Source organism: Mytilus galloprovincialis, chromosome 7 (assembly GCF_965363235.1).
Source record: "Mytilus galloprovincialis chromosome 7, xbMytGall1.hap1.1, whole genome shotgun sequence".
NCBI lineage: Eukaryota > Metazoa > Mollusca > Bivalvia > Mytilida > Mytilidae > Mytilus > Mytilus galloprovincialis.
The window spans coordinates 63,447,992-63,520,080 of NC_134844.1; the positions used below are offsets into that span (position 1 = coordinate 63,447,992).

Consider the following 72,089-nt stretch of genomic DNA (forward strand, 5'->3'; position numbering starts at 1 on the left):
GATAAAGGTAGAAACTACCAACAGAAAAATACTTGTTAGTACATCTCACAAGACTATGTACAATAGTCTTGAATGCTGAACAAAAGCGTTTGAAGGGTTTAGTAAAGTAGTTCTAAACAAGGCTAATGATAGCCTTATTGCCAAAATCTGAAAACAAAATTACAAACCTCATGCATATCAGTATTATTTTCTAAAATTTAGCCTCGAAGCTAACATCTTAGATTTAATATCAGTATTACCAAAAATGGCTTTCTTGCTTTTATCTGGAGTATAAAACTCCTTACCGCTAGGTAATTCAACATACGCAATAACTTTATCTGTACAATAGCCCTAATTTAGGCATAATATCGGCCCATAGCTTGCGGATCGGCAACAAGGAATAATTTATTTAAAATATAGTTTGGCATTATCTCATGTAATTAAAAACACGTGGTATAAGAAATACAAACGATACAAAAATACCATCACCACAAAACCAATGTACTGTAAGAGCATCAATATCAGAAGAATTTGCACTCCAAAATCTTGAATACAATATCAGTAACTTGAAACTGTGGCCAAAAACATATCAATCTTTTGCATGACGTCTCACTTAAGCTTCTTTAAAATGAAATATATATATAGTATGGTAATCTCCAATCATCCTTATCAGCAATGCAACTAAAAAAAGCAGCTTGTTCTGCTTTTTTTCCTAGATATCCAACTTATGTCAATGCTGACATTGTACTTCAAACATGCGATAAGTATGTCCAACGTATGTTAAACAGATTGTGTACTGCCCTTGCTTACAATTCTCACAACATTCCATGTTACCTTTTTTTAAATGTTTCTAACCAAACCAGACGTTTACTTGGTTCCCAAAGTGACTTCTCGGTCGTAGGTTCATTTTGTTCAAAACCGCTTTAAACTAAATATAGCTAAACGTGTTCTGAAACAGTCTTGCACATTTCTAGATATTGTTCAATACCTAACCCATCATCAAGATTCATAATAACTTGTTTACCTTATGATCGCCATTCTTAACAAGCTGCCTTTTTCAGTTAAGTAAAAAGAAAACAAGCTGTACTCAAATAAAATTGTAAAATAAGAAACACGAAAAATGAAGGACTCTTATTGATAACAAACATAAAAACTCTATGCCTGGTTAAACAGAATATATAAAAAAACAGGATAATTTTTATTTCAGAAGAATCTAATCCATATGACACTAAAGCTTACGGATTTCCTGGTAAAGTTTACAATGGCCTATTCCTACAGAAGATGGTTGCCAGGAGTGAAATTGAGTGTACAAACCAATGCATTAGACAAATCGGCTGTTGTGCTGGAATATATAATAAGGTCACAAAAGAATGCTCCTTGATGAGCAAATCTGACAATAATGATGAAACGACCCATTCGTTTCATGAAGATGACGACTGTTCAACATTTCTTATTTGACGTTGTATCAAGAGCAATGGTATGAATATTTGCCATATCTTTCTTTCATATCTGTGCTTATAAAAGATTATATCTGTTACTTGGTTTTAGATAACTTTTGTTCATTAAAGTCAGATACGTTTCTAACCATGATAGTCCATATGATGAATTCCAGTCAAATGCATGCGTAGTTGTTATCGTAAATAATTGTTTATCTTTAATTTTTTATTTTTTTTGATAAATTATGTTTCTAATATAGTATCCTGTTGAATATTTTAATGTATATATATTACTAGTCACATGTGTAGCAGTACCTATTAACCAGTCCGTAGCACCTTATATCTCGACGTTGTTGTTGTTGTTTTGTTGTTTGTGTTTGTAATAGGATAATATAAGTACAATGTAAAAATATTTGACCTGGTTTTAATCTTTTTTGTACTTACATTATCCGTTTAAAAACACGAACAACAAAACAAAAATTTAAAAAATCGAGATATCAGGTGCTCCAGACTGGTAAACAGGTTCTGCTTACACGTGTGGCATCTATTATATATACATAAATATTTAACAGGATATGGTATTAGACACATGATTTATCAAAAACAAACTTATTTTAACTATAAAAGTTTATTTATGATTAGAGTTGTAGACTTTCTTACTTGTTGGCTATAAAGTCTCATCGTCGTTTGTATTATGTTTTTGATATTTAGATATTGTGGCACCAGACATCACTAAAGAGACGTTTATTATCAATTTACTCATCTGGTGCACGTGAAATTGATACAGTACTGCCAATGTTATTCTTTAAACAAAACCACAAAAAAACAATGTTAATCTTATTTGATATGTTTAGTTTAAATTTAAAAATAAACAAAATAGTAATCTAGGTAGAGAATGAGGCAATAGAATGCATTGATTATATTTGTGAACTGAATGTTTGTGTTGAAATATTTTTTTCATGTTGATGAGATTTTGTATTTAGCATAATGGTGATCATTTTTTTTTCCTTTTGTCTTTAAAAATTATTTTTTTCCAATTTTTGTTTCTCAGTTGGGTTTTTTTTTTCGTGTGAGTTTCTTTGATACTTATCTTTTTGTGTTTTGTATTAGTATTTGTAAACTTAATATATAGTCTAATTTCTTAGTTTTTATATTTTAAAATATTATTTAGATTTACAATGAGCTTTGGTTGAAATCTTTTTCCATTGTGAAATTTCTGTTTATGTCGAGCTACATTCCATATACGCATTCATATGGAATTAATATCTCTCTTGAAAAAATATGGTAGCTTACAAAGAAGCTATTGAACTAAGTTATATAAATTCCCTCTTGATTGTGGTAGCCGTCAGTAATATATGTGTCACAGGTGACATCGGATATGTTTTGATTTTCCTGGACTGTGAAATCTTCGAAAAAGACTTTCACCGAATTTGTACATATCATATACGCAAGGTATCGGATTACACTGGTGGATCAGAATTTGCTTATAGGTTGCAGTTCTGTAAATATAGGCAATGATAATGCCCTTATTGATACATATTGTGCAACCATACCTTTTCCATGGCTCTCCCTAAGATTTCAATGTGGCCGCTATTCATGTGCATTTATAGTGGTCAAGTTCCTAAGTTGTTTGTCAATGAGATGAACTAAAGAGAACATATACTAGAAACTAGTTGGTTAACCAATCAAAATATCTATAAATCTTATATATCTCCCCAAAACAAGGAATGGTTTTTGATTTAGTTCTATTTACAAAGTGCAACCTAATAGAGCACATGACTTTTCATTTCTGTTAAATGGGTCTTATAGATTTTCTCGTAATGTTCAATGTTGTAGTCTATTTTATTCTATTATCAAATATCTCATCAGTTTCTTCTTTCAAAGTTTTTGATCCATTATTATTAAGCAATTTCAATTGAGATGTTACACTAGTCTACCATCTCAGGTAAGGGTGACGATTGGCACTTATAAACGTTTAAACCCATTGCATTTATATGCAGCTATCTTAAGTCACGAGTCTGTTGTTCAGTGGTTGCGTTTGTTGGTGTTGTTAATATTTGTTTCTCGTTTTTCATTCTTATTATACATAAATCAGATCGTTAGTTTTTCTGTTTGAATTGGTTAACAGTAGTTCTTCATGGGCCCTTTACAGCTTGCTGTTCGGTGTGTGCCAGTTACTTAGAATAGGTTATGTTGCAAATCCGAAATTGTTTATCATTTTGTTTGTGTAAACCTGTTAGAATTACCAATTTTTTATCATGTGTGTATAATGTGTTTAGTATTATTCAAAATGTCAAATGTCAAGTGTGTTTTGCAATTTTATATTTGAGACAAGTCTAAAATTTAGAGTCCATGAAATAAATAGATTTAGGTATAATAACAGCCATCATTCGAACCTTGTAATTGAAGAATACAGAAATATCATAAACATGATCATTTGGTTATATAACTGTCAAAATACACGTTACATGGTTAATTGTTTTCGCTTAAATTATACATGATCAACAACCAAGTATCATTGACTTATATTGAAATCTTTGTATCTAAAAACTTCTGAAAAAAGCTCATTTATTGATAGGCTGCTTATTTTGAATATCAAATGGAAGATCCTCAAATGCAATAACATTGGAATGCCTTCTCCTTTCTAAATATTATCTTTTTTTCTATAATTAGAATAGGTTTTTTTTAATTCTGTATTCATGAATTTTTTTTAAAAACAGTTGTCTGTGTTGTTTTTATATGGGTATTATTGTTGTTGATCTAACAAACGTTTATCTGGTTAGATTTAATATCTTTTTTAATGTAGTTGTTCTCACAAATAGTAATATGTGAAGTGTTTATATGTGTATCTATGTAGTTGTTATAAAACACTGTTATCTGTGAAGTTTTACTCAAGAACGTTCTGACATCATTTGTATATTACATGAAACTTTACTTGAGTTTATTATTTGAAACACATGCTGACATGACGGAAAAAAAATGTATCGAAATATGCTCAAACTTAAAAATTAAGTGTATATTTCCATACGAATTTCCAACATTTGGGAACTATGAATGCAATGAGGTACTACATAGAAATAAACGACGTTTATAAACCTATAAACTGACAAGAATATGATGTTGACCTAAATAAATGTCATTATTTACAGGAAAAATGCGTGCATCATCTGAGAACATTGCACGCAAAATGTTTGCTACATTTTATAGGCTATCTGTTCTACTAATTGTATTTGTGTGCTAAATATCAGACATCTATTTAGTTTGTAAAGGGCAATTGCGAATGATCAAGTTTTGATCATCTCTCTTGTTTCATAACACATTTCAAAATAACGCATTTAAAATAACACTTTACATTAAATTATTATGTGTATTTGACAAAACTCAGATATTTAAAAAATAATTTACGAGGTTATACGTTATATTACAAATCCAGAATTATGTTTATTATCTGTCATTTTATTTGTGCAAAAGTGTTTGAATTTCTCGTAGAATGTTTTACATGCATTTTCAAGTCACTGATGTCATTGTTATATGTACAGCTTCACTGATAAAGTAATGCCCGTTAATAAATATTTTTCTTTAAAACATGTTAAATTGATTTTGCCAAATTGAAAAAAATAAATCAACCAAATGTACAAAAATTCATTAATTAACTACACTGTTATTTGACTTTATATGATGAAAACTGCCTATGCAATATAAAGTGTCAACTCGGACAATACAGAATAACTCGGCCAATATAGATTTTTCTGTATTGGCCGAGTTCTGATCCGGCTAATACAGAATTTCGGAACGTCTCTAGTTTTTCGATTGAAAGCCACGATAAACACAAACTGAAGGAAAACAGTCGTTTGGAAGACGCAGTTTTTATTTCCTCACCATAAACATGCTAAAGATTCAGTATGGCATATATATTCAGACTAGAGACGGTCACATTCATTTAAAAAACATTTTGAAAGCAGACGATGAATTATTTGAGGTTTGGGACACGAGTAGATTATCACAAAGTCCCTTTCTTGACAACCTCATAATTTCACGATGGTACAAATCGATTTACTGTTTTCTTTCCATCTCATGTTTTCTAAACTGTCAATTATTTTTAAACCAGAACTAGTGGGAGATATTATGGACATAATTGTGCAAATCGTGATAGAAGCATGAAATTTGGTATCAAGGTTGACTAAATGATACAAAAAAATCCGCTGCTGGCCAGAAAAAAAATCATTTTTTCAAGATGGCCACCACACATTTCGTAAATGGCGTCATTACAAATTGACAATAATTCGTTAATCCTTTAAAAGGTGTGTTATATGTAAAATCCAATGCTAGATTTGATAAAAAGTAAATGACAGTTACTAAATTATGACTAGACAATACATTAATGAAATTAAAGGTGACTTCCGGTTTCAAAATGCCGGCAAAAAAAGTCCAAAATTTTAATCCTTTCATGCAACTTCACAAGGATGTATAATCCAATGTAAGTTATGATAAAACGTTAAAAAAAGTTCTTAAGTTCGACGAAACAACACATAAATGAAGAAAAATAGTGACTTCCGGTTCCAAAATGGCGGCAAATACGTAGAAAATATTTTTTATAATTTCCATCAACTTAAAGTTTAAATACCTAGTTTGGTTAGAAAGACAGGTTGCTTATTTTATAATAATCTGATAGTTGCCTATACAACAACCCGTACAAGGAAGGCAAGAACGGTAGTATATACAGTTACCAACACAGCTCTGTTTTCGGCTCCGTATTTCAAAATTTTCTGACACGAGGATGTAGGCGGAATTCCATCACAATGCATATGCCGCTGCTTCCTGGCAAACAATTCACATCTTGCCTCGCTTCATACTTAAGCCTAAAAAACATCCTTTGCATCTAGAAAACTTTCCATTGTTAGCCAAGCTGACCTTGTGTCTTTCTCATGACAATTCGACAAAGTGCCACATCCACTAAATGCATGGACGAAAGGAAAAGCAGCAACACAAGGACCAAACACATTTGATATGTCACGTGCAGGAAACCACCGAAAGTCGTTATTCCTTCCATAACCTATCCGCAATTTGGTCTACCTAATTTTGCGATTGCTGCAATTCTTGATACTATTACATCTGTGTCAGTACTACCTAAAATTATATTTTACAACACTTTTCATAATCATGCCGAACATGGACAAACATTCGTGTATCTGCTTCTTCGTGATTACAAGGGGATAGATAGCAAGTATCTTTGTTGAAATTGCAAAGAATATTTTCACCATTAGTAACATACACATTTGTATTACTCTCTTAAGAAGCAATTTTGTCAGCAAGAAACTTGAACAATTTCGTTTTGTTGTCATCTTCACAGAGAAAACTACTCCATACCCTTAGCTTGGTGTTCTTCCAGAACCAACACCTTTCCATCTGGCACAAGAACCTTGCCTTTGTCTTGTCAGAGCCTTTAAAATATTCATTTAGTAAACATCAAATACAATGTCTACTTTTGAATACTTATCGATGCAAGATTTGTCATAAGGCAGTATGACATCATTAGCATAATTATCAAATATGTGTGCCCAACTTTGTGACCTGGAATTAACCATTGCTGCCCCACCAACCATAAATGCGTCTGAATTCGGATCAGCAAATCGCAGAATGTTTCAAGTTAACCCATTTGCAGCGATTTAATACCACTATTTCAAGTGACATCCTGAGATAAAGACGGAGGAGTAGTTTGGTTTCTATGGATAAAGAAATATTCCAAGTAAAACTGTCTACTGTGACAAGAAATGAAAATTCTAGAAAAGATATCGCAATCACGTTTAAGGATCTCTAGCTTTGTTTTTGACAAAGAAGTTTCCAGTTTCATTTTGCGGCCAAAATAGGAAGATGTTCTTTTTTATTTGGTTATAAAAAGCAGGTTTTCCTTCGTTTTGCATTTGCTTCAAAAGATCTTCGTATCGTTTGGACCAATATCTTTGAGTTTATTTACATATCTTACCTGTTTCCGAATCAACAATTCCCTAAATGAAGTATTCTTTTTTACAAATCTGACGACTCTTCTAGAAATGAATTTCCAAACTCGTTCATACTTGCAAAGCCTTTAAAGCTGTTGAAAGAAATCTTTTTGTGTTTTCGTAGAGTCTTCATTATGTCGTTCGTCTGTTTTAGAATGACCCAAACCAATAGATCTTTCAAATTAATCTTCTAGTATACTGACTCCTGGTCCAGCTACCATCCATTTGTCTAAATGGGATCTTCGATTAATTCTATGACACCTATATCGCCCTTCACAATTGAATTATTCTGTTTTTGTGCCTGATCAATTGTGTTACAAGAAAGAAATTTACTGGTCTTACGTACAGTGAAATTATCATTTTCAAATTCCATTGCCACCTGTGGGTGATGTTCGGGAAGGTCATATCTCGGAGATGAGTCGGTAACGATCGAGCATAATTTACACAATCAAGACCTAAAACAATACCCTATCATGCTTCTTATGGACTGTCTAACTCATTAAATGAGCATAATACCAAAATCAGAAGAAGTTCTTAATTTATAATTGAACGCCAGAGATGACTCTATTTCCTGACAACAGTCTTGTAAATCATTATACGTCACAGAGTCATGACATATATAATTATACATTCTAAGTTTAGCTTTCATAATCTGAACTTAACAATTTTTAAGCAAAATACATGCAGTTGTCTGATGCGCCTGTCTAGTCCTAGGTACATTTGAACATACATAAAAAGAATCTGCCGTTCTTGGTGTTGCAATATTGGCTTCAGTAAGAAAACATGACTATCCCCTATCACGCAATATATCACCCATAGTTTTATAACAAGTCATTTCAATGTGCAATCCACCAAACATGACGATACACTTATATTTTCCTTACAAATCAGGCCATTCCCACTGAATTTGCTAAGGCATTTCCAAAAGTGGCTGATCTGCAGTTACATTTGATGTTTCTCCAAATTAACTACATTTTCGCCTTAACCATCCAATACCTGAGAATTGCCTGGTAGGGCATACAAATCGCTCTTTATGTCTATAAATAGTTTGCACATGCGCAAAAGTGTGAAACACATATGTATCATAACCTTGAAAAATGTTATTAAACCAATTCATAATATCATTAGAAATCCAAAAACACTAAATATATAGTAAATAGTTCAAATGATTTTTGAAAGAATTTTGTTACATTTTCGCGCATGCGCTAATACTGGATATGTCAACTGTTTTATTTTAATAAATATGTGATGTAAGGAAGGTAGCCACCAAACCTGGTAATTGGTTTTTACTAAAAGAAGTTCAAAGAAAAGTTTTCCAGAAAAATCAGCATTTTCAGACTAAAGAAAACAGCCATTTTAGAAAATGGCCGTGGCCATCTTGAAATTTTTTTTTTTTAATGGCCAGCAGTTATTTCTTACAAAGTATATAAAAATGATGCTTTGTGGTAATTTTCTTGCTTGTATCATCATTTGCACAATTCCCTCGATATTGCTTGCTAATATCTTCCACTAAATTGTTCTGTCTTGACTTGGAGAACGGTTTGTTTACGGAACCGTATGATCCAATTTTGCCCATAAATCTTCATGAAAACTAGACATATTTGTTTATATTCGACGTCTGACTTTTTTGTGTGGTTCTGCAAAATATTTCCAAAAATATACAAAAGAAGCGACAAAAAATCTACGATTCCATTTGAAATGTGCAAGTTTACTTAGTTTCAATAACTGACTTATTGAATGAGAAAGTATTATGGCTTTTAGAAGAAAAAAATCATCGTTGTTTATAAGTTGATTGTTTGACGTGATTTGTAATATATACAAAAAGGTAGGATACCTAAATCTGCTAACCCATGATGCATGCAGAAGAGTTTAGTTGGTCATTCACTTCCCTTAATAAAATATTTATAGCATGAAGTTTTATAAAGCTTACTATTTTATTTCCGTACAAATGACACAAATGAAAAATAAATATGCTTAGAGTAGTTGTCAAAATGAAAATCGTGTGAAGAATCATTTTTATGTAGATGTTGTGTACACGTTATAAGTGTTTTATTAACCGCTTAGCACAAATGGATGATACAAGCACGCAGGGTTTGCACATTTCTGTCATATTTCAGCAACTACAGAATACAGACTAATACAGAGCACTATAAAAATACAACCAGACTTTTCATTGATATGACTTTTGTATGAGGAGAAAAATAAAATTTGAATTAAAACCATTCAGTAATCCTCATTTCCAGTTTGAGGACAAAGAGAATAGCACTAAATGTTAGGTTGAAGTTTATAGATTTCAATTTGAGACATTAAACTGATACATATTAGAAGATAAACTTTTTTCAACTGGTGCAAGAAGGTATGTATCAAAAAAACATATAACTTGTACAAAAACCCTATACAAATTATAATTTTCTACAAACGTTCATCTTGTACACAACATAGATTTTCTAACAAAAACCTTAATGACTCCCTTATAACATGTTCTTTGTATAATTACATAATTGTCGTCACGCTTTAGAATCCTCAAATCATTTCCTTTATTTTCTTAAAAAGACCCAATATATACAGTAGTCACTTGCTTGTTGCAGACCATTATGTCTCCTTTAGATATAAATGTCAATATAATAACTGCTTATTTATTTATCGGAATGACTAAATATAATTGTCTGAATTAAACAGTCAAGAAACTGGATATAAGAATATATATATTGTGTCTGGTCATTATTGTTTCAAATCGACCTCCTTGTTTTCCATTATTTTTAAATTAAAAATATCAAATTCTGCTTTTCAGTACAATTTCAGCAACCAATTCAAGTAATATCATTTATTCTATTAGTGTCATATCTGTCACTTTTTGTGTTTAAGATTTGTATAAAAACAATAGAGGAGAAAGGTAACAAAGGAACCTGTTGTTCATGGTTGTTATTGTTGGTTTGGTTCATAATTGTTTCTCGTTTCTCAATTATTATATTGTCTAGACCATTGGTTTTCCTGTTTGAATTTATTTTACTTGTGTAATTTGGGACCCTCTCTAGCTTGCCGGTCGGTTTGAGCCAATGTTCCGTTGGAGGACTTACTTTGGTCAATAATTGTTTATTTGTTGTACATTGTGAATTAGATGGAGAATTGTCTCATTGACACCCATACCACATAATCTTATTTGTCTTCAAACTCACAGGTAGAAAATAAACTTCCAACGCCATGACAAAACAATAAACGACAAACAAACCCGACATAGAAAATCAAACACGGAACCCACCAAAAGTTCTAAACTGTTAGCAGATCTTACTCTACATGTGAAACAGAAAGTCCCAAATCAAATGGTAAAACAAAAGCTCAAATACATAAAACGAAAGGATAACAACAATCATGTTCCTAACTTGGTACAGACATTTTTGTATGAAGATAATGGTGGACTTAACCTTGTGTTATACATGAATCAATCAAATTAAGGTCATCACTCAAGATATTTTACGGTCGCCATCATGATCTGATTGGCCGTTATGACAAAAGAGTGTCAGAAATCATATCTGATATTCTTCTTCAGTCATAATAACCTTCCATCATTACCAGACTGAACAAAGAAATAACACGACGGGTGCCGTATACGGTGCAAGAAATGCTTACCATTCCGGAGAACCTGATTTCACTCCCGGTTTTTAGTGGAGTTTTTGTTGTTTCTTATTTATTATTTATAACTGTTGATGTACATGTCTTTTGGTTTAACTAGTCTTTGTTTACTCCTTGGTTTTGATTGTTATTGTCTTGTAAGCAGGTAAACTTTGAGATAACAATTTTTATAAGCACATAGATGAAATAAAGATATGGTAAAAGTTAATTGCTCTTGGAACCATGTCAAATAAGAAATGATGAGCAGTTATCATCTTCATGAAACGAATGGGTCGTTTCTTCATTATTGTCAGATTTGTGCATTAAGGAGCATTCTTTTGTCACCTTATTATATATTCCAGCACAGCAACCCATGTGTCCAATGCATTGGTTGGTACACTCAATGATACTCCTGGCAACCATCTTATGTAGGTACAGACCATTGTAAACTTTACCAGGAAATCCGTAAGCTTTAGTTTTATATGGATGATATTCTTCTGAAATCAAAATTGTCCCGTTTTACACATATATACATGTATAATACAATATAACAAACAAAAACAGAAACGTGGACTCGGATCTCTTTCATTGTCATATTTTGAATAATTTCAAAATCAGTTTGAACTTCAAATTTAGATATATTGAAAAGTCGAGAATTTCTTAATCTGGCATTTTTTTTATTTTCTTTGCTGATGCTGAGTAAGCAAATCACCAAATCAATCAACCAATCAATCAAGCAATCATAAATATCAAGCAATGAATCGTGTATTCGTTTACTTTACGAGTTCAGAAAAACACCAATCTGTTGACTGCTCACACATAGTTTAATCGGTTCATTAGATCATTTTTAATCTAAACCAACAGCTGCATCAACGACACGGTGTTTTGGAAAAGGAGAGTGTTTCTATAAATATTAGCAGTACTTTTCCAGCTATCTAAAATGCAGTTAAAGTAGTGTCCATTATTTTAGTTTTTATAATTTGCGGTGTTTCAATAATAACCCCATTAGAATTGTTTTATTGTAAGCCATTTATAACATGTGGATACGAAACCATAACTGCATTTATACGTACGAATTCATTCGGTTTTGTTATAGTATACCGTCACAGTGTTTAGTCGTATTGGAAACGCAAACCCAGTCTTTACTGTTGCATAATCTGAAAACAGCTTTTAATTACGTTATATAGAACGTTACGAGCATAGAACAGAGTTTGGCAGTCGTAGCCTTGACCAGATTGTTTTAAAAGAGGGACGAAAGATACCATAGGGACAGTCAATGATGTTAGAACTTACTGATTTAAACCGCAACCAGTAACAGTAAAGTTCATTTCGGAAGTAGAGGAATACAAAGAAGAATACAAGATACACATGATACATAGCCACGTTCTATATAACAACAGTGTATGATTGTTTCCGTCGAATTTCAATGAAACTCCTGCGGTTCAGTTGTCAATGTGAAATATTTATTCAGGTAATTCAATATTATACAAATATAGCCTTTGTATGAGGTCGATACAAGGATATATTGACCTGAATGAAGTATATTGACTGAGGACGAAGTCCGAGGTCGATATACTTCTTCGGGTCGATATATCCTGTATTGACCTCATACAAAGGCTATATTTGTTATATTATTAATTTCTGACCATATTTGTATCAAAATCGTCTTTTAGGTCTGTTGGAATTTTATAGATATTACATTGTCTCCTTGACAATAACAACATATTATTTGTTATTACGTTTACTCTTTTTTTTTGGACATCTTATGTATTTGAAGATTTTTTTCGTCAAATAATCGATCACAGATATCCATGTGTTTCAAAACGTTAAACAATATCCTGAAATTCATTACATGACGTCACAAAGTATATTAATTTTTAGATATTCTAAAAATAACCGTGCAATATGCTTTTTTCAGGTCAATATGCGTTTTGCTATCCGCCGTTTTCTCTCTACCTTAGAAAATATAGTTTAACATGTGACTATCCCTAAACGAATCAAATTTGTTAAAATATACGAATTAATAATATTTACAAATATATAATTCAACCTTAGAATATAGCAACTTTATATGTATACCACTAATGACTTAACCCGAGGATAACTCATGAAAGCAAATAAAGCTAATTTCAAATGGTGGTCCTTATAGTCTTGGTGATAACATTAAAGGGAAAATTCGCGATTTTTTACTTATGGTTTAAATATGTTCATTATAACATAATATATATATTCACAAAGTTTTATCGCTATATGTGCAGTAATAAAGGAGAAATTCAATAATTAATGAAAAAATATTGACTACTTCCTGTAGGTCGTGACGTTTTCTCCTGGTTTTTGCATGCCGGGATTTAAAATACAATCATTAAAAGTCTTGGTGTTTAATCATATTTTAACGTAATCGTAAGCGCGCAGATGACTTATGCTATATCTAATAACCATCCGATAATAAGAGAATAAAACGCACAGACGTGTAGTTGTACACATTCATGGGATAAATTTTCTATATTTACCGTATATATTTCGATTTATTTTTGTAGACAGCACAAGAAATTATTATTATTATTTTTGCTTTAATATATGCTTTTTCAGACCGATAAAGTGAATAAATTAAAGTATATAACTTAAACTGTTAAGACAATATATATAGGTTTACGCTTATTTGCGTTTTACTATCTACGGTGCTATGACTATGGATATACGATGTGTGTATTATTCTCCGACAATACCTGTGAAAGGCCTGTATAAAGGTGAAATGTCAGATCGGTAATAAGCTTGGCCTCTAGGGCACACCGTGCCAGGTGTGACTGTCTATTCGAACCAGTGAATTATACGACAGGAGGTCGTGTTTAATACACAAATTTAAAATACATTTTCAATGTGTTGACAAATACAAGTGAATCGCTGTGGAATTATTTAATTATATTTGGTGCTACTATTTAATTTGAATTTAAATAAATTTCAAAACTAAGAATGAACCGGTTAAAGTCTGCAAATTAAATTTAGTTGTCTGAATGGATGATATACACTTCTATCATTTATTTATGTTTTATAAAAAGGGAAAATAAAACTAGTTTGACAAAAGCAATTTATTTGCCTAAATAGGCAAAATATATACGGGAACACTTAAATTTAGACATTTGAAAGCCATGACCAAATGAAAAAAAATTACCTGTATATTAGTTTTACTTCTGGCGTTTGGCATTAGATTTTAGCTGATACTACTATAACACATTGTCTCAGACTTTAGGGGCTTTTTGAGGTCGGAAGGGTTAATCCTATGAAATAATATAGATTATCTGATATCATTTGGATAATGGAAGGAGCTATACTATAAAAACACATAAATTTATTACCAATACACTCAATATCAAATGTTGTTAATTTTGCTGATTCAGTTAACTTTTACTTACTTATTTTTTTTCTCTTTTGATTTGAGCGTACTTGTTTTTTATATGACAGTTTTTTTTTCAGTTCTTTTTATCTCGTTAGACGAAAGCAAACTTGCGCAGTATATTCTACATTTGTATAGTCCGAAGTTTACTAATTGGTATTCTTATTCCACATGTAAAATAAATGAACTATTATGAAAAAAAACCGGCATTCATTTTGAAATAGCAATGTTTTCTGAAGTCACATACATGTATCTATGTGAGGGTATAAACGGGACGAACTGATTAATAAATAACGGGACCGAAAATTGTATATAAAACGGAAGAATAGGTGCTGAAATGTAAATAAAAGTAAAATTGAAATTAGATAACATGGGGATTTGGTCTATACCAGGAACATATATACTGTTCCCAGGTCTATACCTATTCTTATAACCAATCTTAAATTTTGTTAAATTCTGTACACAGGCTGTATATCACGAACAGTTTTCTATTGGTATGGTATATTTTTATAAATTTTACCTGTGCGCATCTGGTTCGCTCGCGATCACGCACGTGATTCATTGACCTTGTTCATTGTGTATTGAATCAAACAAGCCTGCCAGGAAGTCGACCGTTAGAATACCCGAATATGCCACTTTTACAATACCCCGGTAATTACCATGATGATTACAAGAGGACAAGTTTTAAAACGTTGGTCAAGTTAGGTAAAAACCCAAAATAAACTAAAAATATACGTTAGAAACAAGCATTTAAAAAAAAAATTTCAAAAGAGATAAATCTCATTTTATAATTCATCCACAATAAGTATCTCCCAACTTTTTTTTCACTTTATTGAGACTACTATAACATTATTATAGCATAATTCCTATACAATATTTGATACTGTATCTCGGTGCCAAAAATGTAAATTTAATGACGAGCTAAAACCAATATACGATCTTATAAATATGTCATCTACAGCTTTTTAATCTGACTTCAGCATTGGAAGCTGAATATTATTTAACCCTCTAAAAAAATTAAGATGTCTTGTAAAGTATTTTTTGAAATATTCTTATCAATTTTAGTGAAGCATTACTTGATTTGATGATCTTGAAAACTATGTAGACTTCTTCCATTACTTGGTCGGGTAGAAAATCCATCAGCTTGACAAGTCATTTTAACACTGATTAACGGACATGTCATGCTGCGTACTAGGACTTTGTGGTAATTAGATATCCGTGGTCATTAGTTTTCAAGATGGCGTCTTCCCGAGAATTGAGAGTCGATTTTAAAAATCTAATAACTCACTCATCTAGACGAATAAACCTTTAATATTTTGGGAATATGCTTATTTATTTAGGATGAACATAATATCAAATTTTTATTTTTTTGCGAATTTTCCCTTTAATAATGTATTAATCAATTTAACCGTTTAAAATATTCATATAAAAGAAATTTAATAAAATATAAAATCTGAATCTGACATTGAAATTGGTTTTCTCATTAGGTGTTTGGTTTTTTTTACTGAAATTTCATTTTTGAATTCACATGACATTTTACATAACATAGCAATGCATTCCCGTTTTGAATACCACTAAAACAGACAGAAAAATATTCTACACCTTTGACATTTGCAACAGATCAATTGTAAGCAGTTGTTCTAGTATTTCTATTCAAGGAAGTTCTTGTAAAATCAGTTTTTAAGTAATTTGGACATTGTTTGATGTGAAAAACATTAAATACTTGATTCAGACGAAGTTGTTATACTCGGTTACAAACCTTCAATGATCCATTTTTTTCGAAACCATTTAAAGTGATTCGTTTTCTCTGCGGAGGATATAGTATAAACTATATAATTTTATTGGTGAAGAACCCGAAGCTTGTCTTTAAATTTCATGAATAAGCGTTCTTACCAACAAGCACATGCATAATCCATATGGCACTGCCATAATGCAATACAAAATTTATTTTTTTTTAAATTGTTGAGACAAATATTCTCTTTATCTTTATAAAAATTCGCTAATTAGCCTTCTTTATAATACTTTAAAAAACTGGTTCGTCACATAAAAAATTATACCGAAATATTTCATATGATTTACTCTTAATTTTAATATGATCTCATACAATGGAAAAATATTTTTCATTAACAATCTGAAGTTTGTCTTTGGTCCAAATTAAAGGCTTTCAGTCTTTCCTAAGTGTTAAGATAACTAATTACTAGTATCAACCAGTCAATATTTTCATGATTTCAACATATGTGATAGCTTTCTATTAACTAATTTGATCTGATCGTCACTGATTAGTCTTATGAAGACGAAACGTGCGTCTGGCGTATTACATTTCTAGAAATCAGTTTTGAATATGAATTTAAAAAATGAATAGCCGTACAATCAGCATATGAGAAAACCTTACAATCAGTATCAATGCTAACTTGTAAATCATTCCCTTAATTGAATGACGTAATTGAATGAAAATAAAAGTGGCCCTAATATACTACCCTGGGATACACCGTAAGTTACATCAAGCACTTCAGACTTTGTTTTGTTTTTTATTAGAATATGTCTGCATGATCATTTACAAAATATGATTGTACATGCAACAGTACTTTACGATACAATTAGTATGATGGTTACATATGTAACATATTTAATTAAAAGATGTAATTTCAAAATTATATAAAAATTGGTTTTTGTAATGTGATTAAAATTCAGCATCACTAAAGAGGTAATAATTTTAGTGTTGCTGTTTTTATTTTTCAAGTTTAGGCAAACAACGACAGATTTTAGAAATGTTGACGAGTGTGTATTATAAAACAAATTTAAAAGCATAGAAGGGACTTAGATTAAGAGATTTGACTACAGGAGATGCAATTTTGAATTCGCCGTTTCAGGATCTAATGCATTCTGGGTAATATTTTCACAAATGTACACCAAAACGTCGTGATTGGTGGAAAACGTCCAAAACAATGGAAATTAAGCCAATGAAGTCGCGTTATTATTTTTATTTTGAGGTACGAACAACGAAATTATCCATGATTCTTTAGATTTTGAAAAGACGATTTTCAATGACACTTACCTGACATATTTGTAATTAGATCACCATATACTTCTACCTCACAGAGCGAAAGTTGAAAATCGTTGCTTCGTTTTTTTATCCTGACGAATCTTCCTTTCACATCTGATGGGCATGTTACATTCAAATATGTTGTACTTGACTGTTGATAATGACAATGTGACGTCCTCCCTTTTTGAAAAGTTCCCCATTTGTCACAAAAGCATTGAGGGTCTTTTATTACATCAATGTCATAGTTTTGTAACCATTGTGCTAAAAAAAAAATTTTAAAAGAACAAAAACGAGAACATTGCAGCAATTTGTTGAAGTTGCTGTCTCTTGGCAATATGAGTCTTATTCCTTTTTTTGTCTTTTATTGTTAATTCGAAAGTGTTTAGACTGAAGTTTCAACCTTATCTTAAAATAATGAACGTGCTTCAACTCTTATCTCGAACTTTCTTATAACTACATTTAACCTTCGGAGTACCGATATCGCCCTTATTTTTTTCGCGGGGTAGGTGTTATTTAGTTTTATTTTTGTCTTGCTATTTATTGTTTTGTTTCTGCTATGGCATTTTCAGTTTGTCATCGACTAGACAATTTAAATATATCATTGGTTGTTTCTGCCTCTCTTTTAATGCCAATACAAAACACATATAATACCATCAGTTGAAGAGCTACTAAGGTACAGTATATGAATAACAGTACTATAATATTGTTGAAGAGTAGCCACCGTCAATTGGTAAATTGAAGGTCGCAAATGCAGTTTACTAGCAACACGTAATGGAAATTTGCAACCGTCAAATTAAAATTGACGGTGGCAACTCTTCAACTACAGTATTTTTATTCGGAATCTTATGCAAAACAAAAAGAAATAATACGTTAGAGCTAGAAGAAATGTATAAATTTGAAATAAAATTAAATTTATCAAAACTGAATGACTGATTTTGCCGCAAAGACGTCAAGGCTAAATATGACGTCATTCAAATGAAAACTAACAAACTGAAGGTTATTTCGTTACTTCTACCATTCAAATTTGGATCAGGTAGATAATGTTTCATTTTCGATTGAAGTAATCGAACATTTGTTGATACATGTATTCAAAATGGCGAGTCCGACTGATCAACTGTGGATTTGATGGTAACTTTGAGTCAATGAAAAATATTGTTTCATAAAAAATGCATTCACTCAATAAATGTGTTCGTAGATAGTAGATGTTTTTGTGTTCTGTTAAATTGTTCCTTTTAAAATTGTTAAACGATGATGACTGATGTACCCATATTTTGACTATTATATTTATTGTGTCTGTTTATTTAACGCATCAATGTAAAAATATCGGAAATTGATGAGACTGTCATTACAAAAGTGAGAGGGTTAGCGCTATAGAACCAGGTTTAATCCACCATTTTCTACATTTGAAAATGCCTGTACCAAGTCAGGAATATTACAGTTCTTGTCCATTCGTTTTTGATGCGTTTTGTTATTTGATTTTGCCATGTGATTATGGACTTTCCCAATTGATCTTCCTCTAAGTTCAGTATTTTTGTGATTTTACTTTTTTCAATGAAAGGTGAACGTAATTGAAACACACAAAAGGTTTTAACATGTCCTTTATTTGTGTTTTACTGACAAGTCTATATTGTGAATTTTAACGTTAAAATATAAACAATATTTACCATTTAATGTATATATGTATTGATGAAATCATAATCTTTCAGTCAGTTTAGTTGTAGTCTGGAGCTGGCATGTCAGTTAACTGCTAGTAGTCTGTTGTTATTTATGATTATTGTCATTTTGTTTATTTTCTTTGGTTACATCTTCTGACATCAGACTCGGATTTCTCTTGAACTGAATTTTAATGTGCGAATTGTCATGCGTTTACTTTACTACATTGGTTAGAGGTATAGGGGGAGGGTTGAGATCTCACAAACATGTTTAACCCGCCGCATTTTTGCGCCTGTCCCAAGTCAGGAGCCTCTGGCCTTTGTTAGTCTTGTATTATTTTAATTTTAGTTTCTTGTGTACAATTTGGAAATTAGTATGGCGTTCATTATCACTGGACTAGTATATATTTGTTTAGGGGCCAGCTGAAGGACGCCTCCGGGTGCGGGAATTTCTCGCTACATTGAAGACCTGTTGGTGACCCTCTGCTGTTGTTTTTTATTTGGGCGGGTTGTTGTCTCTTTGACACATTCCCCATTTCCATTCTCAATTTTATTACTAGTATCTTCAATGTTTTCTGTCCTTCTACATTGTTATTAATCCTAAGCTTTCAAGTATTTGGCTTTGAGCGTTCCTGAGTAGGATATCCAAGAAAACGCCTCGGACGGATGAAATTTATGAAAAGTGTTGTTTTCATTTCTCAGAGCAGTTTGAATGCACAGGAGAAATAAATAATAAACTTACTTTTTGGAGTAATTTTACTCGTCATGTTTCTTTTAAGGTCAACTATCTTATTAAGAAAGAAATTGATGAGACCTATATTTTCGCTTTGAGGTCCGTGCACCCTTTATGATGTAACGGATGACTATGCAACGTTGAAGGTTTAGGTAGCTATAATCTAGGTTCAATATACCATTTTCTACGTAAGGAAATGCCTGTACCAATTCATGAATATAACAGTTGTTTTACATTCATTAGGTGTATTTGAGCCTTTGAATATGCAATTTTGTTAAGGGTTCGTTTGAACTTTATTTTAGGTCAGTATTCTTGTTATTTGACAGTCTTAATAAAGGTTAATGTACTCACTACAACATGGATGCGTTCTTCCGGTTAAAACAACATGTGTGACTTTGTAATATCCTTTCAGGTCAACTGCCCACCAGCTTAACTCAGTGGTTAAATATGCTTTTGTATGTGTACATTCAAACTCATTTGATGTGAATTCTATATAGTTTCCATCGACAGCATGTTCAGATGTCCATGGATTGACAGTTGTTAATTGCTTTGTTGGTTTTCCAAATGCAATGTTATTTTCTAAAATATACAAGACATAAACAGATGTAATCATACACTTATAACATATTTGACATATTGTAATAAGGTTTAGATTTTTTTTAATTGAACATGATGACGGTTTAAACAAATAAAATCATAAACAGTCTGGGAAAGCGTGACCATGTGCAAGGCTGCAATGTCAGAATCAAGAGATTGAGTAAGTCTCAATAAGAAGCAATATGTTTGAAGTTTGTTGACCTGCAATCAATGTTTAAACATACCAACGAGAACAATATTCAAAGATAAATCAAATCAATTAATCAATAACCATTCCACTTCGAACTGATTGTATATACTTTGTAGTTATTTCATCAATAATGGCTACTTAGTACATTGTATTATCGATTTTTGAATCGAGTTTACATGATTTGATGTTAACATGTAAAAACTATCAAAGTAGTGCGGTAGAATGAAGTATATGTCGGACAATGGTAGTAGTAGCACATCCTGGTATAGAATTTTACCTTTTGATCATCAAATGACGCTAAGTGTCAACCTACGAAATTCAGTTGCAACTTATTTTCATATCAACATAACATATTATTGTAATTAATATGTTTGTAATGTTGGCAGCAGGAATTTAATCATAATTATTTTATATTTTGGCTCTTTCAAATCACAACACTGCATAATGAGAGATCCGGCTAACAACCGAAATCAATTATTTGAGTCATCTCTGTTTTAACCCAAGTAATCCAGTCGTTATATTCCGATCCGATATAACGAGGATAGTCCGTCGGAAGGGGACGATAAATGACTGACCCGCGTTAAGAGAGAACCATATCTCTTGCACGTTAAAAACACCCTTGTAGATTTCGAAAAAGAGCAGGCTCATGCCGCTACAAGGCAGCACTCGCACCCGCATAGTGTAAAGGGATTAATATAAGTTGCAAAACTTGTTTCCCAATCCACTATAAATGCATATGTTTAAACTAAAACAAAATATTCCGATCCACTATCGATCGCTTCGTTAACATCGAGAAGGACATTGACCGAAAGAGGGCACTGTATCCTTCGAGTTTTCGGACCCTATATGTGTCGACTTTTATAATTAATGATATGATATCTCATCCGTTCACTGTCTTTTATTTCAATAAAAATAGGGGTGAAAATTATGTAATGGGGTCGTTCAAAATTCATAAAGCAAATGACAACGTCATCACAAAAGAGAAAAACGATGTAAAGACAAACAAAAAGTTTAAACCAGACCATTCTGTATGTACCTATCTCAAATCAAAAGCCCTTCATTCAGTGGTTTTCGTTCGTTTCTCTATAAATCTTATTTGTGTTTCGTTCATTATATAGCAGATAAATTAGGCGATTATATGTTCGTTCTTATGTGGTATCGGTTTTACTCTTTGTTTAATGCCAAACGGTGACCCAACAAACAAGTCCAATAACAACCTTATTTTCATATTAGAAGAAACTACCATTTAAAATCCGACATAGTGTATTTGTATCTGCAATAAATATTGTCAAGTTATATATACTTTTTATTCATATGATACTGAAATGTACAGAATTTATTTGTTTTCTTTTGTCAATTTGTAAGTAAGATGGTCTACTGGGTCAAAATCTCATTTCGTGACAATTTCCGCTTTTGAGTTTTAATTGGTTTTGATTTTGTAATAATGAAAAACTGCAGGCTAAAAACACAGGAATCAGCGAGCTATTTAAATAAGAATTTACATATCATATTTGATTATGATACTAATTACATTAGACGACTTGCTTCATATTTTAATATTTCCCTCAAGTTTGATACAGAATGACAGCATTAAACTAAATTTGATGACAAATATGATACTAATAACTTCCAAATAACCAAAATAATCTCTAAAGCATGTCAAGTTTACATGGCTTAAGTGATTGCTCATACTGTACAGACTGCATAAGCGTCTTTTTTCTACTAAAAATTGTCAGAGGAAACATTAGTAAAATTGACACTTCAAAATTAGTTTGGTAATTATAACGAATTGATTGACCGATACAATAGGTCTCTTTTTCGACTCATTAGATATGTTTTCATATATTTCGATCATAAAATAGCAGAATATTTTTTAAATTAGAAAGAAGCTTATTACATGTATGACCATATTCGACGTTTTATTTGACATGTGCAAATTCGTTGTAAAATTTGAAAGAAGCTAATTACAAGTATGACCATATTCGACGTTTTATTTGATACTGACATTATCAGCGGGTACACATCAAGGAAAAATATACAAATTACCGATAAAGCATTTATACAAAGTATCAAAAGTATAAAAATAATGACCCTATAAGCGATGTCAACATACATAAATTTAATTGCAATTGTTGTTTTTTGTAGGGGCTGTTTAATTTCATATTATACATTAAAAATAAATGTTCATCGTCGATTTACCTTTATAAGAAGGATTTTGTGTATCGAATCAGTCAATCAAATGATTTACCTTTGTTTCACTTTCAATATTGGCATTATTTTCCTTTTGATACCTTTGCACACATAATGCATGCGTTATCGATCTATACGTAACTAACGGTTTAAATTGAAGTTCACATGATTACAGATTCAATGCGGTCGAATTGTTCACTTGCATGTAACTAATTTATCATCAATGTTTCTTAGCTTATTTTGACAAATTTAAACCATACTTGCTGCTGAAAGGGAATAATTATTTCACTATTTCACTTGTACTAATGATTGAACAAAAAACATCATATTTAAATTTGTTTAAATCGCGTAGCTAGTGCACCTTTAATCACGTAGATGAGAAACTTAATGTACTTGAAAAATTTAATTAACAAACAAAACACCTTTAATGCTGGAAACATAAATCCTATGATGAATGACGCGTTTGATTATGGCGAAGTGCTATGATCAAGAAGAACAAATCCATCAAAGGGCAACTTTGTCTAATGGAGCTAAAACCGAAATATCAGTATCATGGTTTGAGAATAAACGGGAAATTTTATAAATTTGTTCAGAAAACAATTTTAAGTAGATTTATCATTCGACGGCTATCATAATATTCGTTTTTCATAAAATGTCATTAATATGTCATGTTTTTTTTTATTATGGGAAGTGAAGGACCAATTCAACTATTATGCATGCTTCATGAGTTATCAGATTTATGGATCCTACCTTCTTGTACAAATTACAAATCACGTCAAATCATGTACAAGTATCACGATTTCGTGACCCCTCCGTGTCAGTTCTTTTACATTGATGTATACCTTTTACTCTATCAAATCATTGCAAATGATCAACTAATAAAAAGTAAAATCACAAAAATACTCAACTTAGATGAAAATCAAATCGGAAAGTTCCTAATCACGTGGCAAAATCAAATGAAAAAACACATCAAAAACGAATGGACAACAACTGTCATATTCCTGACTTGGTACAGGCATTTTCAAATGTAGAAAATGGTGGATAAAACCTGGTTTTATAGTGCTAAACTTCTTACTTTTTACGACAGTCTCATCAAATTCCGTTATACTTACAATAATGCGTCAACTAAACAGACATAATAAATGAAATAGTCAAAATATGGGAACAGCAGTCATCATCGTGTTACAATTTTAAAAGAAAAAAATTTGTCTGACGTTAGAAAATTTATACGTCACATATTTTTGTCGTTCCACAAATGGTTCATTCCCCTACGTAATTTAATAATTTTGACGTTTCTGATTCCTATATTCTTATATTCTGTTCAATAATATTCATGAATTCATGTATCTCACAATGAGGTCACAAGGGGAAGGGTATATAATAATATCCTGATTATCTGTTAAAAAAATGTATTGCTATTCAAAGGAAAATCATTCTAAATATTTCATTTGGTTCAATTAAAGTTGTTGAAAAAATAATCACTTTTCTGCGATAGAAATGTCATTACAAATAAACATAAAACCCCGCTTTTTCCATACACTAAGTTGGTACAATATATTACTTACAAAGTGTCTTGTATTTTATATAAGCCGTAATCGGATGGTAACATTTGATGAATCCTGACACCCCCTATCGTGTTCTACGTCAAGAAAAATCTTAAAATTTGCATTATCTATAACAGAAACTTAATGTTCTTGAAAAAATTAATTTACAAACAAAATACCTTTAATACTGGAAACACAAATCCCATGATAAATGACAAGCAGAATAATCACAGTAGCAATCTTCATTCCCTGCAAATAAAACAAAAACGCTTTTTTAACTTATATATCAAGAAACTCAAAATTTGAAAATATTGAATTCAGCAAATTATTATTTTACTCGAAATACAAAAATATATAATATCACCATATACTTACTATTCTTTTCCGTTAAGTTCACGAACGATAAAGAATTAACTGAATTCTAATAAATCTGTATTGCTCCATGAATCTTCTAGTTTAACTGTCTGGTTTGACGTAAATGCTTACTATATACCAATATTGGAATTTAATCCATAAAGTTGAAATTTATATGTCTGTTTTGTCGTCATTGAACTAAAAATGTATCGAATAGGAAAGAAAAGATCGCGAACACATCTAAGTGCACTGTTAAATACGGATTGAAATAGCAACTGCCAATCTCCTGGTTCTTGAACTCTCGATCTTAAAACCGATCATTGCTATGCTCTTATCTATACAAAAATATAATACATGTACATACAATATTGTTACACGGTTTTTTAAACACTTATTTTAGCATATGAAATGCGTAAATCATATAACTATGTAATCTAAAGCTAATTCCTACTAATGTCTACTAACAGAATTCAACATTGAAAATCCATCTGAGTTTTTATAACGAACATTATTTACGTTTTGATAAAACTATTTCTTTTGTATTATTTGGCTCAATATTCTTAACTTATTTGAGCAAAAAAAAGTTTTTGAATGATGGCTTGTTTCAAATGTTTTCAGTCACTTCCCCTAATAAAAAAAAATGTAAAGCATGACATTTTAAAGCTTAATTTTTTATTTCCGTTATAATGACATTTTATGAAGAAAAAAAATATTATATTAACTGTCGGATAAATCATAATGAAAATTCTACTTAAAAATTGTTTTTGAACAAATATGTGAAGTTTCCCGTTTATTATCAAATATTCCGGTTTCAGATTTATTAGACACAGTTTCCCTTTGATGGATTTGTTTTTTTCGGTTATAGCACTCCAATGATTTTTGTCCTAATAAATCCTTGGCTTTCAATTATTTGAGTTTGAGCGTTCCTAATAAATTCAGAAAAGCGCGTCGTACTCATAACATTCAAAACGTGTTGCTTACAGCTTTTTTTAAATTATGTGTTTTTTCCTCAGATGGTGGACTATTAGTCCACGATGGTATCATCAGCTCATTAGCCAGTACTATGGTAATGACTTGATCATAACAAAATATCTAAGAACGGAATGCAAAAAAAGAGGCGAAAGTTTTGTATGAACCTTTTCTAAGTAAGCAGTCTGTTATTCAGTCGTTGCCTTTTTATTTCGAAAACAGAACATGCATATGAGTACCTCTTTAACTTAAAGTACATATCAGCACGCTCTATCAATAAGTGTCCGAGGCAGCCATAATAAATTTCAATATATAGAAATACCTAATAAACAGAAAATGCGTTTGTCAAACTTATACTGGTCAATATAACTCTGATATATATTTACCAAATGAAATAACATCAGTAACACAATTGGAGTGTTTCTTTAGTTACTTCATATTGAAATGCAACATCACATCATGTGATGCAAAACAGTTTTGAAAAAAAACAATATGCTATATTTAACAATTTCAATAACGTATAAAATGAACATTTCAAAAAGCACAAACAGACCTTTATCTACGCAAATTCTGCTATGATTATAATGAAGCTAAACGAAGAACATTTAAAAGTTGTTTTATAAATTTGGAACTGCTGCTTAGTAAATTTTTTAAGAAGATTTCAAGCATCAATGTTTCATAGCAATATTTAGTTCAGGGTACAATGAATATTTATCATCTCAATATATAGACGTATTTATGTTTTTTTAATACAAAGTTTATGATGATAACTTCAACTACATGTGTACGAGTTTAACTCCCCTTATTTACTTTTGAATGATAAATATTTTTTAACTCGTTTACATATTGTACGCCTTTGGGTATGTTCTCGCTGCATTGGTGGCCTTCAGCTGTTATCTGCACTTTGGTTGGGATGTTGTTCTTGTGACACATTCACATGCAATTTCAGTTCTCAATTTTATTCTGGATATCGAAATAATAATGTCAAATATGAGAGAAAGTATGCGCATTGATATGTCTCTTTGATATGAATGTTATAAAATATCATACTTACTTTGTCTTCTATCACCACTTACGTTTTTTGTTAATAACATTTCTCATTGGTAAAAAAAAATCATGTAACGAAAACCCACTGATATTGACCTTTTAATTCAGCTTGATCATTGATGCCTATTCAAAATGATAGGAAAAGTCACAGTCAAAATATGTCAGTGTGTAATATAGTTATCAAGGTACCAGGATTATGATTTAGTAGGCCAGATGCGCGTTTCGTCTACATAAGACTCATCAGTGACGCTCATATCGAAATATTAAAAAGCCAAACGAATACAAAGTTGAAGAGCATTAAGGATCCAAAATTCCAAAAAGTTGTGCCAAATACGGCTAAGGTAATCTATGCCTGGAATAAGAAAATCCTTAGTTTTTCGAAAAATTCAATGTTTTGTAAACAGGAAATTTATAAAAATGACCACATTTATTTATTGATATTCATTTCAACACCGAAATGTTGACTACTTGGCTGGTGATACCCTCGGGTCCGAAACGTTCACCAGCAGTGTAACGCGAAGTCATGTTAAAGAGAAAGGCCGACTGTCGTACAATTGAGAGGTTTTGATAGCTATAAAACCAGGTTAAATCAACATTTTCTACACAGGAAAAGACATGTTCCGAGTCAGAAATGTTACAGTTGTTATACATTCTTTTCATATATTTGAGCTTTTGATTTTGACATTTAATTAAGGAATTTCCGATTTTTACTTGTTTTGTGCGTTTTGTATGGAACGTGCGTTTTATAGCAACGTCAATTCCGTTAACTTTCGAATTTTGCCACTCTACTTTCACATTAGTTATTCCCTTTTTATCTCACTGTTTTGTTGGTTTTTTTTGGGGGGGGGACGGAGGAGGGGGTGAAAAATATAATTGAAAATAAATATTTACTGTTGTCCATATAAAGACTTCTCTAATTTTTGTTTGTGCGTCTTTTTATTTTTTAGCCATGACGGTGTCAGTTTATTTTCCATCTATGAATGTGAATGTGAATGTCCCTCTGGTATATTTCGTCTGTCTTTTAAGGTGATAGGCAATTAGAATACATTTTAATAATGTATAAGCAATACACATAAGTCCCGGATCTCAACAATTTAACCATTGATGAACTTAGTTTTTGGTATAATATTCCAGGCAACATTACTTCTAAAGTGAAATAGAAGCTAGAAAGATCCCAAACAGAATGAAATAAAAGCTTTTCTCGAAGTAAGAAGATGATCAAATCATAAAGAACCTGTGTATATTGGTAAGAGGTAAAGTGACTGGTATTGTTCGCAACAAATAACACAATACACAATAGATCTCACTAATGACAAACATTGACACTAATAACTAATTAAGCTACAACTTTTTTGTATAATCATGCATTTCCGAACAAAACGAACACTTATTGAATTATTTATTTCATGTACACAATAAGCAATAGTTTTATTATGATACCATAATAAGTTTAATACTAGGTCGACACCGAATGTTACAAAGAATACGTTCAAATTAACTCATATATTTGTTTGTTTTCAATGGTTTCCACCTTTTCAGACGATGGATTCAAAGCTTTGTTCACCATGGCTGCAGCTAAGTTGTCTGTGTTGATAGCGCCTTCTTTTACAAACCATTCTGGCATCGGTTTCCAGCAACATATAATACATGCTTCAATTGGTCTTCTTTCTACTCTATCACATAGTAACATTCTGAAAAAAGAATGATTTTGTCTTTAAAAAAAACCAAGGGAACATTATACATCCCGGAATAGATTTGCTACTTATAAATGGTTCTTCTAAAAACTTTCTTCCCTTTTTTTGTCATTTGCTTTTCTACTTTTAAAAAACATCAAAATAAAATCACATCTTGTTTTGATTGTATACCTTTTGAAATTTTCAACAGATGATTAAATTTTGGACTATACCTCCATAAACATAGTATAAGGAGGCTCTTCATGTAAATAAAAAAAAAAGTAACATTTTGATAGAACAAATATTTCATTGTTCCATAGCGATTCGATTTTAGAAGAATACATGTGCGTCTGAATAGAACCTTTAGTCAAATAAAGCCAAATAATTTGTCTTTGTATAATTGAGAAAACAATGAAATAGACATCTTAAATAATAGCAAGATCTATATTTCATAAAAGTGTTTAAAAATAAATATCATTTACCTATTATGTCTGTTTGTTTTGTTCACATATCGTTGTCGAGATTGTGGCAATTTATGCAACTCTCATACAAGTAAGAGGTTTAGCTATCTATAAAAATGGGTTTAATCCATCATTTTCTACATGAGAAAATGCCTGTACCAAGTTAGGAATATGACATTTGTTATCCATAGGTTTGATATGTTTCAGCTTTTGATTTTGCCATTTGATCAGGTACTTTCCGTTTTGAATTTTCCTCGGCGTTGGGTATTTCTGTGTCTTAACTTTTTACCAATGCGGATTGTTCGGTAAAAAAAACTAGCAATTTCACTTGTATAAAAATGTAGAAATGATATCTTCCGATGTTGTGTATCGTGTACATCCTTTGTTCTCATTCAAGAGCAAACTGCTTGTTATCTGTGCACAACTTTAAAATGTTTATACTCATCATCATTTAGGTTTTTTCGCTTTTGCGATACGTCATCGAAATTGCATCTGTGGCATAATTTCCTTGTACAGACATTAAAAACATGACTCGTTATTGACAAAGATTAATAAACAATAGACATTAACCCATTATAACTAGTTATATGTTTTTGTAAAACAAGTAGATGTAAATTTGTTAGATTGCATATCGTGTCAAATACAAGATGTGTAATAAATGTTGTGGTGTTACAAAAGCAATATCTGAACTTCAAATAAATGTTATAAGATAAATACCCTGGTCGGAAAATTGATAGATTATCAAAACTGATTGATTTGAGGTCTTCTTCAACTTCACCCTGAAAATAAGTATAACATCAACAAGTTCAAATGTAACATATGTAATGTAGTATATACTTATACGAATTTGTCAAAAAAATAAGCTGTAAAAAATCATCAGAAAAAGTTGATTTGCAGGACGTTTGGTATTTATTGTAACAAGTGTATATGTAATGTCTACTGTACGATTTAAAGCTTCATGGTCAAAGGTATCAGCAAATGTCATTGTATGAAAATTCAGCCTAAATGTCTGGTTACGAATATATCAGCATTTGAGTCATAGTTATGAAAATAGTTGAAATATAATAACATAAAAAAATCATCTTGAATGTTATAACATAAAATATCAGCGTGTTTATGTATTGGAAACATTACCTTTGTTTTTATATAAAGGAAACTGCTGTCTTTGTTCGCACCATAAGAAGATACTAATACGAAATGCTTACATCCTACAGATTTAGCCATCGCTGCGGAATTGGCTACATAATCATGATCTACTTTAATAAATCCAGCCTATTAATAAAAAAAATTGTTTAACTATACAATTAACATATGTTATTGAATGCATAACTTGAATAGTTTTAGATGCCAAGTTTTCTATATCTCAAATTAAAAAAAAAACGGTTTTATTTAACAAATTCAAATATTCACATTAAACCTACTTGGTTTCCGACTCATAACAAAACAAAAGTGTTCAGTGACCCTTTTTCTCAAGACATATGCATGTTTTTTAAGGACGATATATGAATGTTTTCATATGGAGTACGTGTAGGTTACAATCGCGCAATTATTCGTAACGCATTTTCCATAGGGTAACAGTGGTGTTCTGTATTTTATTTCTCGAAGACTACACAAACTAGGAAAACACGGGTAGCAGTTCATGTTCATATAAATGCCTTTCTTGCATAAAAACCTAAAAAAAATATAGATTATCATGCAGCAAAAATTGAATTAATATACAGATAAAAAACGTCATTTTTCGCTTAAAGAAACAGGAATATTTTTTTAAAAGACTCTGAAGTGCAGAAATGGAAAATATTTCTAAACTTTGTAAGATGTGGATTTTTTTAACCTATTTGGATAAACTTTCGATAAAAGTAATTCTTAAACTGTATTATCCATCGGAAGCCGTAAAAGATTTTATTCTGAGTACTATATTGATGTTAAAAAAAATATTGCCGGTAAAATGTAAACAAATAATTGCGCTCTTATAACCTGTACCAAGACAGCTGCTTCCAGTTTTTTTGTTAGTTGATACAGTCGAGCATTTGGTTTTATCGTGCTTAAAATATATATCAGTCTATAAACTATAACTTTGGAGTTCGGAAAAAAAAAAACTTCTTTTACTGAATTTTCCTGTGCCACGAAAATAACTTTTAATTTTAAGAATGAATATATTTTGTGTGATGGCAATCTTAATTCTGTTGAATGGGAATACTTATTTCTATACAACATATTAGTTATTATTCTAAGGACGGTTCACATTGTTTTTAAGCGTATATATATATATATATATATATATATATATATATATACGCTTAAAAACATTTATAATTAATATTTGTGATTTTTGTATTTATATTTCTTATATATATATATATATATATATATATATATATATATATATATATATATATATATATATATATATATATATATATATTTATATATATATATATATATATTAATATATATAAGAAATATAAATACAAAAATCACAAATATTAATAATAAATGCGAACACGAAATTCATGTCTCTATGATATTTAATAACCTTGTTTTGAAGGTAATGTTAATATTTATTCACCATGTGATAATTAAATAATGATTAAAAAGTAAGCCATACAAACTTTTCCACCGGATTTTGCTTTACTGGTACCTATGCAACAAAAACCTGTATCCATGTCTTGGAAATCAGGTTTGTAGTCGTTTAAACGATCGAAATCTACTACTTTTTGTTCCTGTCGTAAAAATATTACTACAGGTAAGTTTCTTCAATTGTGCCTCCTCAATTATCATTCAATCTTTATTAATTAAATAAATTAATTTAGTATGATAAACAATATTCCATTTTAAAAGTATATTACTGAATAGTCAAACAAGTACCATTTTCCTTATGGTTGTATAAGGTATTTGGTATATTGTTTTTGTTTAATAAATGTATTTGATGTCTGAAAAAATATTTTCAACACTATCAGTCATTATAAATGTTGTCTTGAACTAGCTAAATCACTCATATTTATTTTCATATGAATCGGAGTTCCTTCAGAATCTTGTCAAAAACAAAATGATCAAAGAAACCAGGTCACTTAATTTCATATTCAGATATATTGATGATGTTCTTTCTATTAACAATCCAAACTTTTATGATAAGTTCTATTAATATATACCAAAACACGAGATATTAAAAAAACAACAGACACGGTTTCATGTGCCTCACTTTTAGACTTGTATCTCGAATTTGTCTTACACAGTCATCTCAACACCAGAATCAAGGACAACCAGACGGTTTTAATTTTGAAATTATCAACCCCCACCTTAGAAGCTATATACGAAGTTAGTCTTTACATGGAATATACATTTACAAGCTTTTCGGTATTCAAGAGCTTGCAGCTCAAACTAAGACTTTGCAAAACGTTACCAGTGTCTGAGCAGAAAGTTGATGAACCAGGTGTATGTCAAAAAAGTATAAATTAAGTTCATCGGAAGATACGAAGACCTAGTTGATAAATATTCCCTATCACCTTCACAAATAATGCACGTTGTTCATAATCTTAATAACGAGTTATATTATTCCTTGATTTGTCTTGGTGAATATTACTTTGACTGTTTAGACTTTTAAGGTCATATAACGTGACTCTGTACTTATACATACCGTCATTGTGGAGTTGTTCTATAATTGTTTTTGTATTCTTGTCTGTCAATTTTGCTAATTATGCGTTGTCTATTTGCCGTTTTGTGTTTCTATGATACATAAGACGTGGCTTTGTACCTATATATCCTGTCTACTGTGTTATTGTGCAATTGTTATACATTTTGTACTATTGTCCTTCATTTTTGCTTATGTGCTTTATTTATGTGCCTTTTTGTGTTTCTTTGATAAATATGACGTTGCTTTGTACTTATACATCCCGTCATTGTCATACATCTTTGTCAATGTCTAAAATTTGATGCGACTGTCACACAAGTGACATGTTTTGCTAGCTTTAAGGTGGTACCTAACACTACAGGGAGATAACTCTGTAAAGTCAGCTAAACGTTTTAATTACGTTGTGTTGTAAAAGGAATATTAAGCTTCTCAATGATCAAAATTGGTGTTTGTCAAACTGCTATATAACCAGTGTATTTTTTCTGACAAAACGGTTGGTTCAAAATTTTTGAAATTTTTATATTTTTGTTATAGGGTCAGAGTAAATACTTTGACAACATTTTATGAAAATTAAACGAGCCAAATGCATTTTAGTGAAAGTGTTGGGTACCACCTTAAAACCAGGCTTAATCGTCCATTTTCTACATAAGACAATGCCTTTGCCAAGTTAGGATAATGACGGTTTCTATCCATTCGTTCGATGTGTTTGAGCTTTTGATATTTGCCATTTGATTAGGGACTTTCCTTTTTATGCAAATCTCAAAAAAGGTATTATACCATACTGCTTAGCAAGAGTAGTATTAGGCAGTTATTGTCTTTTCTGGTATACAATTTTGTTTTGTTAAAATGTCAACATTATATTAGTTTTGGTGCAATCTTTGTTATTCTATATCCTTTTATGTAATATGCTACATTTACTTGCAAACTTTGGCCCTTAATCTTTTTCAAGCTGAACTTCTCTCAGCCCAATTAACATTTCTTCCTTAAATACTTTTCTCTTACTAAGTTCTTTGACCAGTGCTTTTCCTGTTTCGCCAGTATACCCTAATACAAAAGCCATTTTGTCTGAATTTGAATAATTTTTAGGATCAACTTCTTTTGAAATTCTGAAAAACAGATGATTTTGCAGCAAATGTAAAGTTTCAAACGGTTTCTAAAAAATGATTTTATGATTTAATGCTCTTATATAAGTTTCCTTTCAATATCTATTCATATCAAGATTTATATAAAATTGAAAATGGAAATGGGGAATGTGCCAAAGAGACAACAACCCGACCAAAGAGCAGGCAAAAGCGGAAGGCCACCAATGGGTCTGCAATGAAGCGAGAAACTAGAATACTAGTTCAGTGATAATGGACGTCATACTAAACTCCGAAATATACACACGAAAATAAAATTAAAAGTCAAACATGACTAACAAAGGCCAGAGGCTTCAGACTTGCGACAGGCGCAAAAAAATGCGGCCGGGTCAAACATGTCCTTTTACATCTCAATCCCCCCTTTTACCTCTAGTTAATGTAGAAAAAAAACAAACACACAACAATACGCACAGTAAAAGTCAGTTCAAAAGAAGTCCGATGTCTGAAAAGGTAACAAAAGAAACTAAACCAAATGACAATAAAATATGAATTAACAAAGGACTACTAGCAGTTACTCACATGCCAGCTCCAACCCTCAAATAAACTAATTGAAAAATAATGTCTTCTTTATATGAATTTCAATAACAATCCCTCCGTTTAGAGGTTTAGTATTATATCATCATAAAACATAGAAGAAGAAAATACCCGGTTTTAGAGTAAATGTGTGTAATTCTGATGCAAAGACCCTATAAGGGAATCAATATTAACTTTTGACACTACTGGGTCGATGCCACTGCTGGTGGATGTCTCGTCCCCGAGGGTATCACAAGCCCAGTAGTCAGCACTTCGGTGTTGACATGAATATCAATTATATGGTCATTTTATAAATTTCCTGTTTACAAAACTTTGAATTTAAGAAAAATAAAGATTTCTTTTCCCAGGAAATGATTACCTTAGACGTATTTCGCACATCTTTTTTTAAATCTTAGGTCCACAATGCTCTTCAACTTTGTACTTGTTTGGCTATTTTGAACTGAGCGCTACTGCTGAGTTTTATGAAGACGAAACGCGCGTCTAACGGATTAATTTATAATCCTGGTACCTTTGATAACTTTTTACACCACTGGATCGATGGCACTGCTGGTAGACGTTTAGTCTCCGAGGGTATCATCAGCCCAGTAGTCAACACTTCGGTGTTGACATAAATATCAATTATATGGTCATTTTTGCAAATTTCCTGTTCACAAAACTTTGACTTTTTCGAAAAAGTAAGGATTTTCTTATTCCAGGAATAGATAACCTAAGCCGTATTTGGCACAATTTTTTGAAAAATTGGGTCCTCAATGCTCTTCAACTTTAAACTTGTTTGGCTTTATAACTATTTTGATCTGAGTGCCACTGATGAGTCTTATGTAGGCAAAAAGCGCGTCTGGCGTATTAAATTATAATCCTGGTACCTTTGATTACTTTTTATAGCCAAAATATGCACTCTTTTATGACCTGACAACAATATCGTAACTATATCCCTTCTAAGTCAGTCTGTATGGTTTTGTTAGCTTATGAGATGAATGCAGACATTTCTGTGCTTTGTAAAGAATATTATCATAAAAAATGGATGTTTATACATCTACACAATTCAAAACTGTTGATATAAGATGATCTTCTAAGGTTCAATCATCAAATTGTACAAGGAAGGCAAATTAATCTGTTTCTGAAGACATCGGTTTATGATTTGTCTAGAGTCTTGGCAAAATAGATAATACATGAGTTCTTATAAGTTGGCTTTGAACTACCTTTCAGTAACTGTGAGTACTCTCAGATCTGTAGGTTTTGTCTTTTATGTTGTAAAGGATGTACGAATTCCCTACCTAGTCCGGTATGTGTTTTTGTTAGATTAATTTCTGCTATGAATCGATCTGATGAATTAACCCTTTTATTCCTGATGTTGTGTGCACACACATGCGTAGCCCCGTCACATCATGCGGTGTCTGTACCAAATCAGGAGCCTGTAGTTCAGTGGTACTTGTTATTCATGTCTGACATATTTGTTTTTCGTAAAAAAAATTTTTTTTTTATAAATTAGGTCGTTAGTTTTCTCAGTTGAATTGTTTCATAAATGTTCATGTATGTGTATTTCTCATTGCTAAAGGTCGCACGGTTGCCAGTAATTGCTTTCACTCACTTCATTTGATTTTAGTGGATAGTTGTCCCATCGTCGATCATTCTTAATCTCTTTATTTTCAAAATAATTTAACTATGCTATTGACTTTCGTCTTTTCTTATCTGCAATGTCTGGTATAAAATTATCAAATTTAAACTGAGCTTTCCACTTTAGTGGTAAAAATTTACAGGAGGCGATTTATGGCAGTTCTGCGCATTCCTGTTTTATGATCTGAAAGTTCAATGTGTTGTTATATGTGTAAATTATCGTGTCATGTAAAAAGTAATTCCAATATACCGAACTCCGAGAAAAAACTCAAAAAGGGAAGTCCATAATTTAAAAACTGGCAAAATCTAAAACGCATCAAACTAATGGATACGATCTGATATATTTCTGACTTGGCATCCTTTATGTAAGCTATAAATCCATGTTTATTACACAATTTTCTACATAAAGAATGCCTGGAATATGACAGTTGTTTTACACTGTTTTTATGTTTTTTTTGTTTTTTGGGCTTCTGGTTAATATGTTCGACTTCCCTATTTTCCTGTTTTTTTCTTTCTGCCATTTTACTCGAGTTGCTGCATTAATGCTTCAAAACCACGTCTCATCTTTTGCATACTGTTTTTCAAGTTAAAGTAAGAATATTATAAAAAGAATTGTTCCCCTTTACTACAAAGCTCTCTCAATGCTTTTGTTTTTGGTATAATATCATTTGTTTTTTTCCACCTTTTTGGTGATATCAATTTGACGTGGATCTGTACTTATGCATCCCGTCATTGTGCTGTTTGCATTATCTTTCATATTTGCTTTGTCGTGTGACTTTTTGTGTTTCTTTGATACATATATTTGTCTTTGTATATCTCGCTATTGTGTTATTGTTCTATAATATTTTGTGTATTGTGGTCTTTCATATTTGCTAACGCTTTGCCTATATGCCCAGTTATGTTTCTTTTATACATAATGACTTGGCTCTTTTTTAAGAAGAAATACATAATTTACCTATAGACAAGCGGCAAGAAGGAAATTTAAACTTCTTATTTACATTCTGCAGAGGATATGCCTAAAAAAACTATAGACTCTATTATTTTATACTTTGAACGACATTATTTTATAATTCTACCTGCGTGACATTTACACGTCTTCAGCGCGATTCAACGTTAGATCCAAGTTGGTCTGGCCATTTGGTCCCAGTGCTTAAAACCTTTGACTCGTTTATGGGTGGATTTAACATCCAAAAATAAAATTCAAAAATAAGAAAGCAATGAATGAGGTTGTTACATTTGATATATGCCTTTTTGTGCATCTTTGTTAAATAATTGTTTGTTTGTAGTGGTACCTGTATTTAGATACTTGTGGCACTAGAACATTCTGTCATTGTTTATGATATTCTTGTATTCTTGTTATTCATTTTGCTGCTGTGCTTTGTCTGTGTGCCATTTAGTGTTTATTCGAAAACATGTTTGTTGCACGTTTTTTATTTTTGCTATGTGCTTTGTCTATATGCCTCTTTGTGCTTCTTAATTACAAATATGACGTGGCTCTGTACTTATGATTATGTATTTGTACTATTGTACTATTGGAAATTTGTGTATTCTTGTAGTTATGCTGGGTCTGTATGCCATTTTGTGCTTCTTTTGTACATATTTTTTATGTTTTGTTAGTGATTAGGATTATAACACAATGTTGACTGCTGTATTATTGAAATTTTTACCTATTATGTCTGTTTGTTTCGTTCACGCATCATTGTCAATAGAATGGAATTTGATGCTACTGTCATACAAGTGAGAGGTATAGCTAACTTTAAAACCAGGTTCATTTCACACATTTTCTACATTTAATAATGATGCATGCACCATTTCAGGAATATGGCAGTTGTTATCTATTCGTTTGGTGTGTTTGAGCTTTCGATTTTGCCATTTGATCAGGAACTTTCTATTTTCCTCGGAGTTTACTGTTTGAAAACCATTATATATTAAATTTTTGGAGCAAAATTCTTTATACTGGAAGATGTGCTTGGTTTCTTTTTTATCCAAAAATTATCAGACGTCGCCCCATATGAGCCTCTGACCTTAATTGACGATGTTTAACTTATTTTCCGGTTTTTTGAAAAATATCCCGAAAACTATGATAAATAACCGAACTTGGCCAATGCAAAACCGAACAGCACATCATTGTATAAAGTGAAATAACAAAACCCTACCGAAATCTAAGGAAAGTTAATTCCATTATCAATTGGCAAAATCAAGAGCTCAAACACATCAAATAAATGAAAAACTACTTTCATATTCCTGATCTGGTACAAGCCTTTCCTCCTGTATAAAATGGTGTATTAAATCTGGTTTTATGGCTAACTCAAACTTCCATTTGTATCATGTGTTTGACAGCTGCATAAAACTCTTTATATTGACAAACATATGTGTATTTATCATTTCATTAAACATGTTGAATTATTGTTTATACTAGCTGATATTATAGCTATAACCTTTTTGTTCTGTTTTATGATCTGAACCCCATATGCTAACAAACTGAAATTATTTCCTCAGTATCCCTTTGAAATGCCACCCCAATGACAACATATATAAAGTTAAATTACTTCTTCAATGAAATGAAGGTAATAGACAACTTTCGATTTCGATGCATTTCCGTCAAAGATTTGGTTTTAGTGAACATCATTCGTACGTTTAGGGTCATCGTCACTTCCGTTCCAATGTTGAGCGAGTGGTCGGAAAACTATGATGTTATATTGCACAAATAATTCGTCAAATTGAATTCTTATGATTGACAATCAGCATTGCTGTCACTGGGGAATTGTGATTAAGTACCTACAGAACAAACATTATTTCTAGTTTATCCTGCACAATGACGATCACTAAGACGCTTGATGAACGTTAATAACGCATGGATACAGGCGACCATCTCTCATAGGAAAATGACGTCATAAACATGATAAAGGCGCATAATTGACGATTTTTGACTGGTGACGGACAAACTCAAAAGTGATGTATTATATCAGTGAATACGGGAAGTTATATTCAAGAAAGAAATCAAAATAACAACGCCGTATTCTCCATTCTTTATTAAATACTCCGTTGATAGATTTTAATAGTAATAAGAACATGTGGTATGATAGCCAATGATATAATTCTCAATCCAAGTCAAAATAAATAAAAAGTTAACAATTATAGGTTTAAGTTCAACCGATCAGAAACTAAGATTCCACTCCATTTGGGAAATTTTACTTTTAACCATCATATCTTTTTTTTTAGTGTTTTAGGTTTTGGCGTTTCCTTTACAGATCAATCTGTAATACAAAGGACGCACGCACTAATTGTTATTTTTATTTGCATGCATCGTACTGACAAAAAAGAAAGAAATTGTTCAAACTGATTATAAGTCGCAAAAAACTGACAATGCTATGGCAAAACAATAACCATTTCAGTAAAGAGAATTAATAAAGCAATAAATGGCAACTCTCTCAGCACACTTTCAAAAGATAATGGGGGGTATTTATAGGAAGTAACAAGGTGAATATAAAATACTAAGTAACAAATTTTAAACAATAGGTTATCCTCGATCAAAACGCTGGACTTTTTTATCAACAACATATTTGTTGAGTTTTGTAGATTAGTATTTCAACAAACAGTTGATATTTTAATGATATTAAAACAAAAAGATGAGTTCAAACTAAAATCGATGACGAACTTGGTGCTATAAACTTTGTTTTATTTCTTACCAATAATAAAACCTCTTTTCAATCGAATGGCGTTTACCTGTCTCAATATGACAAAATTATCATCAAATGTCATACAATAATTATTAAAGGTACCAGAATTATAATTGTATACGCCAGACGCGCGTTTCGTCTACAAAAGACTCATCAGTGACGCTCAGATTAAAAAAGTTATAAAACCAAACCAAATCAAAGTTGAAGAGCATTGAGGAACTAAAATTTCAAAATGTTGTGCCAACTATGTCAAAGGTAATTAATTCCTGTGATAAGAAAGTCCTTAGGTTTTCGAAAAATTCAAAGTTTTGAAACAGGAAATTTATAAAAATGACCATATATTGGATATTCATGTCAACACCGAAGTGCTGACTACTGAGTTGGTGATACAAGTGAGAGGATTGGCTAGCTATAAAACCAGATTAAAACCACCATTTGTTTTCGAAAACGCCTGTACCAAGTCCAAAATGTGACAGTTCGTTTTCTTGTGTTTCGTTGGTTGCTTTACTAGTAGTCAAGCATTTTGGTTTGTCAGGTTTTATAAACTACTCCTTTTTTGAAATTGACCTTCGAGTTCGAGAAAATATTAAAACATTTGTTATACATTTCAACCTTAAAACGTCACTTTAATCGCTTAACGGTCTTCTCATCACTTATACGTTAGAAGTAACTGTTTCACAACTCACCAGCACCATGTTCTGGTCGTATAGTGTCCTATTCAATATTATGAGAGTTTGACTATGTAGATTGCAGGAGATTCTTGCAGGTAAAGCAGAAGACGCTTACTCTGTCGACGACTTCAGTCTTTCGTCTTTGAGAGTTAATGTGATTCCCTCAGAATATCTTCATCAACCTTATGTGTAGCCTCCTTAATAATTGATGAGATTTGAATGTATCTAAACTACTGTTACCTATATTTATCTGTTTTCTCTTCGTTTTTCTATTATTTATATAAAATTAATAATACAAGTATATTTTATATACTGTATAAACATTAATTTTCGTGGGGTTAAAATTTCGTGGTTTTGTATCCAAAAGTAAGTTCGTGGGGATTAATTTTCGTGGTTTTTAAGTTTAGAAAAAAATTATACAAATGCCACTTTATAATTGACAATACTCATAAAACTGATGTGAACTTTGCCGTTGGGAAAAATCAATAATAGCATTTCATAGTAACAGTGAGCACTAATCAAGTGTTTTAACCTGTACACGCTAATTGGCTGTTACACACCTTTGATGTTTTATCCAAGGACAATGATTGTGTAATAAATGTATTACAACTTGAGGGCATTACAGATGCATTAGACTGTTAAATGACATTGATTGACAGTTCTTGGTGATTATTAATTACTGTACAAACAAAGGATTAGGATTATCATCTGACTTAAAGAAAACCTTTGAATGTCGATGTCTAATCAATTAACCTATTTATTTCATTGTCTGCATTTATGTTCATCAATTATATAATGTCAATAAGATTTAGTCAGATCCTAAAATAATTTAAATCTACAGTTAAATTTTCGTTGGGGTTTTAATTTCGTGGATAATTCTTATCCACGAAATAAACGAAATTAAATCCCCCACGAAAATTTGTGCTTTTACAGTATACAAATTTATATGTAGCTTATCTGACGTACTTTTAAGGAGCAACAAAACAGCAATATATTAACATATGCATGCAATTTGAGCAACTGACTTTATTTGCAATTTGGTAAGGTTTTATGACATTAAGGATTAAAAAAAAAAAGATTAATGAGCAACTTGCAATTTCTAAAAGACAGCTTTGGTGAAAGCAAAATCAACAAATTTGATTGTTAAATGAACGATAAGAAATTCAATTCAAAAGACCATCGTTGTTTTTATTAAGGGATCATAGATTTATTCTTACGATTAAGTTCCGATCATGCTTAGAGGATGCTCGCAGCTTATTTGAATAGGTTCTTCTCAGCAGTTTGCGGACAATAAGTATCATGATCCATTAAAATTTCAATCCAAGACACAAACTATGGTTATTGCTTTACAATCATTTGTTAAACTCTATATGCGATAGCAAACTAAGTTCATTATTAGAAAATGTTACCTTCTTTGGGAAAAATTGTAGTTAATAAGGTTAGGTAGGAAGACAGTCACAATATAATAGCTTTGATAAATTGATTTTAGGTCAGAAATCCTCGAAATCTACTTCTTGAACAACTTTTTTTCATTTTGTAATTACAAGTAAATGGATTAAGTGGATCAAAAACTTTGTAATAAAAAAAGTTAACATTGTACTGGAATCCCTTTTGTCTATGCAGTCCAGATGCTTTTCACAAAATAAATGTATATATGATATCCACAGAAAAAGATTTTTCATTGATACTGTTTATGCTCCGAATAAAATATTTGAGTTATTTTTTATTACCTTACTTTTCTTTTTCATAGTACAGAACATCTTAGAAAAAAGCATTAAAATAATTCCACTTCACAAACCAATTACCATTACAAGCATTTATACCAGACTGTTAAATGCACAAAGTATTGAAGCATTATTGTCTGGCTCTTTTTAATTTTAAGTTCTTACTCTTCAATACACATTTATTTGTATAGAAAATGGAAACTTATTTTTTCCTTCAAAGATCTCTTCTAAGCTTAATGAGAAATACAGACAATCATAAATATATTTGATATCACTAGAGGATCAATGATGATAATTGAAAGATTGCCATTTCACATTAACCTTCTTTTTATATTTATAAATATGATAAGAATAGCAAATCATCATCAAATAAGGAAGTCATGTATACAATTTATTCTTCTGTCTGCTTTAAATTGAGAATTTTGATTTATTACCAAAATGCATTAAGTCAATTGAATACCAATTTTAAACATACCATTTGTTGATATTTTATACTATATAGTATAACTACAGTTAAAAGTTCTTGTCATAGTCAAGTAAGGAGTATGCCAATTTAAAAGTTTTAATGTTTGAGGCCTAGAGAACAGGCAATTTTCTTGCATAATTTGCAGACCTGACCGATGTATACTAGGTCCCTTACTTACAAATATTAAAAAGAAAATAGTTCAATTGATATGCATGAAACTATGTACATGTGCTAAGGTTGACCTCATATGAAAGCCATAATGACCATAACTATCGTCGTAACAGTAGATGCTAGGGATTTCTTTCAAGGCCTCCAATAGATAGAACAAATTAAATGCAGAGTTAAAAAAAAATCAGGTTTTAAAGAAGGCTTACATTTTTGTAAGAGTTAAAATGCTTAATTGTCACACATATTTTTAAAATGTTTAAAGTATAAATCATTTCATTTTGGGGTAAGCATAATAATATATACATTTTATAGTAATATGCATCTTGTCTATATAGATATAGGTGGTTTTCCCGTTTGAATGGTTTTACACTAGTATTTTGGGGCCCTTTATAGCTTGTTGTTCGGTGTGAGCCAAGGCGTCGTGTTGAAGGCCGTACATTGACCTATAATGGTTTACTTTTATAAATTGTCATTTGGATGGAGAGTTGTCTCATTGGCACTCACACCACATCTTCCTTTATCTATATAAAGAAAATGAGGTTGATGTCCTTTTTATAAAGAAATCAAAAGCACACTCTGACCTTTAAAGTGCTTAAACATTTGTACCATTGTCTGATTTGAAAGAAATTTTATTGTCGTGTTGACAGAAAGACAAATTGGTACTTACAATAGAAAACCTTAGAAACGAATTTGTAGTTTTTAGTGTCTAATTGTGGTTTGTTTGCATTAAGTAGCAAATATTTTACACACATCTAAAAAGATCAGTTTCATAATAAATCAAAGAAGTTAAGTTCTGCAATAAGTTTACCCGGCTTAAGAAGATACATTTTAACTGTTGTTTGAAATGATGGTATTTTGGATAAGAACATAAAAGTCGTTTCAAATTGATAAATTATGTACAGCCAAACAGATATAAAGCATGGATTTAACAATACCAACCAAATATCTAGTTGTGGTTCAAGGTATTTGAGTATTTTCATCTTTACTGTCAAAAGAATAATCGGGTCTTTAAAATAGGATGAATTAATGCATGATTAGGTACATGTACCCGTAGTAAAATCTTGAACATCGACATAAATGAAACAAATAAAGGGGCCCCTGCATGGTAAGTCTCCCCTGCCATTGATGTATTTACTGACATTTTTGTAGCTGCTTTAGACCAATATCAGTAAATTAAATCATTGTAATGGGACTTTGAATTTGTTGGGAAAGATTTCAATAGAAAGATATTTATTTGTCTGCATTTTGCGAAACCCAACGTTGGTCGAACGTGAAGTTTGTTTTATCAGAAATGCAATTTACCAAATGCCTAAAATTAGAAAATGTCTGTAACATATACATATGTTGACAATATGAATAAAATTAGTGAATATCAAACTTTTTTTAGGTTCTAGTTCGGTTTTCACGATTTTGCTTCATACATACGGTAATTTTGGAGAATTAGTGTAAATAGAATACTATGGGAAACCACAGAAGAAGTATTCTTGAAACCTGTTAGAGCGCATAGAAATTAAATATATATATATCGCCAAACTGGATTAAACTGTACAGATAGATAATGGGACTGTTTTTGAAATATTAACACTTTACAAACATATATATAATGTAAAAAAAAAAAATCAAAAAGGCTACCGATACAGATAAAACAATAAGTTCGATGAAACATTCACAATTTAATGTTTCAATTCCATCTCTTCCTTTTTTAAATCCGCCTTACCAGTCATCACCTTCATCTTCTTCTTCCGATTGTACAGACGATTCGCTATCATTATCTTTGTCCTCAGATCCTACAGACCATTCGTTATCTTCATCTTCTTCATGAAATGTTATGGACAATTGATTAAATGTCGAATTGTCGCTTGACAATCTTTCTTTTTCTTTTATTGTTACATCTCTTATTTCTTCGTTTCCCCTTTTACCAGTCTGCGTTCTGTCATCTGAATTTGGCAGACCTAAAAAAAAACACAACTGACGTATGTTAAGCTGATTATGTATACAGTGTGTAAATGGGTTCTATAAAAGGATATTTTATTGGCTCATGTAACGATAAGGTTTTTCTATTGGTCCCTTTACGGTAAAATTCCTTTGTAAAGATATGATTCGACGGTGTAAGTTGGAGAGTATATGGTTATAAAGGCAAGAACAATTTAAAAAAAATTCCTCATCAATCTATTCCGATCATACAAATCCAGGTAAAATAAGAGATTCTAAAGAACTTCACATAGAACGTTACAAAGTACGTCGACATGGTAATCATCACCTGCTTTGCAAATTTCTCACGCCTTGCAAACCTTAACTCAATTATAATATTACAATCGGGTAAGAAACATACTCTTTAACTATATATATTAGACATTTCTGGAATCCAAATATCTCAGACTCAAATATATTCCATGGTTAAATAAGACAAAACCTTAATTTATCGTTCAACCAGTCTGTTTGGTGATAGTAAAACTTGTATAAATACTTATATTTAGTCTTTTTGGGTCGTTCTCGTATAATGCCTTTTTTTTCTAAGAACCACATCCCTGTATATGAAGTTAATGTGAATATTGACGATCGTAACGTAGCAATTGTGGTATTTAAACAAGATTGTATATTACTACTGAGAAATGAAATGTTACCAATTCTCAAGATGAAGTTGTCACGTTGTCTGAGATTATTTTTCAATGATTAACCTTGTCAAAATCAAGGAACAAATCAGTTTTTGAAGTAGGTCTGCTGGTTTTCGTTGTGTACTTATTTTTGAGTAAAATTTTATATATAATATGCAAGCATCCATGGAAATGAGAGTTGTTGAGTGACAAGACATCGTCAAAATATATCTAAAAGTGAAACTTAAAGAAAAAGCTGAATATGTGGTTTTTATTCAAGGACGACTCTTGAGTAAAAAAATATGAAACGTTTGACTCTTTCTGAACCTCAAAATGCAACAAATGTAGAAAAGGAATATATCATTTGGTCTGTTGTGGAGTTGTCTCATTGGCAATCATATCCCATCTTTTCATCTTTATACTTATAATATATTCGTTTCTAGAAACGATTGACAAAGCAGCGGTTTAATTGAAGTAGAAACTTATCAAAATATAAAGAGTATACTGTGTTTGCAGAGTCTCAACCTTACTGTAATTTTTTAATACAAACTAGGGATTAATACCGCAGTCCCACTAGGCCACGATTCCACTACGATCTGTGAAAAAAATGAAAATTTTGACGACAGAAGTGCGTTCTTGCAGATCGTAGTAAGGTCGCAGTACGGTCGTGGAGAGGTCTTCATGATCGTGATGAGCGTGGCCAACTTTGAACATGTTCAAAACAATCGTGGTGTGATCGTTGCAAAATCGTAGTAGAAGCGTAGTGAGAGCGCAGTAAGGTCGTGATAACATCGCAAAGGTCGCTGTACCATCATAGCGAAAGCGCAAATCTAGTCGGGTAGACTGCGCTACGATCTCACAACGACTTAACTACGACCTCAATACGACCAACACTTTCTTACCGCAATCCAAACACGCTTCCACTTCGACTATGTCACGTTTATACTACGCTGTTCAAGACCATAGTAAGATTTGAGCACGCCCATGCCGTCCCCATATAGCTGTTCTTACACCCCGACTACGTTCATACTACGATCATCATGCTTATTGTCATTGTCATATGAAAATTATAAAGGCTCTCCAGCTTTTGTTTGTGTGTATGTAATTTGGACCTCTTGTCCTTTATCTCCAACGGCTAAATCATTATTGACACGTACATCTGATTCATCCCTACTATCGTTCACTAAAGCATCATCATTTGATCTTGATGGGCCAGCAATAAGTTGTTATTCCGGTTGGATTTGTCGGTCCGGAAAGTATCTTCTGGATCATGGTTCGTTACAATCAGATCTCCCTCTGTCTCTGCCTCTACCTCTATCCTTACCCTTACGTAGATTTTAGTTGAAGGAATGCGTTGTTTCCGAGAAACTGTACGTATCAATGAGAAATAGAAAGAATAATACTATCAGATTATTACATGGCATTTTTCATATCGCATGTATTATCAGCCCTAGGTTTAATATCAGCCCAAGAGCCGCATGGTTCGAGGGCTGATATTGACCGAGGGCTGATAATACATGCGTAATGAAAAATGACATGTTATGATCTTTTTATCATATGCTTCAACAATCTAGAAAAATAAAGGATTAATTTATTGATCCTTTAACGTGGTTCTCAAATAAAAGTTCAAAGGGTGAAAAGTCCACGGACGTCGGACACCCAATGTAGTGAATTCGATATGAAATCTTACTAGCGTATGCCTCAACAGAGCAGAAAAATCGCAGTATGATATATTTTGATATGGACGATAAAATAAAATCAACAATATACATATAAACACTGTTTGGAAAAGTCAACATTTCTAAAGTATTTTACGGAATTTGCCGAGTATCGCCGGAGTGCCATGTGATAACGTTACGGAAAGGCATGTGATAATAATCGAAGCATGTGATAATTTTTCTATATCAGCACGCTAAAAACCATTTCGGAAAAATATGGAATTCACGTTAATCTAGTGCTATTTTCATACTGTAAACATTTATGTTATTTTCTCTAAGTCTAAAATTATGATAAAGTATTCATATGGAACACGTTATTGCTGGGAGCGTAGTAAGATCGCGGAATGATCGTAGTATGTTCGTGGTAAGAGCGTGTTATGATCGCAGAAGAGGCGTGGTAAGATCGTGTTGCAATCGGATAAATCGTGGTATGGTCGTAGTGAGGACGTGGTGAGCGTAGAGAGATCGTGATAATCGTAGTGAGGTCGCAGAATAAACGTGGTGAGAACGTGGAATAGTCGTAGTGGGATCGTCATAGAAGCGTTATGGGAACGTAGTAGCATCGTGAAAGTAACGAAAATTTACATTTTCATGCCGCTCATACCGCGACCTCACCACGATCTGAATTTATTTTAGATTGCGGTGAGCGTAGAGCGATCGGGTCTAGTGGGACTGGGGCTTAAAGTAAGTTTTGTAACACGAAATAACGCACTGCTTCAAAATCCAATATGATAAATTAAATGTGAGTTTTGACTATTTTATATCGTTATAGATGACCTCACAGTCGAATATTTATAATCATACGTAACGAATTTGCTGACTCTGAAGCTTTAAAAACATACGATTGAAATAGATCTTACGTAAAGTTTCTACTTTAAGGTTCGTAGGTACTAAAACTCAACTAATTGGTTCAAACTCTAACCTTATATTCAATAAAGAAAAGAGAAGAAAAGGAAAAGAAATAATACATTCATTCGAAAGAAATAATTTAAATACTCATGTTTCATTTTTTTTATTAAGACTTGGACAACAATCATCTCTCTGAGTTTGAGCAATGATCTTGAAATAGTAATTTAAGACATGTATTTTGAAATCGACAGGTATTCAATTCAATATAACTAGAATATAATACCGCATTTAACTTGCACTGTGTGGTGGGATTCTGAGTCATGATGAAGTTACTTCATCCTTGCTTTTAAAAACAATAAAGTTATAACCTAAAAGTAAATATTTACAACAAGTTTTTTTATCGATTTTTCAATTTTGCAATAGGATTACATTGAAATTTAAGTTTTATAAGTTTGTGAATATTTGAGAGAGAAAAAAATCAATGTTTAAGTCTATGTCTCAATGTATTGGTATTAAATAATATATATATATATATATATATATACAGTCAAACCTCATTAAGAATAAACCCCCGTGTCTAATAAGACAATCAATGTTAGGTCATTTTAAATGTATAGAACCTGTATTACACATGTTACAAGACCTACTATATTTTGAGACCACGTTTTGGCTCTACTTTGAGTGCTTTTTAAAAACAGGGTTCACTGTAATTGGGATAACTATGAATAAACAAAAATGCTTAAATAATCTGTAATGTTATAACGTATCATAAAAAGTCGGAAGATAAATTCGAACTTGTCACTTTGATGAACTTATATTCCGTTCTAAAGCTTCAAATTCAGGTATTTATCATATATGTATTCCGTGATTATTGAATATTATTTGATTGAACTTTGTATATTATAGTAAATGTTTCACTTCTTTACTTTTAAAGGTGTGTGCATATGACTTGTTTTTTGTATGTGTTATCAGTTGCAAACGGGAACATTTTTCAAGTTAAATTTAGCGCCATGTTCCGAAATAGTACTTTTTTTCTTCATTTTTTAAGGATATTTTAAGGCGAGTGGAGTCGAGGAATACTTCGACATTGCATGATTTTCCAATTTAATCAGCTGTTTTAGGCGATACTCATTGGACAAAGCGATATACTAGCTATAAACAACAATAGCAGTATGTGTATTACATCATTGATGTGCTTTTCGTAACAAAAAATTTTTACAAAAATGAAAAGTTGGATACCTTTATTATTTTAAAGTCTCTGAAATGAAAAATAACATAATAATATTTTATTAGTAATTGGTGTATTTTTGATGTAGACAACTGTTTATAACACGTGTATGCTTTTCCTTTTTGAACTTTTGAAAGATAAGTTGGAATGCTTATATTTTAAATGTATAAAAGTTTATTGCAATTTTAATTCTAATCAGTAATCAGTAATTGCTTTGTGTTCCGCACCTCCTATAGCCATCGCCCCTACACCAACAAGGCTACCGCTTGCTTTTATTCCAAAGTGTTTTGCATCTCCTCTATATACGTTAACTACTATATGTTCAGTCGAAACACTGCCATCTTTGTACATCCTTTGTTCCTCTCGATGCTCTAGTTCGATCTTGCGACATAAACAACTTCCCATTGTGTAATCTAAAAGCATAAATGATAACTCCTGGTTTCAATGAAATTTGAATAAATGAAAGGTATGAGGCTGATTCTTAGCCTTCGTTTGACAAATGTTATTATTTGCATATATGTGATAATTCTTTAACTTTCGATTTGATTTTGAATGCACTTAACATTTTATGATATTCGTACAATCTAAGGCATTTCTATGGCCTGTTTAATATATCCAGCATCACTTTCAAAAGAACATATAGTTACAAAGAACATAATGAAATGTGTCCCTATAAAACGAATCACTTTTACAATACAGAATTGATCTCTGTTTACTCCATAATAAACTTGATGATCTTCTGTATGTATTCTTGTGAAAGGCAGTAAAAGTAACCGTAGGTAAATTGAATTGCATCAATTGGGTTCATCCAATCAAGATAGTATTTGTAGACAACCGAGTCATTTTGCAAAGATACTAAAACAAATAACCAAAATCACAATATTACAATAATAACAGCTAATTTCAGGATCGAGAACAGCTTTTAAGACATACGTAATTGCTTGAATGTTTTGATAAAAAGTTTTCTGGCTGTTAAGGAAGCGGTTAAATCAGCACATCCTCACTTTTACGAAAATATTATTCACCGTGCCCTTAAATCTAAAAACGATCCTGGTCAAGCTATTGATCCTTCAAATAAACGTATTCTAAAAGATTATTAATTCAGCACTGTAATTAGGTCTTTGACTATATTGCTTTTTATTGGTATCAATTTTGATTTTTTTCATAAGTAAATTGAAAGCAAACTGAATATTATTGTACCACACATATGCACATTCATTGATCTACACTCTGTCGATATCTGTATCTTGACATTGCACGATGTCATGTTTTCTTTGACTGTTAATACCGTCTTAACACTCAATCCATTTGATGTTGGGTGTGTACTGATTGATATTATAGTCTTAGATGCATAGTTTTTTATTAGTTGTCAATGGCTTTTAACTAGCTGTCAGTAATTGCGAATATTCTCTGATATGCACTAAGTGTCCTTTTTGTTGTTGGGATGTTGTATCTGGGCACGTTCACTCTGTGTGTTTGTTAGATGTATTTCTATTTTTATTCATCTGATGTGTTTAGACTTTTTCAACTGATTTTTATAGTTTTGTATTATGTTGTACAATTTGTACCATTACATCACTGTCCCAGATTAAGGGAAGGTTGGGATTTCGCTAACATGTTAAACCGCACCATATTTTGTATTTGTATGCCTGTCCCAAGTCAGGAACCTGTAATTCAGTGGTTCTGGTTTGTTGCTCTGTCACATATTTGTTTTTCGTTCCCTTTTTTGTACATAAATTGGGCCGTAAGTTTTTTTTGTTTAAATTGTTTTATATTTGTCATTTTTTCGATTTATTAAATTAAATAACATTTCTTTGATATTTCAAATAACTCTAGTTATTCAATGTGTCCTTCTCGTACTAATACGGTCTTGCTAAAAATGAGAGACGTAAGATACTAATGAGAAATTCAAGCTCATAAGTACACATTCGGTGATATATTCTTTGGGTAGGTCAAATTCAAGGAAAAGGAGGGCAGGATTGTGTTTACGATAATTTTAGCATATCCGTTGTTCCATAGCAACAGCTACAAATGTATTCATGCTGTCCATCTAATGATATGTGAAAAATACAAAAAAGAAACCTTCTGTTGTTGTGAGTGCGTATGAGAAGGAGTAAGAACACCAAAACTATTGATAACATTTAGAAATCGAAGATCTTTTAATAAAGATTTGATCCGGTTAAATTTATCCTTTGAATAAACTTAGTCCAAAAAGTATCTTATTCAGCACAGTATTTGGTTCTTTGAATATTGTTAATCGGGACAAATATTAATTTTGTTAGCAGTAAATTAAAACCAAACTAAATAATATTGTTATACAGGTATGTTCATTTAAGGTTCTACAATCTGTGAATACTTATATTATGGCATCAAACAATGTCATGTTCTTTTCCAACTGTTTATTACGTCTTAACACTTAACCCATATGGTGTTGGATGTGTACTGATTGATTTTTAAATCTTAATCATATAATTCTTTATGACTTGTTATTGGCTTTGAAATAGTTTTTGATAAATCTCCCCTTGATATCTGGATTTTTTTTGTGCTACGTCAGAGGAAAGCAAACACAAATCAATGAACCAATCTAGTTACAGCAAGTACGTTCAAAATTGTACTTTGTGTCCTTTTACTTTTTTGTGAGGGTTGGCATGTGCTTTGTTTACATCTGCTGAGTTAAGCCCTTTTTAACTGATTTTGATAGTTTGTTCTTATGCTGTACTGTTACTTCGATGTCCTGGGTTAAATTGAAGATTTGCCGTCAGTAAAATAATGTTTCACGTGCCCGTTCCAAGTGACTAATTCAGCCTGTAATTCAGTGGTTGATGTTGTACTATATCAAATATGTGTTTTTTTCTCCTTTTAGTTGTCATACATTTGTCATTTAAAGTCCAGCGTATTCGTGTATGATGAATGATAGGTTTGATGATAAAAGCATGAATGTTTACACGATTGTAGATATATGTTTCGTAGTCAATTGAAGCTATGAATCATCCAATAAGATTACAGCAAATAATTTTCAAACCAAATATTTTACAAACATATAAAATATATTCTAACGTTTGTAGTACGTTTAGTACGTCATTACGTTATATTAGACGTTTCAATCATTTTCAAAATAGCGAAAAACTTCTAAATGCTCGCAAAGATATGCAGACGCACAAAACGAAGAAAAGGCTTTGCTAATATCAATTCTATTGAATTGCATTTTGTAGTACATACAATATAATAGCGTTGCCATGATTTACTGTTGCTGCTTGCAAAACAATTAATCAATTATTCAATAAAAAGAAACCTTCGAACGTTTTGAGACAAACAACTAGATGATCAATAAAAACCACTTATCGCCGACTTTCTAGTTGCAATGAGATATATCACGAGTTCTACAATATGACCAGAAACTACACAACCTGCCGGAAACCCTAGTTTAGAAGAAAAGGGTGTTGATTATGGTTTCAATTATGTGTTATTTGGTTTTTTAAATCAATTTTTCTTATTTGTTTCTCAATGTCTGTTTTGTTTCAAGTACAGGCATGAGAAACTTTTTTTTTCAAACGTTATCATTCTGTCAGGTTTTCAGACAAATAACATGTATCAATGGTTTTTTAGTGTTTCAAAATAAAACTAAGGGTTATAAAAAGACATTTATAAATCCATAATTATATGTGCCTTATGACTTGTTATAAATCATCAATCTATTTAAACAAGAACATATACAGGTGTCACGTTTTAGTAATCCTAACTGAGCCTTCTCGTGTACTTGAAATCATCCCTGGCTCTATGTGGGGTTGGTGTTTTTCTTCTTTTTTATGTAGTGATTTTTTTACTTCTGTATCTCTATCATATTAATTAGACAAGAATATGTTTAGAATGCCGTTTTCAAAATAATTCTTAAGGACAACCCATTTAGTCTTTGTCCCGCTCCCTACATATTTTAAACTGTACCGTACATAACATCATTGTCTTTGCACATTTTGTTTACCATGACATCCGTTTTATATCTGGCAACCACATTGTATAAGCTCATAAAAACGCAAATACCTGATATCTTAATCTTCCCGTAAAAAATGGGAAATATATTTTAATATGAAGATCGAAGATTGGAATGCTATTGATCCCATGGCCTTCATTATAACCAGAAAATTTACAAAACTTTCACTTTAAGATTGTTCATAGGATTTTACTATGTTATTCATTTTTATTGAAATGTAAATTAAAGGAAACTGAACTAATATATACATTTCGTTCAGAAATTAAAGAAAATTTTTTTCACATATTTTGGGAATGTAATGTATCAGAAAACTTCTGGCTATCCGTTATAGTTTGAAACAAAAATGATGGCATTCTCCTGCCTCCTTTCAGTGCAAAGAAAGTCATTTTATGTGTGTCTGAGGATTTTGTCAACAGTTAATAATATTTTGTTGTTATTCAAATATTATATAAATACAGATGTAGATGTAAGAACATATCCCCCACAAAATATGATGGGGTAGGATATTCAAAATATTGGATTAATATAGAAAAATACTTTGTATATTTTTTTACCCCTGTACAAAAAGTAAAAATGGATCAGAAATGGCATTTGTTAGAAGCAGCTTTTACTCAATTAATTAACAAAATCATTTGTAATATTTGTATTTCTGTCTTATTATATCCTTATGACTTAATTGATCATGCAAGTATTACTTTATTTTTATAATGTGTATCGAATATTGTAGTATGTAATTTCACAGGTTTCGTCATGAAAATAAATTAATTACAAAACAAAGTACATATACCTTTGGGATAAATGTTCAATAGAGTATGTGCCATACACGTTCATTCGAAGTAGCACTCTGGATAAAATGCCGAAACAAATTCCCGCTTAAAGCTTTCACATGCTTTGGGAATGTGGTATGTTGGCTGTAAAACAGTTCGTGGTATAGAACATAATGGGGTTTACCTGACGTCCTATTAAGTCAAAGGTAGATTAAAACTTGTTAATTGCTATGGTAATTTTCGATTTCTAGACAAAACACCATTAAATGATGTAGTTGTGCAATATTGATGGTCAATTTTATTGCTCCACCTTCTCCTTTCACAAGTGTTTAATTCTACTCATATGGTTGATCTACATTAACCATTTTCAAATTACGTTTGCAACACTTAAGCTGTATAGTTAAATGGCATAATATTGTGCATGGGTACTGGAAGCTATAGTTAGGATGCACAAATTCAAAGAACCAATGAATAAATAGTATAATGGAATTTGTTTACACCCAGATAGAAAAGTGTCTTATTGATCTCACATCAACATTTCTGGTTCAATCTTAAATGTTACATACTAGTTGAGGTCGTTCAGTTTTGTTCTTTTACCACTCGATTCTTTGAATGTTACATTGACGCACAACTAATAATTCTTTTTTTTTTAATAATTATTCAGTTTATTGCACTATTGGTTGTTAACAAATACCCTAAAAGGTACAACTATCCCAGATAGGTTTATCCCTGTGTGTGAATTATCAAATGAACCAGGGGATTCACAAGATAAACTTATTATAAGTTTCAAAAGTGGTTAATAAATTATTACAATCTATATAGTTTACAAAATATGCATAGCAATAAAATCCGGAAAACATACGTTCTCTCTGTTTACGTTTTTCTACTTATTTTAATTGTATATCACGTGGTATAGATGTTTATTATGTATCTTGAACACGTGTGTTTTATTCATTCTTGTATGTTGGAATATTCTTAATTTATTTGGTAAGTTTTAAATTTAATGAAATAACTGTATTGTTTTCTTAAACGATAACTTGAATGCACTACAGAATACTGAGAAACTTGATGCATTAGCCTATTATGAGTATCAAACATTGATGACATTCTGATGGTATAAAGTTAACATGGTCAAAACATGGACATGATGGATAAAGAACTAATAATTCTATTGTGGTGTCCTTGTTAGCTGTCGTAAATTCATGACATGTGTCTGTTTTTATTCTGTGGTTGACATGTTGAAATGCACTATTATATAACTTATATATGTATGTCTCTGTCCTAGATGTTTTTGAGTTTTGTATTTCTATCACGTAATGTTGTCATTTCAGCGGTATTTTTAACATCGCAATATAAGCGGGAGGTTTGGCTTTGAATAAAACCAGGTTCAATCTACTATTTTTTTCTTAAAATATCAGGTACTGAGTCAAGAATATGGCAGTTATTATCAAGTAGTTCGCATCTATGTATGTTGGCGTTTGTTTTTGTTGCAGTTCAATGTTCCGTTGTTTTTCTCTTATTGTTTATGTGTTTCCCTCGGTTTTGGTTTGTGGCACGGATGTATTCTCGCAAAATCAATTTATGACTATTGAACAGCAGTATATAATACTACTGTTGCCTTTATTTTCATAGTTTTCACCATTATCTCTATCCTATGTATAAATTATATCAGGATCTTTTCATACGTATGAGAAAACAGTAAAATCACAAAAAAAACTAAACACCGAGGACAGTTCAAAAGGGAAAGTTCCTACTCATTTGCTAATCAAATAGCAAAATTTTAAAGCTCGAATACATCTATTGGAAACATTAAACACACGTACTTACACCGCATGTAAATATCTTGTTCATGAAGCATGCGGGCCTTTCCTGTTAATAGTGTACTATGTTTCCTTGATTGAACATTTGTTCAACACTTGTTCATGTTGTTTTATTACCAATCATATAAAGTTTTTAACGATGTCTCTTCTATATAAACACCTTAAACAAGACTTTTCTTTTTTTATTTGCTAGAAATATGGTCCGAGACCACAATTAATTCGTAGTGCATTTCTTTTAGACAATAAATAATAAGGGAAAAAATCATACCTGCACTTCTCAATAAAATTTTTACAGTGTGTTGTACTACTTTTGGGACAAATTATAGAAATCTTCATCGGCTCTAACTCAAAATATGTACAATTTTATGTTAAGGGGGTCTTGAAATCTTTTAACAGCTTCCGAAAAGTTCTAATTTTTAACCTATTTCAACTGGACCAAATCACTACTTTACTTTAAAATTCATGACCCAAATTTTTTGACAGTTTCATTTCATCCCCCGACTTGCTATTTGAGGCATAAAACATAGAGAAATACATTTGGAAGAGGTATAAAAAAAAATTCACAAGTTACACACTGTTCACACTAGGGACTATATTCGCGGACAACGAAAATCAAGGGACGACAGTTGTGGTCTCGGACATAATATGATAGAAAAAGTTGACCAATCTTAATAAAACTTGGTATGACCAAAGCTTAATAAATTATAAGGTCTTACAAAGTTTAATGTTATGTTATGTATAATTGACAATATGATAAATTTTATATTCAACTTTGCGTGTTAAATTTTGACATTAAAATTGAAAAAATTCAATTATTAACATTTGGGGCTTTGAAATTAAAAAATTGCAAAAAAATACGTTTTAAATGCCTTAATATATAATATTTCATGTATTAAAAGCAGTACAGTACTCATTTGATTTGGCATAATTATTCAAAGTCAAATTTATATGAGCCTGTGCCTAAAAATTGAGGTTTTTCAATGAAGGGGTGCGTTACATGAAGATGTAATCTTTTCCAGCAGTTTTAAATTTGTGGAGCTTTTTGGTTATAAAGAATCCTTACATATGTATTCAATGTACTTAAAATGGAAAGAAAAGTGACAAATAACATATCATATTAGTTTAAGAGGGTCATACGCCGAGAAATAAAATTGAAAATGGAAATGGGGAATGTATCAAAGAGACAACAACCCGACCAAATAAAAAAACAACAGCAGAGGGTCACCATAAGGTCTTCAATGTAGCGAGAAATTCCCGCACCCGGAGGCGTCCTTCAGCTGGCCCCTAAACAAATATATACTAGTCCAGTGAAAATGAACGCCATACTAATTTCCAAATTGTACACAAGAAACTAAAATTAAATTAATACAAGACTAACAAAGGCCAGAGGCTCCTGACATGGGACAGGCGCAAAAATGCGGCGGGGTTAAACATGTTTGTGAGATCTCAACCCTCCCCCTATACCTCTAACTAATGTAGAAAAGTAAACGCATAACAATACGCACATTAAAATTCAGTTCAAGAGAAGTCCGAGTCTGATGTCAGAAGATGTAACCAAAGAAAATAAACAAAATGACAATAATACATAAATAACAACAGATTACTAGCAGTTAACTGACATGCCAGCTCCAGACTTCAATTAAACTGACTGAAAGATTATGATTTCATCATATGAACATCAGGCACAATCCTTCCCGTTAGGGGTTTGTATCATACCATCATAACATATATGAGAAGAACATAACCCGTGTCATGCCAAAAGACTGAAAATAATTTAGGGTCAATTTAGTCCGTACTAATTTCTACTTACATTTTAAAATGTATATTGAATTCGAAGCTATAGGAAATAAAAAAAATGTGTCTTTTTTATCATTTCTATATTCAGGTGACATGATACAATAAATATGAGCACAAAAAGACTCCTGCATTCATATTTTTTGAGACAGTAATGTCTGATACAAAGATGTTTCACTCTTTAGTGAAAAACTTGCATACAATTTTAGTCTCAACAGGCTTATATTTGAACCACTTGCTATCCTACAGACGGAAAGAAAGATATTTTGTTTAATGCAACAGGTACAAAAGACATTGTAAAGTGCTTTTCATACACATTTAGTGAGGTCTTAATTATGGACTTCAACTGTTATGTACCAAGCTCTTCACATTTAACTTGATTCAAACAGGGGGTTAGACGAGGGTCATTTTACAACACATTTTGTTCATATTGTCTAAGACCATCTTCTTTCTTATAGATTCAGAGTTCATATATAAGTAATACTACTTGATTAAAGCAAAGAAACACAAATATTGACACTTGAAACCTGTCAGATAGAAAGTCAGGGCCCAGTTTTTCAAAAGTGTCGTTAAGCTAGGTAAGCCTAACAGCTCGTTAAATTTTAATTATATACATTGGTATGCCTATTTATGATTTAAATTGACGGTGTGTTCGATTCATTTTATACTGATCACTTTCATATGCTAATTAGATTAGCCCGCGAGATGTTAGTCCGTGCAATTTACCTGTGGTTTGGATTCAAACCTTACACGGAGCTTGACCAAAGCTATAGAATTTACCCGCCCTCCAATTTTCCCATTATAAATATTTTCTGCTGTTTTCATTTATCTTTTCAGTTTTGGAAGAATGATTATAGAACCAGCGTCATGACATATATAACAGACTGAGATTTGAGCTTTTAGGTATTGTGAATGGACTGGCGGAATTTACTTTAAGCTGCTATGGACTACCCAGTGGCTCCTAATATAACTTTGTTACTGCTGGATCGCCCTTCAGTACTTCAATCGTCATCAAGTTTTGATTGACAAGTTGGTTGTGTTTCTTTCTTCCAATAAATGCCATGACAAATTTACAGCCAAATAAAACCTAATTTCTGTAATGATTTTGATTTATAGTTTTTTTGTTGGATTCATTACAACATGAGGTTAATCAATGAGAATACAGATTTAAACAATACAAGTACACTTTCATTTTATCTAGGTCCCTCTTTCAATCTATATGTGTATATATATATATATATATATATATATATATATATATATATATATATACAATAATGAGTCCAATTCAAGTAATTTTGATCATAATTTGGATGATTTTTATTTGCCGGTAAAAGTAACACCCAGGATTGTAAAAATTTGATGAATAATTTTGATACAGTGTGTTATCGTCTTGGAGTTCCAATTGCTGATGAAAAACCAGAAGGCCCGACAAACCGACAGAATCACAGAAGGCATGTATCAAGGCTTATTGGTATGGGAATTGTTTTAAGAAAAATTTCACGGCATCAGTTACATGCTCGACATTGATTGGAATTTTCTTCAGTGGCCTGTTGTATGGTTTGGTACTGAAGTTCTCATGGATATATCATGTTTAGAAATTATACCTATTGCACTATCTGTTTATTTGTGGGGTAATATATTACAAAATTATTTTTTTATTTAATTCGGATTATAAAGCCTTGGTTTAAATTTTAAATAAAAAGACATCAAAATCTTTAAGAATAAGGAACCCTGTTAGACACATAATATGTTGGTCGTTATTAGGCAATGTTCACATAAAAGCACAGTTTATTCCTGGTTATACAAATATAATTGCAGATTGTATTTCTCTAAAAAATAATCAGAGATTCAAAAGTCTGGCTCTAACAGCAGATACACATCCAAATACCCTTCCGGATGAATTGTGGAACATTTTAGACCAGAAGTAGAAAAAATATTGGACGCAACGATTTATCAGAATACATGGAAGACTTATAACAATGAAGTGGTCTCATTTGTTTCGTTTAGATTAACACAAGGTTAAGGAAATACATGGCCGCCCAGTATTTCGCATTTAGTAAATTATGTTGCTTATTTATCAAAATTAGGATATGCCCCTGCAACGGTTAATGTATACTTTTACGTTTAAGCTATTATTTACGAATACACGAGCTCACAGATTCGACTTCATCGTTTATTATACAAGAGATGTTGAAAGGAAATGACAAATAATACGGTATAGAAGGTAGTCGCTAACCTATAACTTTAGAAATATTAATGCGAATAATACATTCTTTGCAATTTGTATGTTCTGCACTATATGAATGTACATTATTTAGATCCATGTTTTCATTAGCATTTTGGGCATTTTTGAGAATCGGTGAAATTACAATTAATTGAAATATGCAACATGTCATTAACAATGATGATGTCAATGTTTCACATCATTCACAACCTGCATATATCACAATCCCCTTTTCAAAAAGGGATAATAAAAGGTTTATCTACTAAACTAACAGTTGAAAGTTTTTATCAATCAGATATTTACCCACTGAGATTGTTATTAAACTTTATTTCAATCAGAAACAAAAACAATGGACCATTTTTTTGTCATTTTAATTTAATTGGTGTAACACGTTATCAATTTTCTATTCACTACAAACCATTAAAAGTCTGAAATGGCCTATATCTGTACTCGACTGTACGGATTTTTACTCGACCGGTCTGAATTGGTCTGACATTTTCTTGATAAAACTCGACCTAGTCTGAACCATACTCGACCAAAACTTACCAACCTAGACCTATTATTTGTATCTATAAACTGAATTTTATCAATTTAGGAAATATTTTTAATAAAAATGAAATTTGAACAACAACTTGAAATTAAAAATGTGTTCAATATAGTATTGCATTAAAATTTCACAATAATCAATCATAATATAAATTCAACACAATATTAATCAACATTTATAATCCTGGTACATTTGATAACTATTTACCTACTAATATATATCAACTTTTAAAATATAAATAAAACAAGCGGATCAAGTATTCTAACAAAAATGAATTATGACTAATATTTTCAATAATATTCAAAATTTTATGAATATTTCGGAAGTATGGTAACAGGACTATGTTCACCCTTAACTTAAGCCTAGTACAGATTTATGGTGTCAGTTGAGTTTAGTTAATAATGCAGTGAATGGTTTTTTTTTATTAATATATATATAAAATAGTATATAAAACAACTTAATGAATTTAAAAAAATGAGTCCTTAATTGTTTTGTTTTATTAAACTAAGAATTTAATATAATCATGATAATAGAATTTCCATAGCAACCCTTGATAATCTTTTTAATAAAGGAAAAAAAATGTGTTCCTAAGTAACTGTAAAAATTAATTCCAATTAATTTAATTAATTTATGTCAAATTAAAGACATGGCATACATAAAGCACCGTAATATGGTCTAAGTACATCAGTACATGTGTGTTTTATAGGTAAAAATAAAGCCCTATTTTCTTAAATTCGTGTTTTACTTATTTAGTACATACATGTGTATTCGAAAGGCCTTGTTATTTGAGTTAAACAGAATGTTGCAATTTTGAATCAATATTATTTAGAATTTAATACCTCTGACCAGGTGTGGTCTTATTTATGATTTTGCCCCAAGCAGAGGTTATACTTTATATTTCACCAAAACAATTTTATTTATTTCTTTAATTTAACCCTTTTTGATATATATAATATTTAATATATTTTTTGTTATATTTCTAATACAAGGTTAAACAATTTATAAATTTAGTTGGCTGTTGTGATATATGTCAGTTAAAAAGAAATTTATTTCAACAGTTAAAAAAGTAGAGGTTTTTGGTCTAGTATGGTTCAGTCTGGTCGAGTGTTGTTCAGACCTTTGGTTAAGTATGATTTAGACTGGAAAAATAGGTCAGGTACAGGTCGAGAATGGGTTAAGACTGTTTCCGACTGGTCGAGTAATAGTTCAGACTATTTTCAACGGCAAAGATCAGAGTCAAGTACGATTCAGTACAGTCAAGTATGGTTCAGACTGGGGTCGAGTAATGTCAAGTAAAAGTCAGACCAATTCAGACTGGTCGAGTAAAAATCAGTACAGTCGAGTACAGATATAGGCCATTTCAGACTTTAATGGTTTGTAGTGATTGTACTATGCAAGAACCTTGAAATTTATTGATTGTAATCCAAATGAGTACAACACACATCCATTTCGAATAGGTGCAGCTTCACAGTTTGCTCTGAACGGTCATACTGATGAAGAAACTATGACTTAAGGTCGTTAGAAATCTGCATCCTTTAAACGTTATATAAGAATTGAGCTAACAAAATAACTTACATTTTCATATTGTCTTAGTAATGAAATATGGATAATTGGTTCTTCAATAATATGCAGACCTTCAGGTTGTAATTAAGATCTCTTAAAAAGTAATAATTGTTTTTTGCGCTGGGCAGACAAATCTAATTTGAAATGGGATAATACGTTAATATGCGTTAATATTGCATTGCGGTAGGAATGACATAGAAAATGTTCCATGTGGTGCTCTGCTTTATCACATAAAAGTCACAATAGCAATTTTATCTCGTAAGCTCCCAAAATGCTTAATGATATGGTCAAGCATTCTTCCCATGCGTACATGGCGTTATTCAAGAGGAGGATATGTTATTAAGTATCCCGATTTTGACGACCGTCATCCTGCGCTATTATCTGTTGACGGAGTACATCTATCATTTATTGAAAATGATATTTTCTTGAATCAAATTCAATCAGCGCTAGCCACATTCATAAAGCATTCACAACTGTGTTGTATTTCCTCACGATCTCCTGTAATCTAACCTAAACATAGTTCATGTTGACAATGGATGAAAATACATGATATTTTTGTGAAATTTGGTATCTATATAAATGTTTAATACGCAATATCGTTTATTATCTTGATTGTTTAAATGTTGTTAAAAACTTGCTCATAGAATTGGATATAACTGAATTGTCATGGGTAAATTTTGTGGCGGATTATCATTCTGTACTTATAGTCCGAATTATAATTTTGGCGAAATTTACATCATTTTATGCAGACTATGGATAGCCAAGCTGCCTATTCTGAAATATTGCTGAATGGACCGCCCTTCAGTACACCAGCTTCAATTTCAATTTTATTGATTGACAAATATTTTGGTTGTGGACTGTTTTTGTAACAGTTGTTGTTGTTTGAATGAATTTGATTATATGTTGCCATGATAATTCAATATCCAAACAAAATCAGTGTTCGTTATATGTTGTAGTTAAATACAAATCAAGTCATCAATGGTGTCTGTTCGTCAATTCAGATTTTTGGTAATTTACATCAAGTGATTAATTTGATCAAATGATATATTCAATAATAGAATTTAAGTAAACGAAAAACAAATTCGTTTATTGAATTAGCATATACGTGTATTTGAGACTGGACAAATCGAGTCGTCCTTTACTCTTATAATTTTACTAATTTGAGCATATGAGAGTTGAGCGGTAAAAGTCCGTGCAATTTAACAGTCACTTTTACTTTGAAAACCAAACGGAGAGGACGTTGACAATTTTTGAAACCCATTATCTCCCACTCTTAAAAATCGAACTTTGTTTGCTGCTGGTTTTATTTATTTTTCAGATGCTCCAGTCTTCATACAAATATTCGTCATGGTAACATGCTGAAGCACAGTCACACAACCGGAGCGAATTTTACTTCATTTTATGCAGACTATGGCTTTGCGCAGCTGCTTATTCTGAAATATTGCTGAATGGACCGCCCTTCAGTACACCATCTTTGGATCGCCCAGCTGTGATACAGTGATTAGTTCAACCGTCATCAAGATTTAATTGATTGACAAATATTTTGGTTGTGTACGATTGTACTTAAATTTGTTGTTTGAATAAATTTTGATTAAATGTAGCCATGACAATTCAATATCTAAAAAGTGTTTTTATTCGTTGTTACACAGTAGTTAAAGATGACGCATGGTTCTTAGAAGAGAATAATTACTGGTTTTTAAAACAATAATTGTGTTATAAAATATCAATGAAATCCTGTTATATGGACGATTTTATTTGAGTAAATTCCGATATCCTAATTATTTCTTTTCAACAATTTACTTAACACAAAAGCAATATATCTTAAACCTTTCTGGTTTTTCTCAAACCTTTTACATTTTATTTGAATGGATTGTTTGATTATAATGTTCACTTACTTTTTCTTACACTTTCTGGATTATAACCACGTCTGATGTTTTTCTTTACTATTAAGATAAAGTAGATTCTTATAACCTGAAATGTAAAACACATGTAAAACACTATTGAGTATCACTTTACTTTTCATTTTAATATATCAAAATAAAAAGGTCAGTAATTTTAAACAGTATGGTCACTTGTTCATTCTTTAAGCTTGCAACAAGAGAAGTTGTCTTAGAATAACTCGTCTACTTTTAATATATGAGTTACGGACTTATAACGGCATAGTTACATAAAAGTCACAATGGCAACTTTATCTCGTATGCTCCCGAAATTCTCACTGATATGGTCAAGCATTCTTCCCATGCGTACATGGCGATATTCAAGTGATGACCATACCATGGAAGTTACAAGAAAAAGAATAAACAGGAGAGTCTTATATACTCAAACATGGAGGATACGTTATAAAGTATCCCGATTATGACGACCGTCATCCTGCGCTGTTTTCTGTTGACGGAGTACATCTATCATTTATTGAAAATGATATTTTCTTGAATCAAATTCAATCAGCGCTAGCCACATTCATAAAGCATTCACAACTGTGTTGTATTTCCTCACGATCTCCTGTAATCTAACCTAAACATAGTTCATGTTGACAATGGATGAAAATACATGATATTTTTGTGAAATTTGGTTGCTATATAAATGTTTAATACGCAATATCGTTTATTATCTTGATTGTTAAAATGTTGTTAAAAACTTGCTCATAGAATTGGATATAACTGAATTGTCATGGATAAATTTTTGGATTATGGATATCCCAGCTGCTTGTCTGAATATTGCTGAATGGACCACCTTTCAGTACACCAGCTTCGATTTAAATTTTATTGTTTGCCAAATATTTTGGTTGTGGACTGTTGTTGTAACTCTTGTTGTTTTTTTAATGAATCTCATTAAATGTTGCCATGACAATTCAACATCCAAACAAAATCAGTGTTTGTTATTTGTTGTAGTTAAATACAAATCAAGTCATCAATGGTGTCTGTTCGTCAATTCAGATTTTTGGTAATTTACATCAAGTGATTAATTTGATCAAATGATATATTCAATAATATAATTTAAGTAAACGAAAAACAATTTGTTTATTGAATTAGCATATACGTGTATTTGAGACTGGACAAATCGAGTCGTCCTTTACTCTTATAATTTTACTAATTTGAGCATATGAGAGTTGAGCGGTAAAAGTCCGTGCAATTTAACAGTCACTTTTACTTTGAAAACCAAACGGAGAGGACGTTGACAATTTTTGAAACCCATTATCTCCCACTCTTAAAAATCGAACTTTGTTTGCTGCTGGTTTTATTTATTTTTCAGATGCTCCAGTCTTCATACAAATATTCGTCATGGTAACATGCTGAAGCACAGTCACACAACCGGAGCGAATTTTACTTCATTTTATGCAGACTATGGCTTTGCGCAGCTGCTTATTCTGAAATATTGCTAAATGGACCGCCCTTCAGTACACCATCTTTGGATCGCCCAGCTGTGATACAGTGATTAGTTCAACCGTCATCAAGATTTAATTGATTGACAAATATTTTGGTTGTGTACGATTGTACTTAAATTTGTTGTTTGAATAAATTTTGATTAAATGTAGCCATGACAATTCAATATCTAAAAAGTGTTTTTATTCGTTGTTACACAGTAGTTAAAGATGACGCATGGTTCTTAGAAGAGAATAATTACTGGTTCTTAAAACAATAATTGTGTTATAAAATATCAATGAAATCCTGTTATATGGACGATTTTATTTGAGTAAATTCCGATATCCTAATTATTTCTTTTCAACAATTTACTTAACACAAAAGCAATATATCTTAAACCTTTCTGGTTTTTCTCAAACCTTTTACATTTTATTTGAATGGATTGTTTGATTATAATGTTCACTTACTTTTTCTTACACTTTCTGGATTATAACCACGTCTGATGTTTTTCTTTACTATTAAGATAAAGTAGATTATTATAACCTGAAATGTAAAACACATGTAAAACACTATTGAGTATCACTTTACTTTTCATTTTAATATATCAAAATAAAAAGGTCAGTAATTTTAAACAGTATGGTCACTTGTTCATTCTTTAAGCTTGCAACAAGAGGAGTTGTCTTAGAATAACTCGTCTACTTTTAATATATGAGTTACGGACTTATAACGGCATAGTTACATAAAAGTCACAATAGCAACTTTATCTCGTATGCTCCCAAAATTCTCACTGATATGGTCAAGCATTCTTCCCATGCGTACATGGCGATATTCAAGTGATGACCATACCATGGAGGTTACAAGAAAAAGAATAAACAGGAGAGTCTTATATACTCAAACATGGAGGATACGTTATAAAGTATCCCGATTTTGACGACCGTCATCCTGCGCTGTTTTCTGTTGACGGAGTACATCTATCATTTATTGAAAATGATATTTTCTTGAATCAAATTCAATCAGCGCTAGCCACATCATAAAGCATTCACAACTGTGTTGTATTTCCTCACGATCTCCTGTAATCTAACCTAAACATAGTTCATGTTGACAATGGATGAAAATACATGATATTTTTGTGAAATTTGGTTGCTATATAAATGTTTAATACGCAATATCGTTTATTATCTTGATTGTTTAAATGTTGTTAAAAACTTTCTCATAGAATTGGATATAACTAAATTGTCATGGATAAATTTTTGGATTATGGATATCCCAGCTGCTTGTCTGAATATTGCTGAATGGACCACCTTTCAGTACACCAGCTTCGATTTAAATTTTATTGTTTGCCAAATATTTTGGTTGTGGACTGTTGTTGTAACTCTTGTTGTTTTTTTAATGAATCTCATTAAATGTTGCCATGACAATTCAACATCCAAACAAAATCAGTGTTTGTTATTTGTTGTAGTTAAATACAAATCAAGTCATCAATGGTGTCTGTTCGTCAATTCCGATATTTGGTTATTTACATCAAGTGATTAATTTGATCAAATGATATATTCAATAATATAATTTAAGTGAATGAAAAATAAATTCGTTTATTGAATAAGCATATACGTGTATTTGAGACTGGACAAATCGAGTAGTCCTTTACTCTTATTATTATGCTAATTTGAGCATGTGAGGGTTGAACCGTAAAAGTCCGTGCCATTTAACAGTCACTTTTACTTTGAAAACCAAACGGAGAGGACGTTGACAATTTTTTAGACCCATTCTCTCCCACTCTTATAAATCGAACTTTGTTTGGTGCTGGTTTTATTTATTTTTCAGATGCTCCAGTCTTCATACACATATTCGTTATGGATACATGCTGAAGCACAGTCACACAACCGGAGCGACATTTACTTCATTTTATGCATACTATGGATAGACCAGCTGCTAATTCTGAAAAACTGCTGAATGGACCGCCCTTCAGTACACCAGCTTTGGATCGCCCAGCTGTGATACAGTGATAAGTTCAATCGTCATCTAGATTTTATGGATTGACAAGTATTTTGGTTGTATACTGTTGTTGTAACAGTTGTTTTTTTAATGAATTTTGATTGAATATTGCCATGACAATTCAATATCTAAACAGTGTTTTTTATTCGTTGTAGTTAAATACAAATCAAGTCATCAATGGTGTCTTTTCGGCAATTATGATATTCGGTAATTTACATCAAGTGATTAAATTGATCAAATGATGTATTCAATAATTTATTTTGTATAATCTTAAAAAATTTTACAGACAAAAATATTGAAATGTTAAATATTTTAATACTATTTCATTAATCTTAATTGAGACAACATCTTCTACTTCACGTTTTTTCTAGTTGTACTTTCACAATTTTTAGATAGCAGTTATACCCTTCCGGAGCACCTGAGATCACCCCTAGTTTTTTGGTGGGGTTCGTGTTGTTTATTCTTTAGTTTTCTATGTTGTGTCGTGTGTGCTGTTGTTTGTTTGTCTTTTTCATTTTTAGCCATGGCGTTGTCAGTTTGTTTTAGATTTATGAGTTTGACTGTCCCTTTGGTATCTTTCGTCCCTCTTTTATATGCAACCGAACGGTCTTCAACAATTAGAAAAACCGATTTCGTAATGTCCGCTATAAAGTCCCGACATTAAAAAGTTAAACAACTCATAATCATTAGTTATTATATAACGCGAATACTGAAACTACAGACTATAATGTATGCGTGTAGGTAATTTAATTGATTCACGGACCTTTAATTTCGCTGGTATGTTCTAGTGTATATGAAGATTATAGACAAATCTAATCGTCAGTGTAGTTAAACAAATAATTATGTTAGTGAAATGATATTTTACTATGTTGTGAGTTTCTTTCCAGATTAAAAATGTCCTTGTTAAAATAAACGTGTTTACAATAACATTAAATTCATATGATTCATTTAAAACCCTTATCGTGCTAAAATATAATTGATTCATCCGATCCTCTGATTTCAAATGTTTGGCTTTGAGCGTTCATGATGAAGGTAAATCCAGAAAAGCTCTTCGGACGCATTAAAATTATTTAACGTGTTTTTTTCAATTTTTTGTATTGTTTTGTTATAATTGTTTTCACAAATTTGATTTATCTTCTCAAACATATCTAAAAAAAGAAGAGACAAAAAATAGAGGCTATCAAGTGACAAATTCCTTAGACTTAGATTTTTTTTTTACTTTTCTTCAGTAGAGACAATAGTATGAAAAACGTTTTTCCACTGTAAGTGATTAGCTGTTCATGTTGCAAAATTATTTTGTAAAACTTTCTATATACCATGCCAAATTATTCATTTTTAATAAACATTGAAAAAATATATCCCATTCTAGTTCATATGATAGCCCCGAATCATTTCGTAATATTTAATGTATATCTTTTAAGAATATGGTTTTTACAGGTTTCCCCCTTTTTAAGATGACGCATGGTTCTTCGAAGAAAATAATTACTGTTTTTAAAAACAATAATTCTGTTATAAAATATCAATAAAATCCTGTTATATGGACGATTTTATTTGAGTAAATTTTCTCAAACCTTTTACATTTTATTTAAATGGATTGTTTGATTATAATGTTCACTTACTTTTTCTTACACTTTCTGGATTATAACCACGTTTGATGTTTTTCTTTACTACTAAGATAAAGTAGATTTTTATAACCTGAAATGTAAAACACATGTAAAACACTATTGAGTATCACTTTAATTTTCATTTTAATATTACAAAATAACTAGTCAGTAATTTTAAACAATATTGTCACTTGTTCATTCTTTAAGTTGTCTCAGCATAACTCGTCTACTTTAAATATATGACTTACGGACTTATAACTTATAACGGCATAGTATAATCTTTCTGATAATCTGAAATAAGACGGTCGTATAAAAGCTTTGAAACTAACAGAAGGGCGAACACGTGTTCTTGCCGGATACACACAACTTTGTATCAATTCATGTTCACGTGTTTATAATGACAAACTAATAGTTATTTTCGTTCATAAAAAGATCAAAAGATAGACAATACACATTGTCTACTTTTTACTGCCTTTAAATGTGGAAATCTAGTTTGGCAGATATCAATAAGATTCGTAAAAAAGTAAAAGCAAAGAAAGAGATAATAAGGATCAGTTGGGAACTACACCATTAACACTTTACGGAAAAAAAACAGTAAACTTTTCATTTCTAAGTACAAAAACATTTCAACAACTTCTGCATTTGACGTAATCTTTTCCCAAGTGAAACAATATTCTATAGCATCAGTATCCTATTATGATTTCCTGTTCTTAGGGTAGCTATTTTGAAAGAGGTTATTTACTACTAACGTAACGTCATTCTTTTGTAAGTTTTACAGTGGCCATCATTATAATTTGACCATTGTGGTAAAACAATAAAACAAAATTTATTGACTACATATATAATAAAATTGTCCGAGTAAAATTTCTGTGAGATCAAATATCAATTGATGGAGTCATGCATGGCTCACCAAACTTGTATGCGTTATACCTTGATGATGTATTATTTTCATTACAACAAATGTCTTACCCTGCGAAATTATATTTGGCTTGACCACATGCATCGAAAAAGAGTTTATTAAAAATACTTCAGTCAAAACTAAACATCTTAAAGCATCAAGTCAGATGCACATAGTTCTCGTTATATAGTATTTAGCTAAATACCTCAAATATGGCCTTTCACATACTTATCAGCTTTGAGCAAACTCATTACTTCTACAGGTTCCGTTAAGAAGTGAAATTACTACCATTTTGATTTGTTATTTAATATTGTTTAAAAGTCAGGTTTTAATTATTTCGTGGATATAGATTAAAATTGTGTTTTCACAATTCATGTGTGATATGGTCATGTTGTTTACTCAGGGATTTTTTTTTATCCTTTACACTATTCTTACTTCTGCCGATCTCCAGCACCAAAAACTTGCAAAGCATATATAATTTATCACATCCCGACCAATCCATAGAATTAAAAGAAAAGAAAATTATCTGACTTCCATCAAATACAAACAAATGCTTTTAAAAAGTAAAATATATTCTTCATTCAAAATGTGTTTCTTTGTTCATAAGAAAAGAAGAGTAATCTCTATTGAACAGTTAAAACAAGTGATATAATATTTTGGCTAAAATACTATGTAAGTAGTAGATTAAATGTAAGAAAATTATAATATTATATATATATATATATATATTATACTAATGACACTGTTTAATCTCTATCGCTGTTTACAAATTAAAGTATTCCAAATACAATGAGACATTTACATACAAAAAATAAATAGTTAGTTAAGCATATTAACTGTAAACATATTCGATTGATCATGAAAACATCAATACATCCAAACAACCACGACTATTTTGTAAACCAATGATGACCCATTATAGTCCCAAGGCTTATTTTTAATGGTGTTCTTTTTTTATCATAATCGGCATAAATTGTGCAGTTAAATGGCAATAGAGAAATATAAGCGGGAGCATGACATTGTGAAATTAAGAATAATAGTTAAATTTTAATAAGAAGATAAAATTTCTCTAACGTTCTTCACTGGTACGTCTCATGTTGCATTCGCCTTTTCTTAAATTGTACAATGTGTGAATGACTTAATGGAATCTTATAATGAATTTCAATATAGAATTGCATTGATACAATATATCACATGATTCGTTGCCTCATATTTTATGTTTCATTGTTATAATGACTTGATCTTTTCTCTTGGTTATAGTTCTTTTTTATTATTTTTTTCGAAATTTAATATAAGATGGACACGTATTATTAGAAATCCTGTGAGCATTAGACAGAAAATTTTGCTCCATCTCGTTTCAATTCTCTACAAAAAATTTAGATAGATAAAAAAGTTAGTTTATAGTAGTTATTGGGCTTATGCTTTTTAAAATGAAAAACGACTTATGTTATATCGGGTCACTTGTAATTTGTTTTCAACACGTAATATATACCAGCATGCCAAGATAAGCTGAATCAAACAAAAAAGATATAATGAGAGGACCATAATTATAGTTTTTTGGCGTAATAGCAATGGATTTTCCCTTCTCCTTTCAAATTATTTTTCACTAAGCTGTCAACTGTTCTATGGAATTTTGCATAGATAGTCCAACTATTCTAGTGTCAACTTTGACGATTCGGATCTACTTCAAAAGAAATCATTAAAAATAAGCATGCATGAGTTACAAGTTGGATCGTGGCCAGAACAGTGGCAAAAGATAGAAAAGGGTGGAAAGCAGTGTGGAGGCCTTACGCGACTTCTGGCTTGGAGAGAATTAAGGTAAGGAACATAACAAAAAACAAACAGACATAATATGAAAAACGTAAAAAATTGGGGTACACCAGTCAACATTGTAACATAGTCTAATCACTTTAAAACAAGTACATGTTTCAACAAAAAATCATACAATGGCATATAGAAAAAGTACATTAGCATAATGAAAAAGAGGAATTCAAAATTGTACATAGCACAGTAACACAAGAGGAAGATGGATAAGTACCGAGTCATATATTATCAAAAATTAAATAAACAGTAAAGGTTTAAAATATACAAATACAAAAACATTTTAACACCTAATTAAGATGATTAACAACGGCATTACCTAGAATGTATACTTCAAGACCATTATGTATTATTTGTGAAGTTGAATCGGAATATTTATCAAGAGTCTTGGTATCTTCCAAATTGAATTTACTTTCAAAGAAACAGGACGACGCGTTTTGTTGCATAAATGTGGCCCATCAACTTTTTACTCAGACACTGGTGACGTTTTGTAAAGTATGAGTTATGGCACTCCTTTCTGAATGAGACCCATATATCTTTTGTTACGTTTATAATGTTGTATCTAACAGAGGAAACACTGAAACAGTTGAAAGGAAATCATTCCGTCTTTTCTTTTTATTATCATTTAAGGGTATAATGGCAAGAGACGGTTACATTGAAAGTTTCTAACGTTATTTTTATTTGTTATACAAATCTTTGTAATTATAATACTGTGATTGTTGTACTTATAAGGTATAATCTCATTAAATTATTTTAAGAATAGTGTATGAACCACAATTGAAACTTTTGATGTCATGATGCATGTATGGATTGTGTGTCGATCGATTTG

The 72,089-nt window shown here is 31.3% G+C and overlaps 2 protein-coding genes across 2 annotated transcripts; both read right to left on the reverse strand.

Annotated features, from left to right (window-relative positions):
- Positions 1 to 10,093: 10,093 nt before the first annotated feature.
- LOC143084243 (fucolectin-3-like) lies at positions 10,094 to 24,720 on the reverse strand. Its single transcript, XM_076260652.1, has 4 exons — positions 24,543 to 24,720; positions 20,194 to 20,421; positions 17,470 to 17,718; positions 10,094 to 10,101 (listed from the first exon to the last, which is right to left on the reverse strand). The coding sequence occupies exons 1-4, from the start codon at positions 24,607 to 24,609 to the stop codon at positions 10,094 to 10,096; spliced, it is 552 nt and encodes a 183-aa protein (XP_076116767.1). The 5' UTR covers positions 24,610 to 24,720.
- A 3,399-nt stretch (positions 24,721 to 28,119) lies between these two features.
- On the reverse strand, positions 28,120 to 32,507 carry LOC143084244 (protein HTATIP2-like). Its single transcript, XM_076260653.1, has 5 exons — positions 32,502 to 32,507; positions 31,477 to 31,587; positions 30,002 to 30,139; positions 29,585 to 29,646; positions 28,120 to 28,424 (listed from the first exon to the last, which is right to left on the reverse strand). The coding sequence occupies exons 1-5, from the start codon at positions 32,505 to 32,507 to the stop codon at positions 28,223 to 28,225; spliced, it is 519 nt and encodes a 172-aa protein (XP_076116768.1). The 3' UTR covers positions 28,120 to 28,222.
- Between the last annotated feature and the right edge of the window lie 39,582 nt (positions 32,508 to 72,089).

Excerpts from the sequence above, each read along its gene's own strand:
- LOC143084243 (XM_076260652.1), bottom strand. The coding sequence starts at position 24,609 with ATGAAGATTGCTACTGTGATTATTCTGCTTGTCATTTATCATGGGATT. Across the intron at positions 20,422-24,542 it reads TTGTGTTTCCAGTATTAAAG|AAAATAACATTGCATTTGGA; the intron begins GTATTTTGTTTG and ends TGTATATTTTAG. Across the intron at positions 17,719-20,193 it reads AAGAACGCATCCATGTTGTA|CACAATGGTTACAAAACTAT; the intron begins GTGAGTACATTA and ends TTTTTTTTTTAG.
- LOC143084244 (XM_076260653.1), bottom strand. Across the intron at positions 29,647-30,001 it reads TCCTTTATATAAAAACAAAG|GGTGAAGTTGAAGAAGACCT; the intron begins GTAATGTTTCCA and ends ACTTATTTTCAG. Across the intron at positions 28,425-29,584 it reads CTATCAATTTTCCGACCAGG|AATGTTACTATGTGATAGAG; the intron begins GTATTTATCTTA and ends TTCTTTTTTCAG.